The 72,089-nt window shown below is 36.8% G+C and overlaps 1 protein-coding gene and 13 non-coding genes across 14 annotated transcripts; 1 reads left to right on the forward strand and 13 right to left on the reverse strand.

The window, feature by feature from the left end:
• Positions 1-9,428: 9,428 nt before the first annotated feature.
• LOC115443818 (serine/arginine-rich splicing factor 4) lies at positions 9,429-16,941 on the forward strand. Its single transcript, XM_030169392.2, has 3 exons — positions 9,429-9,562; positions 10,402-10,634; positions 16,590-16,941. Exons 1-3 carry the CDS (start codon positions 9,429-9,431, stop codon positions 16,895-16,897), a joined length of 675 nt encoding a protein of 224 aa, XP_030025252.1. The 3' UTR covers positions 16,898-16,941.
• LOC119190363 lies at positions 13,895-14,013 on the reverse strand. Its single transcript, XR_005112878.1, has one exon. It is a non-coding gene; the product is annotated as a 5S ribosomal RNA (ribosomal RNA).
• LOC119190348 lies at positions 14,086-14,204 on the reverse strand. The gene has a single exon (XR_005112865.1). It is a non-coding gene; the product is annotated as a 5S ribosomal RNA (ribosomal RNA).
• On the reverse strand, positions 14,276-14,394 carry LOC119190349. The gene has a single exon (XR_005112866.1). It is a non-coding gene; the product is annotated as a 5S ribosomal RNA (ribosomal RNA).
• LOC119190350 lies at positions 14,467-14,585 on the reverse strand. The gene has a single exon (XR_005112867.1). It is a non-coding gene; the product is annotated as a 5S ribosomal RNA (ribosomal RNA).
• On the reverse strand, positions 14,658-14,776 carry LOC119190365. Its single transcript, XR_005112879.1, has one exon. It is a non-coding gene; the product is annotated as a 5S ribosomal RNA (ribosomal RNA).
• LOC119190351 lies at positions 14,849-14,967 on the reverse strand. Its single transcript, XR_005112868.1, has one exon. It is a non-coding gene; the product is annotated as a 5S ribosomal RNA (ribosomal RNA).
• LOC119190370 lies at positions 15,039-15,157 on the reverse strand. Its single transcript, XR_005112884.1, has one exon. It is a non-coding gene; the product is annotated as a 5S ribosomal RNA (ribosomal RNA).
• On the reverse strand, positions 15,230-15,348 carry LOC119190352. The gene has a single exon (XR_005112869.1). It is a non-coding gene; the product is annotated as a 5S ribosomal RNA (ribosomal RNA).
• On the reverse strand, positions 15,420-15,538 carry LOC119190353. The gene has a single exon (XR_005112870.1). It is a non-coding gene; the product is annotated as a 5S ribosomal RNA (ribosomal RNA).
• LOC119190371 lies at positions 15,611-15,729 on the reverse strand. The gene has a single exon (XR_005112885.1). It is a non-coding gene; the product is annotated as a 5S ribosomal RNA (ribosomal RNA).
• LOC119190355 lies at positions 15,801-15,919 on the reverse strand. The gene has a single exon (XR_005112871.1). It is a non-coding gene; the product is annotated as a 5S ribosomal RNA (ribosomal RNA).
• On the reverse strand, positions 15,991-16,109 carry LOC119190356. The gene has a single exon (XR_005112872.1). It is a non-coding gene; the product is annotated as a 5S ribosomal RNA (ribosomal RNA).
• Positions 16,287-16,360, reverse strand: Trnan-guu. Its single transcript has one exon. It is a non-coding gene; the product is annotated as a tRNA-Asn (tRNA).
• Positions 16,942-72,089: the final 55,148 nt, after the last annotated feature.

The raw sequence follows: 72,089 nt of genomic DNA on the forward strand, positions 1-72,089 counted from the left end.
CCACCAGAGCCCCGCAATGATTAGGTGGAGGGATTTTAGTATCCCATTCGTAAATTTCAAGAATTATAAAAAAACAAGACTAGTTCAATATTGTACATTTTTAAAATCTGGGTATTTTATTTGATCATTTTAGTCTACACTGTGTTTCACTTCATGCAGTAACTTTTCTATATAAAAGTAGAATATTGATGTTAACAGCCCCCGCTGTTAACATCAATATTCTACTGGACCCCTCCAATAATAAAAAAGAATGATAAAAGAATAAGATTATTTCAATTTTGTAAATTTTTGAAATCCGCAAAGTTTTTTTGATAAATTTAGTCTACACTGTTTCACTTCATGTAGTAACTTTTCTATATAAAAGTAGAATACTTATTGCGTTTCGTGTTTTAATATAGGCCTGAGGCGTAACGTGTATGTGTTTCAATCAAATTAGAACCCCTGTTGAAAAGGAAAGAGATATTTGTATGTTTTTGTTATTGCAAGCGGTTGAAACTGAAGAATTTAAAATTTAAATTCAATCAATCCGACCACGAGGCTTTTTAATCAAAATGATTTAATTTTTAGACGTTAACAAATATTGGCCAATTGGACTCGGCCTTACATGAAATGTAAGCGTTTTTTGTGAAACCAACTTTAGCATGTCTTATTTCAACTAAGTAATGACTTTTAAGAAAAAAAGAATTTTTTTAACGATTCGAAATTAAGTTATGGTTTTGTTACAGTGAGTGTAGGAGCCATTCAGTACTTTATAATCCAAAAAAGGAAAAATATAGATATTTTTTTTCGTTTACGTGAATGTTAGATGTCGAAATAAAACTGTTTTTCGGATTTTATCGCGGTTCTTATATAACGATTATAGTCAGTGACCATGAAGGCTGAAAAGTCTTCGAAACGTAGGGAGAAAATCAAAAACAAGAAAAATGTATTCATTACTATTGTGTTACACTACTGTATTAGGTTATCTTATCCTGTAAAAATAGATGTAAGAGGAAATACATAAATAAATAAATAATATAAAAATCCGCAACATAATCCTAAAAATAGTTTTATTTCGATGTAATAGATCATTTCATCCACGAAGATGTTGCACTACTTTCCATAATCGCTTACAGTGTGACCAGCATAAGGCACACGCACACTACGATGTAGAGCGTCGAGGTAGAGGCTTGGATCATTCCCTTTAACCCGCTACACCCCCATTCAAATAGTAGTGGCGCGCGTCTTCGTGAAATAACCTATAACACGATTTTAGATATATTTAATCAAATGATATCTTAAGTATTTTTTGGAGCAACGTCAACTAAATTATTTTTAATTCCCAATATTATTTAGCTGTGTAGTAAAAAAAAATCAGCTACTAATCAATTCAGTTCGAAACCAAGATAAATCAAGGTTTCCTTGAAAAAATATGTGATTAGATCTTGAACTTTTCATGTAAATCATCTGGAAGGTTCTATTAATACAATTTACGATGTGAATCATAATGATTGCGGTTTTGTAAAGCTAAGTTCGGAATAAATTTAAAAACGCCCGACTGAGGATTGTGAATACCGTATTATATTATAATTAATCTTTCCTCAGTTTGAGAAATATGGATATTACCCAACTTACTAATAAATATTTGTAAAATAAATATTAAAAAGAGTGGCAGTGACACTGTTTAACTGGGCACCTCTTCTACTACTGAGAGAATAGGGCTTAGTCCAGCACGCTGGCCTAGAATAGATTTGGCTGATATCACATACCTTCAAAATTCTCATAGAGGACTTCTCAGATATATAGGTTTCCTTACGATGTTTTCCTTCATCATAAAAGCAAGTCATATTTCAGCAAAAATATAAGAATAACTTTATTTTTGTTTAGGAAAGTCAGAGGTGCGTGTTTGAGGTTTTGCAATCCGTTCCACTCCCAACCAACCTATCACAGCTCCCACTTTATATCTAATAGTAACGTTTTTTATTCCATAACTGTAATTCATAGAATACCCGCTTATATTATATTATTGAGCTCCCTTATATCGTTGAAAATATGTACCCAAAACGATTTACTTTGTAATGGGACCACTGCGCGAATTTCTTTCATTAAATAAAAAAGGAATCACTTAAATCCGTCCACAATTCTCGAAGTTATCTGTATAAATACAATAAAAACAAAAATACACCAATTAACATCTTCCATACTGAAAATACGGTTAATAAGTATCCAACCGCGAATTAACAATGGTAATGTCTAAAGAAATATATTATGGTCATAATTGGTTTTCCGTAAAATGAATGAAGAGGGGTTTGCGTGACCTACGTAATTGGATTCGCTCAAATCACATAATTATTAATGGAATACGAACTGTTATTTGGTAAATATAAAGTAATCGAAAAATATACGTTGTGTTCTGACCAATTTCTCTTTTGTAAAGGTGAGGAAACGAGCTAGTAAAACAAACTATCACTTTATTATGCAAATGGTATCAATTTGTTATTTGTGTTCGATTAAATTCCATATGCCTATTATAAATAAAAATATATAGTTCTTATGGGCAAGCATTGTTTCCCGAATGAGATATGAAGACAATTCTTTTTAAAATATGGCTCCATCGCTTAAAATTCTTATAAAATCTTGAATTATATTAAATTTATTAATAAATGTGATAAATAAACGGCTTCAGTATTATATTGAGCAAATCCGCAGTGGGAAAAAAAGGATGACATATTCAAAAAGAAAACTCGACACAACTTATATGTACTAAAAATATGCATAAATGCCGCCTGGAAATCGCTCTAATGATTACATAAATTACGAAAGGGAAGCCGGCAGGAACCGGGCTGTATGGACCCTTCGCCACTGTAAAGCCGTCAAAAATATTTCATTTCCAACCTACGAATGTCTCGCACAAAGATGAACATGCAAACAACGTTGCAAATAAAAAATCCCAAAATATCAGGAAATCTGGATTGCTATACTACAATACTCCGTCCCTTGTCAAGCAAATGAAATACAAACATACCTACGAAGCACTGAAATATCAGTCCTATTGCCTAGCCATTAAAGTTATTTATTTTTTGCATAACAGCAGATATAAGTTTGTGATTTGTTTAAAAGACCTCCGGAATTTGTCATAGTACATATGCTCTTGTTAAAAAGTGACATGGGTGCGTCAAAACAGGCACGTAATTAGGTTAATTCTCGGAGGATTTGCCCCACTTATAAATTGTGATTTTAATAAAAATAGAATGTCCTAAGGGTAATTAACTGAGCATGTTTGCAGAAAATTTTAATATATTATACCAAGCAAAAAATAAACCTAATTAACATAAATAAAATATCCGTTTCTAAAGATATTAACACAATTTAATTTTGCGACTCTGCTGAATGGTTTTTTTATTTGTTCATCTTTAAGCTTGAAGTACTTACTCTATCCTTTGAGATATTTATAAAATAAGGGCAGAGATATTTATAAAATATATTTTATGCAGATATCTACACAAAATATGTAATATAAAGTCATACGAAACGTTACAACGTAACCGTTTAAGAATACAGTTTTATCCCCCACTAGCACTCCTAACTCCGGCCCATCGTCGATCGTTTACAAGCCAGGCGTTTACCCGAATTCTTTGTTGTGCGCGTGTGTTGCGGGAGCTACAGTAATGATACGCTGATAAGGGTTTTAAATCTGTGATGCCAAATATATTTGTCGAAAGGTCGTCATAACAAGCATAACTAGTTAAAATAAAAATATGAGAATAAGTGACCCATCTCATGCTAGGACATTATTGGCTTTAAAAATATTGAAACTATATATAAAGTTGTTATATCATTGAATGACGAGACGAGCTTGCCTTTTGCTGATGGTAAGCGATACGACCACCCGTAAACAGTAGATGCACCATCCAACACCTTGAATTGCAAAGTATTGTTTGGTATTCCACTGCCTTCACCATTCTAAGACATGAGGTGTTAAGACTTATTATGTCCAGTAGTTACACTGGCTACAATCTTAATTAAAAAAAAACATTTCTTGGAATATTATGGAACAATTTACTCTCACCTGCAAGTTATACAAAGATAATTCACGTTAAATAAAACATCCCTTAGTGAAATAAACTTGCAAATGTCATTTCTTGTTTCTCGCATGGTGAATAATGTCGCTGATATATCGCGTTTACAATGCTCTTGTGAGAACATCATCTAATTTACAATACGAATGGGTTTGTAGAATATTCCAGAATGGCAAAAACAATGTTCGGTTGGTGCACTGGTTGTATCTCTAGATACCCCTTTGGGGATAACATAGGTAGATGACATTTTATGTGTGAATTTTTAGATTTGAGTTTAAAAGGTTTGTATAAAGGATTTTTACTAACGCTAAATATACAAATCAACCCATTAACCCCAATTAAAATAATACAAATTCATGCATAACCACAAAAATGGTTGAACAAACGTTCATACTCACTAACCCAAATTACACAGAAAACCTGCTGAAAAAACCCATTGAATATCTTTTCAGCGTGTAATGAAGATTGAATTAGAACAAGTTCTTTAGACACTCTACCTGTGAAAAGCTATGAAAGGACGAACCGTCAGTAAAAATGACAGAAAAAACAAACATAAATAAATAAAACTGACTACAAACTTATATTTGCGGTTGGGTAAATCTTGCGCTCATCGCGCGAAGTGTTGAAATGTGTTGAGCGACAGTAGAGGTAAAGTGGTGAATTTTGAGGAAGGAGAGCGGAGTGGTACAAAGGCCGTACGTCCACATTCATGCAGGCCGGATGAAAAAGTTTGTACAATACTAGGCGTCATTAGAGAGAACTCAGTCGAGCATGGCTAAGTGGTAAGTTGGCGGACTAAGAAGGAGCTCGCGGCGTTAGAGTTTTCGAATGCGTAGCGAACGTTATCTGAAAGGATAGCGAAAAGGGTAGCATTCTTCGATACTTAAATGGAATTAGCTGTTGATACAAATATAATTTTTTAGAGCCGTTCTTTCATTATGTATTAAATAGGCCTTTAAAGTTTTTTTAACACTTAAGATGATTAGTAGTAAATATTATTTTATAAAAGAAGGTAGATATAGCAAGTGTATCACTTACGCCAAATAATACTAACCATCCACATATGAACACTCATTAGGATAGTGAGGACGTCACGACATAAAATGCGCAATCGCGTTTGGTCTTCAAAAATACCATCGACACAATACCTATGTCACATTAATTTTCATTGAAAATAATACCAATTCAGTCTACTCCAGCCGACACATATAGAATATAAAACTTATATTTAGAAAAACCCAATCGTATTTTACCTAGCGAAATTCGAAATACGCTATCGAATCTTCAGTCGAATTCGCTAGGCGTACCCCTCAAACCGCCCGATCTAACAGGGGCACTAAGTACCATCAACGCGCCTCGTTTTAAACAACCCCTCCAGTGGGCTTCAAAGCGTGCATCTCGCTTGTTATCTTTTCTTTTCGCACTTGTCGAATGATTAGCGAAATAATTTATTTACAGTCTTTATGACAGATGACCCTGACGGTCCGTATCAAGCGGCATTAAATAGTTAATACCAAAGACATTAAGTATAGTTAGGTATAAACCGAACATTAGGACCAAATTTGTCCATCAAAGTTATGTTATTCTTTTTACCAACTAGCTGACCCAACAGACGTTGTCCTGTCTTAACTATGTATGCACGCGCGCATTCTGTCGATCTATGACAGTTATTTCAAAACTGAGAGTCATGTAGAATTAATATTGTCGTTAAGAAACTTCTCCTGATTATAACAAACACATAAAAAAAATAGTAAAATCGGTCCAGCCGTTCACGCGTGATGGCGTGACCAAGGGAAATAGGGATTGATTTTTATATGTATAGATTCTAAGTCGTCGTCTTCGGAGTGGACCTCATACTTTGGGTTTCAATGTGGGCATTATAAATAGTTTTTATCGGTTATTGCGTTGGAAGGGGAAAAGGATTTATTAAAAAAATAATAAGCGGACGCAAAATTACGACCAACACCTTAAATAAAGATTAAAAAAAAATCTCGTCGTCTTATTTGGAATGTCCATATTATGACAAGATGTCACAGCGTCCCTAGATATTAATACAAAAATAACACGCAGATATGGAAAAAAAACATGAAGTGTTTTACATTTATGTTTTGCTATTTTATGGTAGATTGAGTCACCAACAAATGAGCGCAACATTTTTGTATGACAATCTTCCTAATGTTCGCTCTATATAATTTTAGAACTATTTGAAAGTAGATGTTAGTGGTAGAATATTTATATATCTGCCTGGTTTTAACAACTAGTGGACATCGTACTCTAGTTATTAAAGCCCGCCATACTGGTCCAAATAAGTATGTCGCGTTCTGAGATCAGCCTGTCCGCTCTTCTTTTGGAGATACGATTTTATCTTTTATATGCATAACATAATGATAATACGACTTCAATCATTTCAATCGGAACGCAACAGTACCTGAAAATACGTAGCAATAACCAAATCTGTTATATCAAAATAATATTTAATTATCCTTTCTTTATAGCTATCTAATATTATAGTATCTTATGATATAGTAAATATTTCGTATAAATTATGGCGTCTCGTAATAAAGCCGGTAATAAAATGAATATGCAACATACTAACTTCTATATCCACATTACATGACCGGCGGAAACTATTTCTTCACGCAACTTTAATAAATTGTTTGACTCGGCTTTGAATTATATAAAAAAGCCCCTAACGCTTCTGACATAAAGCCGAAATAAATTTGAAAATAGAATGTCATACGCCGTTTGAAAATGGAACGCCGGGTTTACGCAGACAGGTAGAATTTTCAGTTAATTAGCGAGAAATTTTAACGGTTTTTTTTCAAGTTACCTCGCTTTCGATTTGCAGTGAGCTGTAAATGTTTGAAAATATTTATATTAAAACCATCATGGCGAATCCATTTCGTAGGGGTTTGGATCTTAAACGGCAATTGGAGCGTAGTATCAACTAACCAATGAAATTAAACATCAGGACTCCTGGATGTTTCTATTAAAATAATTTGCAGACGTCGCGATGGGAAACCGATTACTATTCGTACTTATAAATTCGAAAGTAATGTTTGAAAAACTTTATTACGCGAGCGAATCCGCGAGCAAATACTAATGAATTTGCTATATATAAGCCTTCTTATAGTAAAATCTAGTAGATAAATACCTCAACTGCAAGTATTATCCAAAAAACATAACAGTAAACGTTCGATTTAAGAGGAAAAACTATACAGATGTAGATGTAAGGCTGGGAAATCTAAATGAGCTGAAAACTTGGGAAGTATTAAAAAGTAAGTGAAGAATGTACCGCTCATAGCAAAGTTACTCAACAGTCTACTGCGCCCGCGACACAGAAAAACGTCTAATAGATGTGGTCGGATCAGGATTACATCATTTATAAAGATTGTATTCGAATAGTACTTTTATGTAAAGACACAGATTTATTTGTTCTATATTTTTCTAGATAAAACATGGATCAAGGAAATACTATACTTGTGTGCAAAATTTTATTCATACACGAAGCTACTTTTACGCTAATAAAAAAAACGAGAAAAAAAATGAGTTAGACTTTGTATAGGTAAAATGTGGATCAAGAAAATGTTATATTTGAGTACAAAATGATATCCATCCACGAATAGGCTTAAGTAAAAAAAAAAGAAGAAATGAAATAATAAACCTATCCTCCGTTTTGACGTAATGTTGTGCTGATTTTAAATTTCTTCTAATTTCCTATGAATAATTCTGAGTAATGCAGGTTCTCTAGTGGTGTTAATATACCGACAACGGCAAGACAAATATAATTAGAAAGAAAAGATTTATTATTGAACACAAACAGTATAACGAGCGCATAGTGAAAAAACAACAACAAAAATATATAACTAGAAATATAAATTATACCTATTGTGCCAACAATGGGAACCCTCATTCAAGTTGTTGCTGCAGTACCAGTCTAATACTGCAGCGCTGATCTTCAATGAGGTACCTCGGGTGACGTACGGCCTCTAAATAGATGTATTACAGTTGTCTCATACTTGGGATCAAACACATATTTTCTGGCTCTATTCTGTTTGGTTCACTCACAAAGCTCATTATAATAAAAAACATATCTATTGTTACAAGACACGTCGTATTTCTTTATATCTATGACCTTACTCAAACTTTAAAGGGGAGTAGTTGAAATTTTTCTTTTTAAAAAAGTATTCTGAAAACTCAAAACGCTCTAATGGGGGAAACCATTAAGCATTCATCGATTTCCAATTTATCTTACTTCTTTAATTGTTCTTTCTTTCGAACCGAAGGAAAAAACCGCGCGGCCAAGAAAAATACGAGATTCAATCGATTTTAATGGAATAACGACGTAAAGTATGATAATTGCGGGATTTGATTTTGCCTCGAGGGCTAGATTCTGAATAAGGGTTGAATAGGCCATTCTTATATTTTATTTCTGTAGGTTTGAAAGTTTAAGAGATATTTGATCGAATTGTTATACAAACGTCAATAGAGTATTCATATTTTATTTCTGTAGGTTAAAAGTTTAGGAGATATTTGATCGAATTGTTATCCAAATCTCAATAGAGTATTATCATAGTGAAATATAATTTATTTCATATAGGCCGGCATAATTGTGTCGACTGCCGAGGGGTAATCATCTCTCGTCAGTCGACGTTCTTTTGGACCCCACTGCACTGTCCATCAGGTACAGGGAGGTCACATTGTCATGCTTGTACAAAAAATTCTCATATATCTATCTACGTTTTGTCCACCTCTGAAATAATCACATTACCCCTAATAATTTTGAAATAGATCAGTCAAATCTCATCAAATCTAAAAGGGTTGAACTTATAATTCCAATGTAATTTATTGGAAATAAGAGAGGCCGATAGAAATCTATAATGAGTTTTTAATAGAACGAATTTGAGATAAAAAAGGCTATTCGTTATTTGATAACAAAAGATAAAAGTTTGGACTGAAAGATTTATCAAAATGTAACAAGTCATTTGCTGGGGTTGTTTAATAACATTTCTTTCATTCGAATATTATTGTAATAAAAAAATATAAAAAAAGACACACACGGTTCACACCTTTACCCTCGAAGGAGTAGGCAGTGATGCAACTAAATGCGATACGATTTTTTTGTAACATTTTTAATATAATTATATTTCGTACCGTACCCAGACTTAAACTGAATAATAAGAAATCAATGTAAAACCTGCAGGTGTAATTAACTAACATAAAGAAGGTTTAATAGTTGTCAAACAATCTTTTTAAAAATATAACATTGAAATTTAAATTTAAATCAAAATTGACAGTCAAATAAATCAAATGCTAGAAAAATTATCGTAAAAATATGTTATCTAGGTTCTAAAGTTTTTGTATAGTTTTATGGCTAATTATAGGTACCCTTACCCGTATCCTCCTGGAGGTACCCTCCAGGGGGAGTACCCCGATCATGGCGATGGTTTTGGAGAGTATTATGGCCTTGGACCATTGAACGAGGAGAGGGAAGATGATAGAAGGTAGAACTATTTATATTTTTGGTGTCATAAGTGTTCAGGACCGCTCTTCTGGACAAAGATCAAGAAGAATTTAGGTGCTCGTTATTTGGTAAGGAATAGTTGGTTGTTTTGAAAAGGGTAATATTTGTCCTCTGCCTACGTCACGGTCACGAAACACTGTCGAAATTCGCTGTTTCTTCGGTTTTTAGCACTACGTAACCCTTAAATACGGTCCATATATTGGAGATATAGAATAAAGCTACAATCCTGCTCCTGCAGTTAATATAACTTGGGTGCTTTAATACAAAACAGCAGAATGACTCTCGTATATAAAAAACTACCACCAAGAACAGCTTACGGATTTTTCTAGATTTTGTTTTATTTATTACTCCCGAACGCGTCCAAGATATTGTAGCCTTAGTGGTCACGGAGCCGATCCTAAAAGATGCAGTCTTCGAAGAGTCAGTAAAAATTAAATAAATTTATCTATAAGATTCGCGTAAACATTTAGAAATCATTAAAGAACTAACCAGTTTTTATGCACCCTACATGAGTCCTCTCACTCTCTCTCTCTCAGTAGTCGGTTTCTCATGACTGAGGATAGTGGTCATCATTGTATGAACCGCATTTAGAGCGGATTATTTATCTCCAACGGTTTCTGTTGTCAAATAATTTGTAGAACTTGGTGGCAGATGAGTCTTTAATCTAGACTGTCCATCAGGTTGGTACTCGGCCTCTAGAACGTTTGCCACCAGTATTGCCCCAATAGGAATCAAGTCCGCGGCCTATCTGCACTAATTTAATATTCAACTAATCCTTCACCTTGAAGACAATCGTAATGTATAATATCACACTTCCAGACCGGGTCGTTCCAAACACCGTGAGCGGAAGACCAGGACCACAAAACATTCGAGAACGAGAAGCAACAGTGCAACCAGGAGTAAATCCCGGTCGAAATCTCACTCCCGGTCGTCTTCCCGGACGCGGAGTCGAACTCGGACCTACAGCCGCAGTCGATCAGGCAGTCGGCACAGGGAGCTTAACTTCAAAGAACCGGGATTTCTGGACGCGTTCAGGGTTTTGTACCTTACTCGTAAGTATTTTGATCTATTATTAATACGGTTGTAACATAAGAAGAAAAGAATATTAGAGTGGGTTGGGGTAATACTGGGTCAGGAGTTGTCAAGATTGCTGAAAGAAAGAAAATAAAATATTTATTTGTAATAAGAAAGATTACAATATAATAACAAAAAGCACTTAAGTAAATCAATTTGCTCGTAACAAATGCAATCCCAACTCAGCAAATGCTGACTAAAATCAGTGCTGATCTACCGCTGCGCCGTTTTGCGCCCGTACTGTTAAACCCAACATTTCGTTGGCCCACTATTACAAGGTATTGCTTGTGGTAGAGTATATTTTATAGCCGCCCGGATAGCGACCACTGTACAAAGTGTATCGCGTTTCGGGATCAGCCTTTGTATATCTGCTTCCAACAGGCCGGCATAATTGTGTCGATGGTCGAGCGATAATCATCTCTCGTCAGTCGACATTCTATCGGGCCCCATTCCACTTACCATTAGGTTCAGTTGGGCCATATTGACGTGCCCGTTCGAAAAGAAATAAGGTTCGATGTTATATTTTTGGGCAATGTGAGTTATATATATGTCGGAGTGAAACTGTTTACTTGGTTATTTTTTTACATGACCGGTAAAGTTTCACCGGTCTATATTTATTTTCCAGACAGTTATTCAATTATTGAAACACTTCTTTACTTCAATAACAATTTACTGCATAGCAACACCAGCGGAATACACAATGTGCTCGGTTCGAGCGTGAAACAAGACTACTGCACTGTTACAAGGCTGGTACAAGACTGAGCTCTCGTCGTTCGGCCGGTCCTTATATTGGCAACAGTCGACCTCCCTCCTTTTCTAATACTTCCTCGATGTAATAATAGATGGCGCCACTATCGCTCCGGAAATTCACCAGTGCTGCGGCGACACGGCCATTCTGAAATGCGATGCGTGCTCTGCATCGATGGGTCATTCTCTCTCTGTAACAGAAACTCATTGCCAAGGTGTACACAACAACTCAATGCCAAGTACACCTCAGTCAATTTATTTGTGAGCAACATAGCTTTGGATATGGAACATGGGTTTCACGAGTAGTATGTTCACTCCTCGTGAATACAGGCAAACTTAAAGCTCACTCTTAATGAGTGGCATATGGTAAGTTGTAAAAGACACAGCTCACTCCACTGAGTACTACTCGAAAAATGTGATGAACCGTTGTATTTTCGCCAGCACGGCCATACTGACAGGCGGCGCGCGCTCTGCGCCAGCCTCGTTGATTCTCGTAAGTAGATTTTGATTCTGTAAGAATAGAACGTACTTTCTCTTATTAGTACAACCGTGAGCAATCCATGTTGCTTATTTTGAAAGCATTATTATTGTAAGGACAGTACATAAAGACGCCCTCAATGCGCTGTTTTATCAATTTAGAATCTGTGGTGTGCACGTGTCTAATCACGGTTCCACAAGGCGTCCCAACGGTATCTCAGGGTTCACATTTGGATACATCAAGGACCCGTGGTTAGCTCAAGGGTAACACATGATTTAGCTCAGAGGTGCCACTCTCCAGATATTTTATTCTCGCAGAGTACAGTACACAAAGACGTCCCTAATGCACTGTTTAGTCAATTTAGAATCTGTGGTGTGTACGTGTCTAATCACGGTTCCACAAGGCGTCCCAACGGTATCTCAGGGTTCACATTTGGATACATCAAGGACCCGTGGTTAGTACAAGGGTAACACATGAATTAGCTCAGAGGTACCACCCTCCAGATATTTTATTCTAGATTATTATTTTTAAGGAATAAACGAATTTGAACTATAAGCAACTTGTTTTGTCACAGTTGTTACATAAGCAGAACTGTTAAGAAAATCAATTTTGCAAGGTTAGTAGGTTCTCGTAGAGTCCTCGGAGGTTCTCGTAGAGTCCTCGGAGGTCCATTCCAATTTTGATGTTTGGACTCTCTCAGCCTGGAGCGCGTCGTTTTGCATCCGCACCCCCTGAGGCGCGTCTGCGCACGCCATGAATCACGAACATATTTCTGCAAAAGTAAAACCAAAACAGAAATATCGTTCGGCCTATTCTGACCTTAATCAGATTTGTTTTAAACTTTCTAAACAGCAATTTTATTGCTTTGTCAAACAAATGTACCTACGTAGTGAATCGGTCATCATTTCCAGTTAATACCTCCTGGAAAAAAAAGAAATTTCAATACTTCCAGAGATTACGGGAAAATAACAAACCCGAACCCTCAAACAAGGGTTATGGGTCATACGATACCACACTTTCCAGGCGTCGATAGACATACTCTGCGATAGGCCAGTTAGCATCAACCGCCATTCGCCACTCACGTGGTCACTTTAACCAAGACGCTTTCGTAGAATTTCCACACCATGCGCGGCACCCATACAGGAACGCTGTAGCAATTGGAACGCGGTACCCGCAGACATTTTATCATTCGAAGTTGTTCACACATACCGTTCTCCATTGTAGCATAGTATGCTACATAGCGTAGGTGTGTAGTGAACCATTTAGACTGGTTCATAAGATGGTAAGAACACATTTGTGATCCTAAGTCACCAGGAGTCCGTTGCCGCAATAGTCGCTCGCTCGTATTTTATCTTTCAGTATATCGGGCTCAAGGTCTTCGTGTCCTGTATCGTGTCCTGGTTCCATATGGACGTAACATTCTGATTGCGGATCTTGAAATCGGTAGGATCCCATCCCACTTCTGATGTCGGAGTGAAACTGTTTACTTGGTTATTTTTTTACATGACCGGTAAAGTATCACCGGTCTATATTTATTTTCCAGACAGTTATTCAATTATTGAAACACTTCTTTACTTCAATAACAATTTACTGCATAGCAACACCAGCGGAATACACAATGTGCTCGGTTCGAGCGTGAAACAAGACTACTGCACTGTTACAAGGCTGGTACAAGACTGAGCTCTCGTCGTTCGGCCGGTCCTTATATTGGCAACAGTCGACCTCCCTCCTTTTCTAATACTTCCTCGATGTAATAATAGATGGCGCCACTATCGCTCCGGAAATTCACCAGTGCTGCGGCGACATATACATAACATGATTCTATGTCCTTTCAGTGAATTTGTTCTAGCAATCCCAACAGATAAGTAAAATGGGAACAATGAACGTTCTTCTGATTTTTATCAATATAACAATTTTAACATGAATAAAACTAAGCCTAGAACCTTGCAATAGTGAGCCGGTGTTCTACTTAACTCAAGGCACTCTAAATATAAAATTAAAAAAAGGTAAAAAAGCCAACATCACGCGGTGTTCCCAGGCGGTCACCCATCCAAGTACTGACCGCGCCCGACGTTGCTTGACTTCGGTGATCGGACGAGAACCGGTGTTTTCAACGTGGTATGGACGTTGGCGAATAACAAGACATAGCGAGTGTTCTATATCATACTGTGACGCCATATTACACGATACTACAATAAACAAAAAGCCAACGTCACGCGGTGTTCCCAGGCGGTCACCCATCCAAGTACTGACCGCGCCCGACGTTGCTTGACTTCGGTGATCGGACGAGAACCGGTGTTTTCAACGTGGTATGGACGTTGGCGAATGACAAGACATAGCGAGTGTTCTATATCATACTGTGACGTCATATTACACGATACTACAATAAACAAAAGCCAACGTCACGCGGTGTTCCCAGGCGGTCACCCATCCAAGTACTGACCGCGCCCGACGTTGCTTGACTTCGGTGATCGGACGAGAACCGGTGTTTTCAACGTGGTATGGACGTTGGCGAAAAACAAGACATAGCGAGTGTTCTATATCATACTGTGACGTCATAATACACGATACTACAATAAACAAAAAGCCAACGTCACGCGGTGTTCCCAGGCGGTCACCCATCCAAGTACTGACCGCGCCCGACGTTGCTTGACTTCGGTGATCGGACGAGAACCGGTGTTTTCAACGTGGTATGGACGTTGGCGAAAAACAAGACATAGCGAGTGTTCTATATCATACTGTGACGTCATAATACACGATACTACAATAAACAAAAAGCCAACATCACGCGGTGTTCCCAGGCGGTCACCCATCCAAGTACTGACCGCGCCCGACGTTGCTTGACTTCGGTGATCGGACGAGAACCGGTGTTTTCAACGTGGTATGGACGTTGGCGAATATCAAGACATAGCGAGTGTTCTATATCATACTGTGACGTCATATTACACGATACTACAATAAACAAAAAGCCAACGTCACGCGGTGTTCCCAGGCGGTCACCCATCCAAGTACTGACCGCGCCCGACGTTGCTTGACTTCGGTGATCGGACGAGAACCGGTGTTTTCAACGTGGTATGGACGTTGGCGAATATCAAGACATAGCGAGTGTTCTATATCATACTGTGACGTCATAATACACGATACTACAATAAACAAAAGCCAACGTCACGCGGTGTTCCCAGGCGGTCACCCATCCAAGTACTGACCGCGCCCGACGTTGCTTGACTTCGGTGATCGGACGAGAACCGGTGTTTTCAACGTGTTATGGACGTTGGCGAATGACAAGACATAGCGAGTGTTCTATATCATACTGTGACGTCATATTACACGATACTACAATAAACAAAAAGCCAACGTCACGCGGTGTTCCCAGGCGGTCACCCATCCAAGTACTGACCGCGCCCGACGTTGCTTGACTTCGGTGATCGGACGAGAACCGGTGTTTTCAACGTGGTATGGACGTTGGCGAATATCAAGACATAGCGAGTGTTCTATATCATACTGTGACGTCATATTACACGATACTACAATAAACAAAAGCCAACGTCACGCGGTGTTCCCAGGCGGTCACCCATCCAAGTACTGACCGCGCCCGACGTTGCTTGACTTCGGTGATCGGACGAGAACCGGTGTTTTCAACGTGGTATGGACGTTGGCGAATATCAAGACATAGCGAGTGTTCTATATCATACTGTGACGTCATAATACACGATACTACAATAAACAAAAAGCCAACGTCACGCGGTGTTCCCAGGCGGTCACCCATCCAAGTACTGACCGCGCCCGACGTTGCTTGACTTCGGTGATCGGACGAGAACCGGTGTTTTCAACGTGTTATGGACGTTGGCGAATGACAAGACATAGCGAGTGTTCTATATCATACTGTGACGTCATATTACACGATACTACAATAAACAAAAGCCAACGTCACGCGGTGTTCCCAGGCGGTCACCCATCCAAGTACTGACCGCGCCCGACGTTGCTTGACTTCGGTGATCGGACGAGAACCGGTGTTTTCAACGTGGTATGGACGTTGGCGAATATCAAGACATAGCGAGTGTTCTATATCATACTGTGACGTCATAATACACGATACTACAATAAACAAAAGCCAACGTCACGCGGTGTTCCCAGGCGGTCACCCATCCAAGTACTGACCGCGCCCGACGTTGCTTGACTTCGGTGATCGGACGAGAACCGGTGTTTTCAACGTGGTATGGACGTTGGCGAATAACAAGACATAGCGAGTGTTCTATATCATACTGTGACGTCATACTACAATTAAACAACAATTGCTTGACTTCGGTGATCGGACGAGCGAGGACAAAAGAACGAAACATAGCGAGTATCGTGTATCACTTTTCTCAAGTGTAACTTCAAATTTAAGTAAGTCCAAAAAGTGCGTCGCCCCCGGGTGGACTCGAACCACCAACCTTTCGGTTAACAGCCGAACGCGCTAACCGATTGCGCCACAGAGGCAAGTACAATTGACGATTGTTTGTGTAAACATCGGGTACAATCATATTCTGTATGCCCTAGATATTTAATAAGACCGATAAGCCGATTTAGTTACAGGAACCATCTTTCTAATACGACGCCTCTATCACGCCCAATCATAAAAATTCTCATCAAATAAACCATTGTCTCCCACAATTACCTATAAATTATAGAATGCCAACCCAACAATAACTAATAAACATCTTTTCAGCCAGCAAACACAAAAAGAACACACCAAAATACTTGGCGACGAAGAAACGCCAGGACCGCATCCAGGAGCTTTTGAAGAGCGACGGCTTGGGGTCCAAAAAGTGGTTGTTCTACCCCCGCTTGCAGACCCGCAGCGAGACTAAGGCAACAGCGTCAAGAGAGAGTTGCGACCAGAGAGTCAAAGTGGACGGGGTGTTCTTTAGGAAATATAAGAAGAGTAAGGCGGTTGACTCTGATGCACCCATAGCCAAGCTTAAGCGATGGGAACTACTTTTGTACGAAAAGTTAGGTTTTATACAGTCTGTATGATTTTTAGTTTGTATTTTAGTCAGTTTAAATGTTTGAGGAAGTTATTGTTCTTTTATTTATTGTAACAATCCTCTGCTCGGTTTAAATTCAATAACCCATCCAAAAAAGAAAAAAGATTTAATGCATAACTAATTTATATGTAATAAAGTAATCTACTCATCCAATGCTTGAAGTAAAAATAGCTGAGCAGATTTAAATACGAATTTCATGAATCAATTGTTGCGGGTTGAGTCTACGAATAAGTTCCTTTGCGAGGGAGTCTTTAATCCAGCAATAAGTAAAGTTTAAAAATTATTGCTAAAACAATAAATTTTAAACGAAAATTAACAATACGTTAGTAATTAGTTTTTGTGGACGATTTCATGACTAGAACATTATTGGCCAAAGTTGCAACGTAGCAGCGAAGACAATGGGCATTAACTCGAGCGCCTACAGTACAGTTTGGACGGGAGCGTAATTAGGTGCTAAAAGGGGGCTAAATGTTGTAATTATACACGACTACTTACCTAATTGATGTAAACTTATGTAGGCGAAGGACGAGAGTTGTAGTGTACATATGTTTTTCATTTCATAATAATAACTACACTTCTGACTGAATGCTACATAAATGCAAAGTTCGACACAAATACAAAAGTTATCTAATCTATGCTTCCAATTAAATGGTAATAATGATTAATACTCTCTACTTTCAAATAAAATTTACTTGATACTTGTGAAAAAGGCTTTAAAGTATTATAATCTGCAAGTTCCTCTATCATTTTTCACTGTGGCTTGGTAAACTTCGCTGTCACTTTTAGTTGCGCTTCATCATCAAAATGATTATACGAATAGGTATAATATGCAGAATTAAATGTATTTGGTCAATATTTTCGGAAAGAAAACATTTTTATTTGTAGGAATTGTAACAAATCTGAAGTTGGCAGACAAATATTGTTAAAAAAATTTAAACTTCGAGTGCACTTCAAGACGTTGCGCGGTCGAAGTGCTCTCATCTGAAGGGGTTATACCACCTCTGTTCGCTCAGTGCGTGCCTGTTGGCAGTTTTTCCTGCGGTACGTCAATTTTCCGCCTGATAACTCCACAATTCGGTCTAATTTTAAACTTTAACCATGTTTTTTATGGATCATTAGTTCCTCCCCTATAGCCTGTTGCTTTGTTTTACTTGCACTGTCTAAGAATGTTCTAGTAGTTTGGTTTGCTTAATTTTGTTTTAATTATAGTTGAGCAGACTTAATCTCAGCTAGGTAATTATAAAGTTTGTTGAAGTCTAGTTTTATGATAGGCTATGGCCATCTTGCCCTGAGGATTTAAGTAGGGACTAAGGGCATTGGAATGAAATTACTTAATGCTAGCTTAGAGAACCGGCTACCTATGTTATATAGTATATTTTTGTAGTAGAAGTCGGGCAAGAAGTAGCACTTACCCCAGTTACTTTGTCTCTTAAGAGATCAGGAATAAAGCTTAGATTGTGCTATCGTTCTAGCAATCACCGAGATGATAAATAATTTTAATTGAATCAAAACTATATTTCGCATTTTGGCGGACAGTCCCCGTGACCATGAAGTCTGAAACATCAGGAGAAAATCATAATATAAAAAGCCACAATAAAATCCGAAATGTTTTATTTCGATGTCTAACATTCGCGTAAACATAAGAAATCATTATGATAATAGTTTTCCAGCGTGTAAAGAAGAAAGAACCGGTGTTAATACTGCTTAAAACTCGTCAAAGTGGCCCACGTAAGTGTCGCGTTCCGGGATCAGCGGGCGTGTATGGCCAGCATAATTGGGGGGGAGTTATCATCTCTCGTCAGTCGACACTATCTAGACCAGTAACCTAATCTAACCAGAGCCTAACCTTTTCAATATATTGTTAAACGCTCTTTTTATAGTAAACATTATATTAGCAAAAAGTAATTACAGAATACAATTTTAGACATTTTTTGACAACGTGCAACCAGAGAGAATAATAGAATAGTTGCCGCCATAGATAATATACTAATATAGGAAGTTGCCGCATGGCATATCTTCTTTTCTGCCAGCCTGACCGCGCAGCTGAATACTTTCGGAAACGCCCGGTGTCATCGACTAGCATAGCGACGCGTAACAATATATTGCTACCCCTGTGATATATATGGAAAATTAATCTTACCCCGCCTTCAATATGTTATCAAAACAATACAAGCAAATACAAATATCTTTATTAATTATAAATTGCGCAACAGAGTTATTATTTTAACGTCAGCTCGGTTAATTTTTTTGTTTTACGATCCTATTATTCGGTTCTTTCTTGCTGTGAAAGGTTCTTTGTTGCTGTGAAATAACTGATTTGCCCCCGCGGGGTTATTGCCCCCAGGTTAGGAACCCAAGATCTAGACCCTACTCCACTTACCACCAAGGCGTTCCGGTATTATTATTTTTTTGCTGTGATTGACGAGACGAGCTTGCCGTTCGCCTAATAGTAAGCGATACCACCGCCCATAGACAGTAAAAACAGCATCCAACACCTTGAAATACAAAGTATTGTTTGGTATTCCACTGCGCTCGCCATCCTGAGACGTGAGATGTTAAGTGTCATTATGTCCAGTAGTTACACTGGCTACAATGTTCTTCAAACCGTAACACAACAGTGACTGCTGCTGACACACTCCTGCTTGGCGGCAGAAATAGACAGCAGTGGTATCTACCCAGGCGGACTCTCACATATGGGAGACCACCAGTATAAAAATAATTCCTACTACCATCAGGCGAACGCCCTTATGTCTGTCACGTGTATTGGTTGTAAAAAAGCTTTTCGTGTCTTCATGGAACAGGTAACTTTTCTTTGTCACGTGATACCGTTGTACCTATAAAGAGGCTTTATGTAATTTTAAAAAAAATAATACTAAAAACAAATATTTCAATGAAATTGTTAATAAAAAAGACATACCCTTGGCTTGCGTGTCGAAAAATATTAAAATACAAACAATGGTTAGTATGAGGGGTGGCTGGTGAAATAAAATATTTTTATTACAGGGGAGGTTGGGTAAATAAGGAAACGAACGGTCGGACGCAAATCATGTTAATTGGGCAATTGTTGTTGCTTGTTGATTATATTTTATTGGGTATCGATTAAATTATTATTGTATAGATGAAGTCTATAGATAGATAGTTATGTTTTATAATATTAAGGTTTGTCATACTCCCGACACCGTCAATATACAGGCTTTTGTTAAGAATAAAAAGAAGGCTTTAATATGTTCATTACATTGCAATATTATCTAATATATGACAACCAAACGCATATATATATATTCGCATATATAGCGCTAAGGTCTCAGATTCTCGAATCCTGGGTCAGGTGAAAAATAATGGTGACTGGGTTTTGTATCCCAAAAATTACTTAGTCGCGACTCAGTCAAGAAGTTGGCGGTTTGATACTCCGGAAAGCACGTAAAGCCGTTGGCCCGGCGCATGATTTTTCTCCGGTCATATCGGACTGCCGTCTCACCGGAGTATGGGAGCGAAGGAACAGAGGATGCTCCTGTGTATTGCGCACACTTGTGCACTATAATATCTTCTGCGTACCTGGCTGATCTCCATTAAGATTGGCTGCCGTGGCAAAAATTCGGCTAGGAAGGATTCATTCATATACACATTAAGACACATGTATTTTGGACTACTAATGGCTTATTCGAAGCTTTATATGGACATCCCATATAAAGCTTCGAATAAGCCATTAGTAGTCCAAAATATATTTAACCCCGACTGTTTGTTATTTTAACTAAACACGTTTCCGTTCGCACGCGCGGCGTTCATTCCATATTATTATAAAACAAAGTCCCCGCTGCGTATGTCTGTTCCAACGCCATAAATGCAAAACTACCAAGCGGATTTCTATATATTTTGGTATAGAGATAGTTTGAAACCCTGGAAAGGACATAGGCTACTTCTTAATCCGGTAAAATATATAGCGGAAAAACTTTCACGCGAGCGAAGTCGCGAGCAAAAGCTGGTTCGTTATAATTATAATTCTTCCCTCGTTCCTGTTGAATGCCCACGGGAGGGACCTCCTTTATGTTTGCATCCACGAAGCTCCCGAGTTGCGTTTTTAAGTAATTGCTTGCATTATTTGTACAAAGCAAGCTGTTTCTGTTTCTGGTTTTATGTTTAGGGAAATCTTGATATCTTTGTCCTTCATTTTTTGCTCCATATTTGATAGCATTGGGTAAAAATATATAATTTGTTACAACGCAGCACATGCCAAGCAAAGCCAGCCATGCAGCCACGTGTTAAGCCAAGCCAAAGCCAAAGCCAAGCCAAAGCCAAAGCCAAAGCCAAAGCCAAAGCCAAAGCCAAAGCCAAAGCCAAAGCCAAAGCCAAAGCCAAAGCCAAAGCCAAAGCCAAAGCCAAAGCCAAAGCCAAAGCCAAAGCCAAAGCCAAAGCCAAAGCCAAAGCCAAAGCCAAAGCCAAAGCCAAAGCCAAAGCCAAAGCCAAAGCCAAAGCCACAGCCAAAGCCACAGCCACAGCCACAGCCACAGCCACAGCCACAGCCAAAGCTAAAGCTATGCCACGGAGGTTGAATGCCGCAACTTCCACTCGAGCCAGCCAGCAGTATCAATATTGCCTATGGTTCGCCGTTGATTGTTCGTGACATGACATCCAATTGTTAAATGACGGGTATAAAACCCAAGGCATTAATTTCAATGGACATTCAATTGTGTGCACTAGTATAAGGCGAAACGCTGTCCGACTAATAAAATATAATCCCTGAAGTAATTTGTATTTATATTTCTCCCTTCTGTTTTACTCAGAAGTGGTATATGAACAGTAATCGCCCTAAGGAAACTGGCAATGGCGTTCGTCCGCCTGGCTAGAGGGAGCAAGAACAATACAATACCAGTGAAAATGAAGATTATCCGCAACCAAAAGCAAAAGAATTGGTCAAATATTTGTTAGAAAATGAAGTCAAAAAGGCGCTATACGAACTCGATCAAGAGACTTTACCACTCAATCTGACTCATTCATTTCAAAGGCCACCGTGCGGCGTCACTTATTTCTGAATTTGATTCTAATGAGGAAGATTGCACGGTATCTACGTGGTTAAAAAAAATTACCAATTAAGGGGACGTACACGGCTAGAATGACAAAATAAAAGCCTTTTATCCGCAAGACAAACTCCGCGGCCAAACCCTTATGATGGCAAGTAAAGAAACCTAACCAACCGGTACCTCGATGATAAAAGTCCAGTCCATGTGGTCGGAAACAACGAAAAAAATTTTGCACAACGCCGCGTCTCTACGAACTGCGAGGTATTTCCTACTCGTTACCTGCTACTTTACTCCGGGGAAGTGAGGGCTACATGAAGATTGTCAACACTGGGGATAAGATCAAGTTTGAAGTCAACGAAATTATGATGCGAGCTGAAAAGTGTGACGAGTCATTAGCCAAGCCAGGTATGTCAAGCCAAGCCATTGTCTAACGTTTAACCACTAGTGTTTTTAATTTGCGTGTCTGAATCAACTCAGTCTAAGCACGATAAGGCTAGTGCGCGTATTGATAAGGGTAGTGCTAAAATTAAATTATTATGAAACGTCGCAAAAGCTATCGTATTCATTGAAATCGTGATCTTGTATTAGGTAAGCGCCTTCAAGTAGTAGTGCCAAAATTAATATAAAGCTATGACTTGTAATCGAGCCCCTATTTTATAACTAAAGTTGTCGGCAAAGACAGATACAAGATCGGAGGCATAAAAGGTTTAGACGGTATAAAATATTTACAGGTCTAGTTTCTGCAAACTCTGCAACCATATTACGCGCAGCTCTTGTATCTGACAGTGCCAACAGCTCTGACGACCTACAAGACACTGAAAATTTGATTGATTTCTAGAAAGCTAATCGTGTTCTTGTGTCCCATTGCGGGAGCAATTGTTACAGGATGGCCGACTGTTACAACGCAGCACATGCCAAGCAAAGCCAGCCATGCAGCCACGTGTTAAGCCAAGCCAAAGCCAAAGCCAAGCCAAAGCCAAAGCCAAAGCCAAAGCCAAAGCCAAAGCCAAAGCCAAAGCCAAAGCCAAAGCCAAAGCCAAAGCCAAAGCCAAAGCCAAAGCCAAAGCCAAAGCCAAAGCCAAAGCCAAAGCCAAAGCCAAAGCCAAAGCCAAAGCCAAAGCCAAAGCCAAAGCCAAAGCCAAAGCCAAAGCCAAAGCCAAAGCCAAAGCCAAAGCCAAAGCCAAAGCCAAAGCCACAGCCAAAGCCACAGCCACAGCCACAGCCACAGCCACAGCCACAGCCAAAGCTAAAGCTATGCCACGGAGGTTGAATGCCGCAACTTCCACTCGAGCCAGCCAGCAGTATCAATATTGCCTATGGTTCGCCGTTGATTGTTCGTGACATGACATCCAATTGTTAAATGACGGGTATAAAAACCCAAGGCATTAATTTCAATGGACATTCAATTGTGTGCACTAGTATAAGGCGAAACGCTGTCCGACTAATAAAATATAATCCCTGAAGTAATTTGTATTTATATTTCTCCCTTCTGTTTTAAATTATACTTGAAGATTACTTAGGAAATGAAGACTGAGTGTTTTCTTAGAATAAGAGCTCTTTAGAATATATTCGGGATAATAGCTTATATTTATAATATTAATAATATAATATCAGCCCTGTATTATATACTGTCCCACTGTTGGGCACGGGCCTCCTCGACTACCGAGAGGGATTAGGTCTTAGTCCACCACGATGGCCTAATGCGGATTGGTAAACTTACATACGTTCGAAATTCCTAAAGAGAACTTCTGAGGTGTGCAGCTTTCCTCACGATGTTTTCCTTCACCGTTAAAGCGAGCGATAATTCACAAAGAATTTCAGATATAAACAATTTAGCTTATATTTACTTGGCAGTATTCTTGCTGGTTATTATTTTTACTCGCACGGATAGCGACCGTACGAGATGTAAATCCCGCCATAGCGGCCCACGTGACGTCACACTCTGGGATCAGCCTGTATATAGCGAAGGCTCCATATAACCCGATTCCTGCTGGCTTCCGTTGATGTAGAATCTAATTTTCATTAGAACGGTTTGTAGACCACATTCATGCATATTAGTACTTATATCTTTTGTCAGGTGTTTGTGTTTGTCAGAAAAATTCACCATTCGCCACTGGTATATATCCGGTTGCAAACAGGCCGGCATATTTGTATCGACTGGTGTTATCAGTTCTCGTCAGACACTATCTGCTCACTACCTCAATTACCATCAGGTGCAATGCGGTCACTTTCCCTTGCCCTAAGACTGTCGTATTCCGTATCAAATGTTTATACCATTAGTATGAAAATCAATTGCTTAGACTCGTTTATAATAAAAACACCATTGTGTGTAGATTCATTATTTATGACTTGTTTACAATAAAAAACACAATTGAATCGTTTAAAGATGCCATATGGCTAAACATGACAATAGTTGATCCCCCAATCGGGACCCTTTACCTTAATGGTCCAAATAAAAACATTAGATATTCACACTTGATCTGCTTTCACCCTTTAATCCAGTTAGTTTAATGAAGCTAGAATATCGGGACCCTCGGACTTAAATCTAAGCCGTAAATGTCTTGGTTGATTTAGGGGAATTGGATTTTTTATTGTATAATTAAAGAACTGAATAAAGTCAAAATTGGATTTTGTTAAAAAGAAATTAAAATATTTTATAAGCACAAGTTACTTGCTTGGTAAGTGCAATGAGTGAATGAATGTCTTTTAGCCAAATTTTGGCCAGGATGGCCAATGTCAACGGAGATCAGCCTAGAACCTACTCGGGAGATATTCGGAGGCTACTACGGGGGTATCATACCGCCAACTTTCCTGGCTGAGCTGTGACTAAGTAATTTTTAAGATGGAAAATCCAGTCATTGTTATTTGTGGCCTAACCCGGGATCCTAACCCAGGAAGTCAGCGCGGTAGTAGTACTCGTTCCGCGTAGGTAGGCATTGCAACTACTTACGTCACTGAGACAGACACATTACAGTGCATTTCTACACTTGTCAAGCATGTTGCAAAAACTTACTTATTGGTTGCGTTCTTACGAAGAGCCAAAAATTACACATATTAAAATCTATTCCTAATTATTTATTTGTCAGTTTTATCTCCCTTCTCGAAATTTGTGGAATATATGTATAGAATAATCTAACACGAGGCAAATTTATGATAAATTTACAGCATATGGTATTAATTAATACATCAAGTAACTAAAAACTTTGAAACTAGCTTCTGATTACTGACTATTGGTAATTTTCACACGGCGCCTGTCAATTTCGAATAGCAATTCAAAGTTCAGTCATTTGTTGCTAATAAGTTTGCGAAGGCGTCTGTGGAGTTGAATAGTTCCTTGAGAAGATAAAAGTGAAATTTCAGATGCAAAGATCAAAGTTAGGTATCGTTTTTAACAAAACAAATTAAATCATGCTAAGTTTATATGTTTCTCTTTGAGCTCCTTTTGTGGTTGGTTGTTGAATAAGATCTTGCTAGATGTGAATTGTAACAAAAATATTAGTATGGTATTGTGACAATTAGATATTCTTTTTTACGTGCACAGTAATCTGATAACCCTACACCTGATGGTAAGTGGAGTGGGGTTCAATAGAATGTCGACAAACGAGAGATGATTACCTCTCGGCATTCAATATAATTATGCCGGCCTATTGGAACCGGATATACACAGGTTAATCCCGAAACGCGACACACTTACGTGGGCCGCTATGGCGGGTTGTAACACTTTGTGTACGGTGATCGCTATCCGGACGGATATAAAATGTATCCTACCACCAGCTAGATGTAAAAAAAAATTATATATATCTGAATGATTGCAAGATAATTAAGGATTAATGATACTTTTATGTCACTTGTTACTGTTATGTTATATTCACTAACATAAAAACATGTGATTGTGCAAATGGTTTCATGTTGGAAGTAATCGCTAAAACTGCTAAATAGATTATGAAAAATAACATGACTAAAAACAAAACCTAATTTATTTCACTTTATATTATTCAACCTTAATTTAAACCAGGAATACCCTTAGCCACATCCAGCCTACAAATGACTCAGGGATATTCCCCGAGGTAATTTAGATGCGGGGTACGAAGAAGTTTTGTGCATACTGTTAGGGGAACTATTTCGAATGTTGTGTACTTTACTTGTATACTATAATGGCCACCTTGAGGGCACGCGTCTGAATAATGTGTCAAACATACGCGCGAGTTTCGACTTTAATTTAGAGATTTATGGTTTTTAAATTAGTTTAGGTTAATGGTAAATGCTATTTCTATAATACAAGTATAGCATTCAAGCCCTCTTATTAAGTTGTTAATTAGGGTTGCTATTAATTAATATTTTGCAAACCTACTCTAAAGTCCCCTTTCTAATCCTACTAATATTATAAATGCGAAAGTTTGTGAGGATGGATCTATCAATATAATATGTTTGTTCGTCTTTCGCGAAAAAACTTCTGAACGGTATTGGATGATACTTTACATTAATATTGGTTATACATCAGAATAACACATAGGTTACAATTTATAATGATTTTGTAATTTGGTCATAATATAACGACACATATCAAGTAAGTTGGAAAAAAATGTATCCCGGAAAACTCTTTCACGCCGGCGAGGCCGCGAGCTAAAGATAGTTGTTAATAAATGTCTAAACAACGGCTTTGTCACTATTTTACGAATGAGACGAAAATTCTTTAAAAAATTATATATGCCTATGCCTTCATAACACCTAAAAATCAAACAAATATTTAACATTACCTATATACTGGTTACCAATTTTGGCATCGATAACTAATTAAAAATGGTTAATTAAATTAAATCAATTTATGAACAAATATACGTAAACAATGTTTAATTTATAAATCCTGACTCCAAAATTGGTAACCAGAATAGGTGAACTTAATTTTTTTTTTTTTCGTTTTTCAAAACGGTAATTTTTCTCAAAGTCGTTTGAAAATCACGGAGAAACTATTCACAACTGATTAAATTATTACAAGGCTTACGTCAAACCTCATAATGCTCATAAATATGTAAATCGCAATAAATACCATAACAAACCCGATGCCATTTATCATTCGGAGCGAGGGGATAAGAACATCTTCTATTTGACGCGGTGTTGGCCTCGGGCAACGTTGGGAGCAGTAGTTGTCTAATATTGGTACATCATTTAGTTTGGAGGTATTTGAGTGCTCAATTTAACCAGTTTCGCAGTCTGATGAACGTTTTATTGCATTACGTTGTTATTATCTTTATATCTTAGTAATGGTGTTTCTAAAAACGGTGCCTCTAGGATCAAAAATTATATGAAACGGAATGTGTTTTATTTTTGTGCTAAATATCCAACTTTTTGTTTGTTTTTGGCGAATGTTGTGTTCCGGTTTGAAGGATATTGTAGCCTGTGTGATTACACAGGCTACAAGTGATTACTAGAAATAAAAGACTTAACATCTCATGGCTCAGGATGGCGAGCGCAATGGAATATCAAACAATACTTTGTAATTCAAGGTGTTGGAAAGTGTTTCTATTATTTATGGGCGGTGGTATCGCTTACCATCAGGTGAACGGCAAGCTCGTCTCTACATTCAAAGAAATAAAAAAAGGACAATGACCTCCTCGAACCCTAATCAATTTACTTTGTTTTTTCTCACAGTTCGATAACTCCCACGACACCTGCTGCCAGTTTTGCTGATATCTACAGCATTTGCAATTTTAGAGGGACGGGACGACTACAGAGGGAATATAAATGTGTCTGTAGCTATCAATGTGCTGCGACTTTGCTCGCCTTTTTGATGACTTCAGTTTTCTCTAAGTAAAGATTTCTAGTTCGCAACGTTGGTAAAGAATTGGAAAGCGCTGAGTTTGCTTTCGCGGTTGATCAATATGGGTTACAAGGTACTTACTAGTTTTATAATACATAAAATTATATGCAGACTGCAGTATATACGCTATATTAATAATTATAGGCTATAGTCTTTCTATTTTTCAAAAAATAAATCACACCGTGGTCTTAATGTATAGAAACATAATACTCCTATGAGCTTATTTCACGTGAGTTAACCAGCCGCCATATTGCGAACTACACATTTTTGGGTAGTCAAATATTAGATTTTTTTTAAAACAATATATTTGATTTTATTATAACAATAGTAAGATAAGTAGAAAATAACGAGGAAACGTCATATTTTAGACTTTAAGTTTAACTACTGTCAGATTTGATCACGGATAAAAAAGTAGGGTCTAAGTAAAAAATAATAATCGTAGCAATTGGTAGTTTACTCTTGGCGCCATTTTGAAAAGGCAAAGGTCACGCTTGACGTACAGCCAAAAATGTGTTGCAAACACATCGGTGGTTAATATATTTACTATTATTTTCTTTTTAATTATTTAATAATAGTTGTATAGAAAATTAAGATAAACAATTTTATAAATGATTTCTTAATTGCTCTTACTTTAATGCCAATTATAAAGTAACTGTATTAGGATATTATTTGGTTTTAATCCATGGTTATGTATAGCCAGATAACTATAAACACAATATGGCACCCGTAGTTTTGATATAATTATACCAACTCGGAACTAGTACCTACCAACTTCTTTATGGGTGAGATTCGGGACCGTAAACTATTTTAGTTTGGAGACATAATAACCCTACGCAATATTAAACGCTTTAAAAAAAAGGTTTTACTTCTGCATACATACATAGTAACATGCCTTTATACCATAGGGGTAGGCAGACACTATAGATTGCCACTTTGGCCGATTCTGGCATACTTCTCTCGCTTTCTCCACCTTCGTCAATCTTTTCATGCATGCCCGCCGGTTCAGTGTTCTTTTGACCTGGCCTTTACTAAGAATGTCAGATATCTGACATTCGAAGGCTCGGTGCGGTCGACCCCTACCGGCACTTCCATCCGCATTTGCCTTATATACCCCCTTTGTCAGTCTCCCATCATTCATCCTCTCGAAATGCCCAAACCACCTTAGCATAGCATTGTTCTATGGTTAGATTTTGTGCTGCCTGACTGTTCTCGTAATAAAGACTTTAAATACTTTTGAAATTATTAACACGCATCATTTAATATTTGAGTCTCTTTGGATTATTTTTACTCTTTAACTTTAAGCTGATAATTTAAAGTGAGTACTTATAAAAGTAATTTTGTATCTCTCTGGGCAGACTGTAATGTAGAATCAACTTAGCATTAGTAGTACATTTTAATTCTCACTTACATTGTACTTTCTTGTTACATCATTCTCACTTCCCTAAAAATATTCCCCTATTTGTAAAAAGCAAATAAAGAAGAATATCTGAATACACGATTTGAAAGCATATCCAAAAACCCATTATAATATCGTTATTCAGAGTACGTACACGGTCAAAACAAAATTTCCGATCCCTTCCCACTGCTGGGGAAAACAAACACAGACGCCGAAATGCACGGGAGCTGGCGGCTGCATCTACGACTCCCTCGGGATCTTGTAAAGTGCTTCCCTTCGCAAGAAATTTTTGGGGGAATTTTCATACTGTCCCCAGTCTCCCCTTCGTGTAACACGACCCGTATTACCGCGCTTTAAGGTTGAATTTAGATGACTACTCGCGAACGTCACAAAGAGTAATTTAATTGATGAGTTGTTCGATTTTTGAAAATGGGTGGAATTAAAATTGTTCGAAGGTTTTTTTATTTGCGTATTTTCAAGTAATTCGTGTAATAAAAGGAAATGTCTGTCAAAAGATTTGCTAATGCAAAATGGGAATTATATTAAGTGGTTTGGGGTTTGTTTTTATCCAACTGCAATGGGGATTATGTTTTTAAGCATTAGAGGCAAATACATTATAAAGGACTACACTTCGCGGTATTTTTAAATTTTTTGCCTCATTATTGTTATGTGTGAGTCTGTCTGAGTAGGTAGATACTAACTAACATTTTGCATATTACTGCCATCAAGAACTAATATGGACGCACTAAAATTTGTACACCAATTACTTTATATTGCACTTATTCAACAAAATCTGCATTTTTGGAAACAAACTCTAATCTGGCGAGTAAAATAACGACCTAATTTAAAGACCGCCATTTTGAAATACTAATAGCAAAAACAAACTATATAATTAGTTATAGACTGGACATCAAAGCTAAATTTTTGCCCCAAAAGTTACCAATTGGTAATAAAACGCTGTCTTATTTGAAATGACCATATATGTCATATATATGTCATGTATATATATGTCACAACGTTCTTAGATACAAAAATAACAGAAAATATGCTAATATTCACATTAAAAACGTGCAAACCATGATATGAAGTATTTTACATTGGTTAGGCTATTTCACAATAGATCGAGTAACTATCGCATGAGCGCAAATTTTTTGTATGACAATCTTGCCCCAATCCCAATGCCGCTCTATTTCATCTTAGAATTCTTTGACTAACAGATAGGTATGTAGGGCGGCGGCGGCGAGCGCCTCTGTTCTCGGTACCACGAGGTCGCACTAACTTATTACACCATGCACCATTGACGCGCGCGCTACGTGAGCTCAATGCTTTGTCCAACCAGATTGATATATTTTCATGCTCTTCGACGGAATTCACATCGGCCGCTTATGTAATAGTAAATAATAATAAAATATTATATTAACTATTGTACTACTCTATTATATTGGGTATCACCTGTAAAATAGTTGTATGTGGAAAATAAATAAATAAATGTTGCTGTTTTGCATGCGACTTACAATTTCTATCTGACTCCGTTAGTAATAAAAATAAATAGGTGCATCGATAAACAGGCACAAAACAGAGCGTAAAACTTATGACATAAACGTCCCCTAATAGTTTTATCGGTACAGTTCAGAGCACAGTTGCAATAAACTTGTTCCATTTATCGTTCCCTAGGGGCGGGGTATTTTTCACCCCCTATGACGTCACCCCGTCACGCGACGTGAGTCATTTTGGTGTTAAAATTTGATTAATTTTACTAGCGAAGTTCAGTTATGTCTTTCAATAGAGATGTGTCTCGGTGGCCATTTCTGGTATAGATGAGAATATTTATTGGCATTAACATTTGTAGAATTTTTCCGCAGTGTTTATTCCGTCCCATGATGTGATAGGAGGTGAGCCTATCGCACACAAATTCCAGAATTTAGCCTGATACTTAAATATCCAATATAACTGTTCCTAAATGGGGATTAGCTCCAGACCTCAGCACTTTCTTTTTTCTTGACTGACGTTTGTTATAGGAAGCAGCCTATTTATATATTTATAGATACTTAAAGATCCAATATTACTGTTCCCGACCCGGGATCGAGCTTCAGACCTCAGCAGTGCCGCCGCACCTTTTTTTCTTGACTTACCTTTGTTAGCCTTGCAGAACCAGCTTATACAAACACACCGGTCTTGCGGGTAGGTGCTTTAGGCACTGCGAGCATTTAATTGGCCATGTTGAGGACGACCTTCTAAAGGGTCACGATTTCGGCTCAGGACGGCCACTGAGACAGGATGAGACTTCAACGATTATAGGAATCAAGCCGCCGTACCGTGAGGCAAGCCTATCGGCCTATATTGGGCACAAATTCCAGACTCCGGGCTGATACTGGGTAGAAAAAATTCAATATCATTTTGGGAATCGAACCTAAGATCTCAGCATTTCAACTGTAAGACTCCGGTCTGATACTGATATTTCAATATCACTTTGAGAATCGATCGTGAGACTTCAGTATTTCAACTGTAATACAACTACGCCATTGAAGCAGTGTTCTGAAAAAATACAATAAACAAATCACCTATTCTAATATAGAATTGTCTGCAAACTTCCCACGTATGTAATCAATCAAACTGAACAAAGCGCAGATACCGTCTGTCATACGATAATGATAAAAACCAACGTGTTATAACGTTTAGAACTATTCACAGGGCCGGAATCAGTGCGGATGGGGTTCAAAAATACACAATTTACAAATATAACTAGACTGGGAAACTAAAGAAACTGCTTTAGAGGTGCTTGCCTTTTTTGTTTAACTATCTCAGTACAAGAAATTAGTTCCACGTTTTTTAACATGGTGAGGTTTATCTTTTTTTATAGGGGCACGGCGAAGTGCACAGCGCCTGATGGTAAGTAGAGTGGAGTCCAATAGAATGTCGACTGACGAGAGATGATTACCCCTCGGCAGTTGACACAATTATGCCGGCCTGTTGAAACTGAATATACACAGGCTGATCTTTGAATGCGACACACTTACATGAGCCACTATGACGGGTTTCAACACCTTGTATACAGTCGCTATCCGGGCGGATATAAAATATATCTTACCACCAGCAAAACCTTTTCTGGATAAGTTATAATAAATAGTACTGATATGGCAGCTTATTATGCCAGACCGGACAATCCTTGTTTGGATTCATAGATCGGCTAATCCTGTGTAAGTTTTTCGAACACATATTGCCTGAGCCTTTATCCATTATAGATGGATGTTATCAATCAGGCCAGTTGTAAAAATTAGGCAAAACAAATTCTGCAATATTTGAAAAGCGTTGAGCGTCGAATAAAGTATAGACTGGAATAACCGTTGGGGAGAAGAAATTATAATTATAGTAATCTATGGGGTTACATAAACACACTCCCGGAATAAATGTGTGCTGTAAAAAGCTAAACACATACACACACTATCACAAAACCAAAACATGAAATAGCGCGCAAAACCGCAACCAAGACGTCACTCGATTTCTTAACCCTTATAACAATAGTGTGTTGACGTAGGTCGGCGGGGCCCATACCCCTACACAATGCGGACCTCGCCGAAACACGTCATTTATCACCAACTCAGTCACCGCACGCGTTGTAAAGGGTTAAAAATCACTACGCATAAATCTGGGAGTTATCTGCCTAAATGACCTGAGGTCGAATAATGTATTCTCCAATGCGATATCGTTTGACAAATGTAGTTTCCCATTGACGCGGATAGATGGCGCTGTTTGGCGTTTATTTTGACGTGCGGTTAATCACCGGATTGCGATTTAGATTTGAGTTATTTGTTATTGTTTTTTGAGGAAGGTGTTTTTTGTTATCCATTTTATAACAAATCAAAGTTACTGCACAATACAGCGAGTACAGTAATGCCGATTATTGTTTAAATCGGTGAAATAGGTCTATTTGAATTTGTTAGAACGTACTGAGAACATACTATAGTTTCACAGAATACTCAATTGATATGATAGTTTCCTGTTGTGTTTCGTACATTATTTAATATTTAAAGACGTAAAGACTTCTTATTTCTTCTCCTAAGACTTTTTTATATTGTCGAGAACTTAGCATCGGGTAACCCACATACTCAGATACTATACTTTTGTCTGAAGCGTACCGCCCTCGCGAAGAACTATTTTCGTTATAAATATTTTCTTGCGATAAAAAGTAGCCTCTAACACTCAGGTACACATGTAGCTTCCTATAAGTAAAAAAATTACTACATTCAAACAAACATTTCAGCTTTATAACATTAGCATTGATAATAATTATAGCTATTCCGGGAACTACAAAGTTCTCATGCATAATCCAAAAAAAGAACTCAAAATTATAACCGAGAACATTTTTACACGAACCGAAAACCTAAAACCGTTATCCAGACAACAAAAGCCACTTTTTCATTTCAATCTGCAATCTTAGCCGTAACAATCGAATAGCAAATGAACCGCTCTATCTGGAGCGAGTACTCGTCCGCTCTCATTTCCCCACTTTAAACTCATTGTTTTATCCAAGATGGACAGCCTAACGTTATTAGACTGTTGTTTCGATTTCCTTTGCTTGGAAATTTATGAGATTGTAAGGCGCTGAGGTGTTTACTGTTAAATGGTTAAGTGCAAGGATGCTATCGTGTGATTACTTACTTCTTACGTATATAAGATGCCAGTTTGTCATTTTAGAATTATTGGTAAATGTAAACGCAGAAACTTAACATATTTAATTGAAGTTTCGTACACGGTTAGACCATATCCTGGTGTAAAAGCAGAAACTTAATGGATTTGATTGAAATTTTGGTACACGGGTCATCGGTCATCATATACTGGAGTAAGCTGAGCTATTGAAATTAAACTAAACTAATTTTTCGGATTCTATCGCGGTTTTTTGTTTTTTATTTTTCTCCCGACGTTTCGAAGACTTTGCAGCCTTCATGGTCACGGGGGGGACTGGGCAAACAATATATATCGGGCAAACAAAAAGAAGTATAGGGACCCGCGTAAAAGAACATATAGCTGACGTGAAACACCGACGCTCGACGAAGTCTGCAGTCGCTGAACACTCTGAAGGAGGCGCCAATCATTATCTGCGACTAGACAAGCCACAAATCCTCGCCAAAGAACACCGATTCCTGCCCAGGATGATTCGCGAGGCTATTGAAATTAAAAACATCCTAATTTCAATAGGGAAGATGGTTGGAAGCTTGCACAAGCCTGGGATCCAGTTCTACATTTAATTAAATCGGAACCCAAAAGACCGGCTGCCAGACTTCAAGACACTGTGAGCTCATTCTGCGTAGATCGGACCACCAACAGCTAAAAATTTAAAAAAGTTGTATAATTGTAAAATGTAGGTAGATATTGTAACTTTGACTTTGCGGATGAACAACACCTCAGTCCCCCCCGTGTCTATGAAGGCTGCAAAGTCTTCGAAACGTCGGAACAAAAATAAAAAACAAAAAACCGCGGTAGAATCCGAAAAATTAGTTTACTTTAATTTCAATGTCTAACATTCGCGTAAATACAAGAAATCATTAAGCTGAGCTACTTTTTATATCGATAATTAGCTGTCATTAATTTTTTTTTTTGTTTTTTTTTTTAAATAGATGGCGTTAGTGTCATATAGGTGGCGCTACAAATTGGTATAGTTTGCTCTAGGGACTTTTGTGATAGGCATCACGCGGGCGAAGCCGTAAGCAACGCTTAATTTTACATATTTTGAATAACTTCTTGTTTAGTCTTCAGAATTGCTTAAAAATTTGCGTGCTTTGAAACAGAACCTTGCATTCTCATTGATATTAAAGATTTATTTAACTACTGAGCCGTGCTGTTATTACAATTATTTAAGTGTTCCTGTTCATAATACCAATCTAATATAAATATTATATAAAAAAATATTTGAATATCCATGCTAGAAGCCGTAGTCACGACGCCTTTCTATAATTAATTATCTGCGCTAATTGAAAACAAAAATGTGTATATAAATGACAACTTATCGACTGATAGCACTAGGATATGTCCCTATTGTCATTTGCGTTAACAAATGTTGAACAGCATTTTGACTACAGTCCCTGTAAGGAATGATATTTTTGATCTCGAACATCGGATATAAAATATAGAGGTATACTAGCAATTGACTAACAATAAAAGGTAACAAATACAAACTTATTAATTTAACCAACATAAGGTCAGTCGGGGCAAGTGCGCCGACGGGGTAAGTGCACCTACCCTAAATAAATCGAAAACTATTGATGTTATACAATTACCGCAATCTTATATCGATGCTACTAACTGAAATACAGTTCCACTAAAAACATAAATGGCTATGTTGATTTTAATACGATTTATTCGCCATTTTATTTTAAGTGTCATTTAGACCTGTAAACAGAGATGACCCCGTGAAAGATAACATCAAATATTTCAAGATATTTAACATATTTCTGTAAACCAGTAAGGTGAATACATAGTTTAAACCTTTTATTTTAACTTCCTGTCTGAATTTTATTTATATATACTAAAATAAAGGATTTTTAGCAATGCGAAAAAATGTACTTAAAATTGTCGAGTAGGGCAAGTGCGCCACAGTTAATAGTCTTATGGCGCACTTGCCCCTGATCCATATATAACCAACCTTTTTTGAGAATAAGTTTTACTAATATGAATTATTATTATAAAAATGTTATACTTAACAGCAGAATTTTTTGTACTCAAGGTATTTTGTTTCGAGCCGACTTAAATAAAAGGGCGTATTAGTTAATTCGTTTTTACAAAAGAAAAACTGAAATACCTTGGTCTAGAGCAACTTTACGTGAATAGGTTCCAACTGTTCGATCAGGCACGTTATCTGGATATAATGCAGCTAAAACATATCAAATGTCATAAGGCCAAATTCTAAGTAATTGAGTTATAACGCATTCGAAATTGTTAATTTCTACATTTTTGTATGTTATTTTAGTTTTTAGAAATAAAATGGATTTTATATTAGGGCTACCATTTTTTATTCCAACATATCCGCACACAAAACTCTAATATAGCAAAAATCTTATATAGCAAAAAAATCTAAAATGTTTTGAAGCCCTGATTTACATATATATGGCGCACTTACCCCGAATTTCATTTGACAGCCATAGTTTGTTATAATATTGAGTGATTAAAAATTATCCAAGAGCATTGCGAGTAAAACTTATTTCTCTATGGACTAAAATGAGTGTTTTCTTTATAATGTTTCATATTGGCGTTTTTTTTTACACAGACGCACTAACACCATTTCCGGAGGCAAGTGCGCCTACTACCATTTTTTACTTTGAGCAAAATATTATTAATTTATGGTCCAATTTCCTTGAATGGCTATAGGTTGTTATCACAAAATACCAAATATTCTTAAATTAATAAAATTATATTCTTAAGTCAGCACAAAAAGAAATTATTTTGCATTGAATCCAGCTATGAAAATTTTATGGCGCACTTCCCCCGACTCACCTTAAGGTGGTAGCTCAAGGTCCATTTTCATACATTTTGTTTCGGCTTTAATCTGGGTAACTAAACAAGTATTGGCAAGTAAAGAATTTAAATTCACGTCTAGTTAGTGATTAGTTCTCGCAGTTGAAAGAAAAATGTAAAAATAATTAATAATCATGGATATTTCTGCCTTTAAAATTTCGTCATATTAAATTTTAAAGGCCGAAATATCTATGATTATTAATTATTTTACGTTTTTCTTCAACTGCGAGAACTAATCACTAACTAGACGTGAATTTAAATTCTTTACTTGCCAATACTTGTTTAGTTACCCAGATTAAAGCCGAAACAAAATGTATGAAAATGGACCTTGAGCTACCACCTTAACTATTGTAATAATATTATGGTAATTTTAAGCACGTTGGTAAATTCCATTAACAAATCAAGCACATTGAAATAAAACTGTTTGCGGACTTTATCGCAGTTTTACATATTATAATTTTCTTCCAATAAGGACATATATTTTTTCTTATAATTACATTTTCTCCCATAAGGGAGAAAATTATAACATAATAAACCGCGGCAAAATCCGAAAAGGAGTTTTATTTTAATGTCTAACATTCGCGTAAACATAAGAAATCATTATAACAATAATAATATAGACGGGTCTAGACAGTTTTCATAGAAATCTTAATGTTCATAAACATTAATGTGGTTTCAAATGTGTATGAAAATAATGTCGCTTAAGTTAGTTAACCTTCAACTGTCGCATAGATATGATCTATATTTGTAAGGTTATCTAACCGACTGAATTTCTAAATATTCATTTAATAATGACTATTCACTTTTTTCAGGATTGCGAAAGTTGTGCACGCGACATGATCACGTCACAACTCTCCAAAAATATGGAAATAAGGTTTTGAGCACTCAGCGAATGTATTTTGATGTACCCATTGCGTTTGAGTAATTAAGATATACTATAACGCGGTGTGTACAGGCCTGGGAACGGCCGCGATTCTATAGAATGGAGTCGACGAAACGCTAGCGCGATGTAAAACTCAGGTGGCGACATCTATTGGTGAATTTGCAAGACTACAGCGAAGTTAAGAATTAATGCATTCGTATTGGGTATGATTTGCACCCTGACGAACTTGTAACAATTATATTTTTTTTTATTATTGATGTAATTTACGGAATACATGGAAATGATTTAGGAAGAATTTTTACGTATTTCGTTCAAGTGTTTTGTGCGCATGCGTGATGTTACTTCCTCTTGCACCGATTTGAAGCAATTTCTGTGGCGGAGTTATGAAAGTATATTCATATAGGTATTCATGTAAGATTTTTATTAACAAGCATACATTCGTAGAATCTCCATATGGACAAAAAACGTATGATCAAAATATTTGCGGGTGTAAGATGAGTGACGTCATAATTCTTGACTATTAGAGTTCATTAGATCACATCAACGATAATTCTTGATATTGTAATAAGAACTTTAAACACCTTATTATTAGGGCTTTCTTACTTCTCCAGTCATGTCACATGTCAGTAACAGCCCGTAATTGATCGCGTCAGACGCTCACTACTTCATATTGGCTGGATGATAGAATTTTTGCCGTGTCATTGGTTATATGTAATTTTGGGACCGTTTGGCCGCAATTGTTAAGCGGTAGCGATTTTGTTACAAATTTTATTAAGTTTGATTGTTTGATGAAAAGAAACTGATCGTTTATCAGACTCCGATAAAATATAGCACAAAGTTAGACCATGTCTGGGATCAACTTAGTTGGTGGCGAAGGGCCAATATAATCCGATTCCTCCGACTTACATTTATGTAGAATTTATATAGAATCAAATTTTCACTAGAACAATTTGTAGGCCGTATGTATATTAGTACCTACATGTTGTGTCGGGTTGCCTTTCGGAAAGTTTCACCCGTCACTACTGATGTAGATACAATACTTTTTATTCCGCATAAGATCTTTCACAGAGAAAGACCCACCGGCATAATGTTGTTAGATAGTAATATACCACCGGCATAGTAATATTGACATTTTATTTTAAGTGAGACAGTGGAACGCACTAGGTCATTCGTACAAACAAAATTGTCTATAAAGCGGCCATTTTGAAACATTCTAAATTCAAATTCTCTTAAGTTTCCGAGAAAGGTTTTTGGTCCCCCTCGTAACCACAAAGGCTGCAGCCTTAAAACGTCAAAATAAAATATAATAACCGTGAAAAATAGTTTAATTTTAATGTCACACGCTGTCGGTTACTTCTCGCTCCCCATTGTCACAACCGTTACTCAGTATTCCAAACGATTAACCAAACTCAAATGTAGTGAGAGGGCTAACGAAGAACGCGATAGCCCGATCACCGAACGGGTTAGTTGATTGAGATATACTGATTTGTAATGGTTGGTGTAAAGGGTTGACCGCGTGATGGCCTTGAAGCTGAAAGGTGCTGGACTGTTGGAAATATTTGGGCAGAAATAGACAGCAGCCGCGACCAGTCATTAATAATTTTGTTTTTTTATTCATCATCATCATCATCAGCCGCATAAAGTCCACTGCTGATCATAGACCTCCCCTAAAGATTTCTAGAAGGATCTGTCGAAAGATTTTTTTTTATTATTATTATTGGTAATTAAGGTACATTATGTTTGTTTATTTTACGACTGTGACTAATAAATCTTTTTTCTTTCTTTCTTAAATAGGAACTTTATGACTTAAAAAAGAGGTTTTCAATTCAACGGATTTTTTTGTTGTTATGCAAGAAAATTTAACGGATTGCAGAATAATAGAGCAAATTTAGTACTGGGCATTATAAGACAACATAATGGGGTTTGTTAATGTTTGTCCACCTGTTCCTAATTTAATCCAACGTGAGATCCGCACAACACAGATTTTTATGCATGTTGTGAAAAGAATTCAGTTAAATTTTTACGCTTGTTCATATTATTGTTCCGGCGGCAATAGCCTATTTAGGAGTGGAACGGCCAGCCAAGACAAATTTCTATAGGTTTAAAACCTAAGGGGACGCACTTTTGACAATCCTAAAGCTGTGTCTGTATTCTTTGCGAATTATCGCTTACTTCAACGGTGATGGAAAACAGTGAGGTAAACAGCATACTTCAGAAATTCTGTATAAGAATTTTGAGGGTATGTGAGATCTGCCAATCCGCGCTAGACCAGCGTGGTGGACTAAGGCCTGATCCCTCTTCATGGCTCGATGTGCCCGTGCCCATCAGTTGGACAGTGTATAATACTTGGCTAATATTATTATAACTATATATATTATTGTTCCTGTATCCAATGTGGTCATAACTCTAGACAAACTAGGTTTAATTAGGCATGTTAAAATAAATATAATGTAGGTAACATACCTAGACAAGATTTAAAAATCTTTAATTAACAGCGACAAATGTATTACTATAACATAACCTCCCACTGAACTAGACAGTAATCAATTACAATGCCTTCTACAAGATTACATAAATCCAATAATCCAATTTAAATTATAAACGGAATAAAAACACAACTGCCAATTAAAACAAAGCGAAATGCGCGGGAACACGGTTTATTCGCGGAAAGCCGACGCGACGGCCGAGCGCTCCGCTCATCCGATTAGCACGTCCAATAAACAACGAGCGAGAGCCGTTATTAATTTTCGATTGGTCCAGAAGTTGCGAACATTCCAAATTTGAATTTGAATAAACGTTCGAATACGTTCCAATTCGTTTTTAACGGGCAATTTTAAATATTGGCAGGCAAAAGGCTGGTGTTGCTGGTTGAATGAACATGTAACAAAAATATGAATACAGGCTGTACAGATGTGAATGGAATATCATTCGATGAGATTATCAATGATGATTGGGCAAAAGTGTCCGAGAGTGATGGGCGTTGAACAGAGCTTTGGACATTTGAACCTGTGTTCAAAATAGAGCCGTTATAAGTGGTAATCTCATTAACTGAATTGAAATATTGAATGTATCACATTACACCTATTTTACCTTTCGCTGAGTGATGTATTGATTTCCTTCTCGTATTTGAAGCAAATCATATTTGGAGTACTTCAGTTTCTTCCGAATGTCTTAAAATATATATTATAGTTTTCAATGTCAAGATAGATGATAATTATCTGTCACTAAGCTGTGCACTGGTAAAAAATTTGCATAGCAATCACAGCGCGCATGCAAAAAAAATATGTATGTATTCTTTGTGAATTATCGCTTGCTTTAACGGTGAAGAAAAACATCGGGAGGAAACCTGCATACCTGAGAAATTCTCTATAGGATTTTTCGAGGGTGTGTGAAGTCTACTAATCCGCACTAGGCCAGCGTGGTAGACTAAGGCCTAATCCCTCTCAGTAGTAGAGGAGGCCCGTGCCCAACAGTGGGACAGTATATAATACGGAGTTGATATTATACTTCGTAGCATTATTTTTTATTCGCATTACACCGGGCAGGTGCAGCACCAGGTGCCCTGTAATAAATCTTACCTTTTAAATATCCCAGTCAATCCTTAATCGTGGATGTTTCATCCTCTTCCAATGATCGTCCTGAGCCGAGGTTCGTAACCCGTTAGTTCCCTTCATCATCGTTCCTTAATTTTCAAGGGTTGCGAGCGACTATAGCACTCATAATTATGTTAGTATAAGCCAATTCTTGCCAGGCTAACAAACGTTCAGGGGCGGCTGTGGATGTATACTTAGACATTTCTGTCAGAGGAAGCCCGCAGTCGTCTCTAATGCGCCGAAGAGGACCACCGCAGAGTTTTAGTTGATATGCCGTGCGTTGTATATAGGTTAGGGACTCGGCCCGGCGGTCGCCCGAAGGTCGACATCAAATCCGGGCGGCCCCACGCCGGGTAGTAAGGCACGGTGAGCCCAATATTGCCGCTCAGTCGCCCCCCGCGAAGGCGGTAGTCATAAGGCACTTTCTCAGCGAAAACAAAAAAAAAGACTACCAAACGTAATCAAAAAGAATTTAAGTCACGTTAAAAAAATATCCTAGTCAATAATTTTTAATCACCTTTCAGTTCCCCATTTCTATCATCCAACTTTCCAAAGAAAATTAGCCGTAATAAGCGATTTTTCTGATTTCAAGTGAAAATGTTGCCGGTGTCTGGCTGCATGGAGACGCTTCCTGGCCGACCCATTGGTAATTTCCTCCTTTATGCGCCGGCATCACGTTTACCTCCATGTTAACTCTATCGTATTTATAGATAATTGTGTATTTATTGTGGCACATTGAACGGGTTGGTAGAACTTAAAAAAAAATTAAAATTTTACAGTTTTCTTAATCTATGATTTTTTTTCAAAATTTTGAAAGAATTTAGTAAAAGAGACTAGGAAAAAGTAATCATTTAACGCAGGAATTATTGAATGAAATTTTTAATGATGTACAAAACAAAGTCACATCACTCTTTTATCCCCATGGGGGTGGTAGGTAGGGGTGTATCTTGGACACTCACTTTTCGCCATGTATATTCCATGACGAGACTTTCCCGCCCTCACACCCACCACTACAACTCCTGTAAGCCAGGATCAGCAGTGGCACGCATTTATGACACCGAGCAGTGAAGCTCGGCGAGTCTCAGGGAACACTAATATGTCATTATCCCGCAACGAAATTAATCAAACAGAAAGATAGGGAGGAGTTGGAAATATTAATTGTCCACTTCCCTCCATAGCAATGCGGATGACAAAATCATGATCGTTATCGCCGATAAGGAGGCGTTTCCATCCCATGACGAGACAGGGGACGAGCCGGGCTATTCTCCGGGCTGATAATGACAAGAAAAACCTAATATCAATTTCCCACACCCGGGATTCGTACCCAAGACCTCAGAATGAAAGAAGTACAAGGCACGCAATATAACTACGCCGCCGAAGCTATTGTATGATTGTAAAAAAGCATCTTGTTTATGATGAAAATTTGGAAGCGCCATTGTTACTTCGAAAAATCTAAATTCCAAAACTAACATAATGCCACAAATTTGATCAGCGAATAGACTCTCGGGTCATTGACCCCTGTCAACACTGACACTCTTGGGTACCTATCCAAGAGTCCATTTACGTATCATCTTGAGTACGTGTCGCAAAATATGTATTCCCCAACCAGAAACAAAATCCTTTATCACGTTTGTTGATAACATTACCCCCATCGGGCAATTGTGAAGTTCACGGTCGTAATTGGGAATGTAGTGAGGGGGTCCAATGCCATTTCTTTAAGATTTAATAAGTATTACTTCAGCATTACCGAGTGAGTGTAGATTTGCCAAGTTTCTCCACTAATTTTCTAAGATTAAAAATATAAATGTTATTTCAGCAATACCGAGTGGGTATTAATCATTTGCCAAGTTTCTCCATCTTTTACATGGATATTCTTTTTTTAATTGTGTTTTCGATAGGTATTATTTCATTATGGAATGTGTTATATAATAATAATAACAGCCCTGTATTATATACTCGCCCACTGCTGAGCACGGGCCTCCTCCACTACTGAGAGGGATTAGGCCTTAGTCCACCACGCTGGCCTAGTGCGGATTGGTAGACTTCACACACCTTCGAAATTCCTATGGAGAACTTCTCAGATGTGCAGGTTTCCTCACGATGTTTTCCTTCATCGTTAAAGCGAACGATAAATTCACAAAGAATACCCACATGATTTTTTTAGAAAAGTCAGAGGTGTATGCCCTCGGGATTTGAACCTGCGGACATTCATCTCGGCAGTCCGTTCCGCACCCAACTAGGCTATCGCCGCTTAGTGGAATGTGTTATAGTTCTAAATAACAGTTTTCACTGGTTTGGAGACGCATAGAAATTAAAAACTATATTTATATAGTGAATTAAATCAATATTCATTAGTATCGTGTTTTGTAGAGAGAGATAATATGGAAGACACTGTTAGTGGACGTAGCCATAAATCTGATTTAATAGAAAAAAATCTAGCGTAATATATTATAAACTACCAAAAAAGTATACATTAAGTTGTTTCCCACACAGTCAACTCGCCATTAACTGATCTGTAAGAATTTTAATTTGACCTCCCAGGACTCAAAGCCTCCCACATCGACTCCCTAATCCAGCCCTGGCCTTGATTCGCCGCATCTAACGAACGACCCCAGGGCCGGTTGTTCGCAGCGTTTCTTACTGTACAGTATAATTAAATATATGAAACAAAACCCCACAGCGATTCGTTTATTTTTGTAGTTTATACAATTTATAACATTTTTGGTTGCATATCGTGTTAAATATAGCATCGGGAAGGATCTATATAACCCGATTCTTGCTTCTCTTAGAATCTAATTGTCATTAGAACGATTTACAGACAGCATATTATATTAGTACCTATAAATTGTGTCACGTTCCCTTTTGGAAAAGTTTACCTTTCGCCACTGAAATATAGCAAATAAGTTTCCTTTATGGAAACAATAGGGTACCGGACTCATTTTTGTTCTTAACAATTATCAAATATTTACATAATATAAATTATAACACCAAAGAAATTATTAAAATCCAGTGAAAAATCAACAAGTTATAAGCATTTGAATTTCGGTGGAAGGGGTAATTAACAAGAAACAGAAAAGAGACAAAATATCCACATGTGACGTCATCGGGAATTACGACGCGTGCGAAAGAAAGAGATGAAGCGATATCCTCATATCGCGCCCACTTCTGCACATTACAATATTTTAAATATGAATTACTCGTTCATTTTTTAACCAATTTTTATGCTGTTTTCGCAGAAGTGCTTCTTTTTCGTATTTAAAGCCATTACACATAGAATAATGTACAAAATCAAGCATAGGCCGGTCTCCTATTGCAGTGGAGTTATTAAACCGAGACTGTCTCGGTGGCGTAGTTGTACTGCATGCGCGGTACGATAGCGTTCTAAGGTCCTGGGTCGGGCAAAGTGATTTATTTATTTATTTGTAATAAGATACACCAAAAGCACTACATATTACATCAATCAATATTATAAAAACAATAAGGTACAGCATCTGATATGTGTGCTACTAATAGGTGAACACAGTTATTGTGATATGAGGGTTTTTCTGCTCAGTATTAGCCAGAAGTCTGGAATTAGTGTCTGATATGGTGATAGGCTCGCCCCCTATCACATCATGGGACGGAACACACTTGGCGAAAAGTGGGTGCCCAGGCTGCGCCTCTGCATACCCCTTCGGGGATAAATGCGTGATATTGTGTGTGTGTGTATTAATCGAGACTTAAAAAGGGATCATATCTAAGCGACAAATATACCCAAAATACATACACATTTGGAATCGTCAGATATTTTGAGTTGTTTTGTAGCTACGGCTAGTTTAATAATAGTAATCAATATAATTGACGGATTAGCTATTATCAAAGCTTGGATATATTTGTTTGCAACCTGCAGGAATTCATAGAAATGGGCTATAGGTGTATTTTATAATGCGGACACGGCAAATTTAGAGGTAATCATCTCCCGTCAGTTGATGTTTCATTGGACCTCATTCCACTTACCATCAGGTGCAGTGGCGTCACTTTGTCATAAAAAAAATTGCTCAGTTACTGCTAATATTTAGTTTTACTCAGATAGTAATGTAAAATGATAAAAAATTGTATACCAAAACAATAAAACCAACTTAGGTGCGCACCAAAGCGAACAAATCGCCATAAACCTATTATCTAACTTATAATTACGTTGTATAGACAAAGTACAAAACACAGTGACACAGTGTTACCAACTTCAGCGAATAAATAACGAAGGCGTCACTTCCGTTCGCGTTCGTACAACTTCCTCTTTAACTGAATTAAAAGCTTCGACTCCGAAGTTGTAGCTCTCTAACGAACGTACACATGAAACGTATTGGGACCCTATTATGAGCCGTGCGATAGAGTTTGGCAAGTTGAAAATCTGAAATATTAATATTCAAATATGAACTACTTGGTGTTTTTATTGTTGTTATGTATCTATGTATACATCACGTGTACCGCGACAATAAATTATTCTTTCTTATAGCTAGCTGAGCCCGTGTCTTCGCCTGCGTGGAGATCAGTGTGTTACAGTTTCCCCGATCTATGAGATTTTTAACAACCACGAGATCTCTTCAACAGTAATCGTTATATTTCAGTCAATTTACATAAAACCGTAATGTATTAACCTACACCGTCCTCAATAATTGCACTATCTTTTAGTAAAGCCGTACAAAAATCCGTTGAGTCATGATTGAGTTATGACCTATAAAACTACGAATGATAGGACTAAATTTCCATTGGCTAAATTATTACTGTTAGGTTAAACCGTCGATATTGTCGCTGGATGCTGGCCGCTTCCAATAGGTCGATCTGGAAATCATTGGAGGAGGCCCGTGTTCAGCAGTGGACATCCTGCGGCTGATGATAACGATAGCCAAGCTATGGCGCCTTCAGTTTTATTTTTTACAAAATCTCCTATATCTAATCAATGTCTATTGCGATACATAATAACTCCCCCAACACAGACAGACAAGCCTATTCGTGAAGTTAGTGTATTTTACATTCCTCTAAACTCCGTTTTAAGTTCTGATACAAACATTTAGACGTGGAAAACCTTTGGAACAATCTCAGACCTTTATCTGACAGATGCTTTTAGTTGCCTAGCTTTTAGACAATTGTGTTTCCTATGTCTAGGAAGTTTTGGTGTGTGTTTAATTCTTTAGTATTGTCATGTCGTAGTTTCAATATTATTGTAATAGCATTGTGGCTTATTTAGCTTATACTTTAATATAAAAGTTTTTATGTCATTTTAACGATTATTATATGTATGTTCTGACGAGCTTGTTGAAGGCGTTACAACAAACTATACAAAAACAAAGCATTGTTTGAAGGTAGAAACAGTCAAAATGGTTGCATGCTTATATATGTTACCCATAGTCAAATTAAAATTTATTTCTGACATCCATACTATCAAAATTTGAAAAACGAATCGTTCGAAAATTAAAACAACTCCAATAACCGGCCAGTATTACAGCGTGTTCCTTTTTCAAAAAAAATATTTGAATTATTCGAAGCGAATTCCGAACGTCTGCGAATGGAAACGTGTAACCGTGTAAAGGCCAGTTCGTAGTGGGCGTGTGATTGCCAATTTCCTTCTTTGCGCCTGGTACACGCCATTTCACACCGCTCGTGTACGGCGCGCCTTATAACCTCGCTAAAGTTGTGGCAGCCTAATGGCTAGCCCATTGTCAAAGAAAAGTGAGTTTTTCAAATTGAATGGTGGATTCTATTAGTGATGATGCGGAATAATTGTTTTGTGTAATTAATAAATTTCGGATAAAATAACGTCAAAAAAAATTGCTTCAAATGCTTATAATTGAGTAAAGCTATTAATGGGTTGGTCGACCGTTTATACTAAAGTGATAATAATTTAATTAAAGAGCGCCGTATTGTGTAATTTTTCACCAAGCAATAATTGCTTAATTAATTTGTTGCCTTGACTTTGTAAATAATATATCCTCACCATTTCCGTCGGGAATCGTCCACTGCTGAACATAGGCCTCCCCCAGTGAGCGCCATTGGGACCGGTTTTGGGCCGCCGTCATCCATCGGACTCCGGCCTCTCCCTATACCCTCGACGCTCACCAGATCGTCGGTCCATCTCGTGGGTGGCCTGCCTACGCTGCGTCTTCCGGTTCGTGGTCGCCAGTCCAAAACTTTTCCGCTCCAACGGCCATCAGTTCTACGATAATAATATATACATTTTAATAATTACGTTCAGGTTCAAAGAACGTTATAAGCTATACAATAACTTCTTTGTAATTCAATAATTTACAAATAATATTCACCAAATTAATACAACGAAGCCGTACATTTTAAATAGTTTTTTTAAATAATCACCTATCACAAATACCTGACTAGACAAGAACCAGACATTTCATGATTTATGAATCCAAGTCTAATATTTTAAATAAGATCGCTGTGCAAAGTTCATTATGTCTCGAGACGCGACTGGATGTTGTTTACATTCACATCTGCAGTGTTTAATTGCGAACCGGCATTATTATGTCGCGCGCGAACTTTGTCATAATCAGACGTCAACGGTTTCTTTCATTAGGTTATTTACTGTATACTTCAATAAATGCATGGTACTGTCGGATTATGGCTTAATTGTGTAATTAATAATTTCGACCGTTGCTTCGATAGTTAAAGTTGTTGTAAGGGTAAAAATGGCATATTATAACATTCAAATATAAGTTGTTTCTAAACAATGGTTTAGGAGATTATCACTACATCTAAAAAAGAAAAAAAAAATGTCACAGACATGCATAGGCACAGACGAATAAAGAGGGAAAAAATAATTAAAATTAACATTAGAAACAAGTACGATTAGTTATATCAAAACTAAACAAAAGAATATCTGACGTTATTAAAATAAAACCAAAGGAAAATCCCTAAGCGTGCATGATGCTGTGCTGCAATAGGAAGGTGACCACTCAGCATGATGCTGTGCTGCGGCGCGAGCAGCTGCACAACGCTGGTTTTTTGTGGTCACCTTAAACATAGTTTTCCACTTTACAATATTAATAATATGCTTAGATAAGAATATAGCTTTAACAGTCATATAAATAACAATTTTGTTTGATAACATGATATAATTCTCATAGGCTATTACGCATGTGGGATTTATAATTCTTCATTTAGATCCGAACGAAAAATTTGCTGCGTGGACGTAGTTGTATTGCGTGCGCGGTAAGACACCGCTTTAAAGTTCCGGGTTCAACGCCTGGGTGGGGTAATGCGATATTATTTTTCTAGTCAGTATCAACGCAAACTCTAAAATTAGTGCTCGATTTACCAATAGGCTCATTGGATATCATATCATGGGACGGAACATATCTGGTGAAAACTAAGTGCCCTTGATGTCCCTTCCTATCCCTTCGGGGAAAAGGCGTGATGTGTGTGCAAATATAAGTTTTTTAATTACAAATTTATGTCATAGTGTAATAATTTTATTAAGTTTCAAGTTTTATACCAAGAAACGTGTTTGAAAAGTAATTTCACATCCAACCGCTGTACCAAATGCAATTTCGCGTAACAACTCCCATACTAATTAGTTTACGTACTTGAGACGACGAATACTAACGTAACAAACGAATCAACTCCAAGTGTAAGTTAATAAAGATTCCTTAAGGCGATACCTCAAGGTCCATTTTCATACATTTTGTTTCGGCTTTAATCTGGGTAACTAAACAAGTATTGGCAAGTAAAGAATTTAAATTCACGTCTAGTTAGTGATTAGTTCTCGCAGTTGAAAGAAAAACGTAAAAATAATTAATAATCATGGATATTTCGGCCTTTAAAATTTAATATGACGAAATTTTAAAGGCAGAAATATCCATGATTATTAATTATTTTTACATTTTTCTTTCAACTGCGAGAACTAATCACTAACTAGACACGTGAATTTAGTTAAGATTAGCCGAAACAAAAAAGGTATCGCCTTAAAACAGTTTTCGTCGCTTTAATTACGAACCAACTTTGTACGGAATGTGTCAACAGAGTTCGTGGAACTTCGGGCGCATTCGGGTGTTTTCGGATTCGTACATTTGAAGATTGTAGCATTGGAGCACCCTGTTTATACACTAAATTATAATTTAGGTCAGGAATATGTTTTTGTTATTTTTGTATGTAATAAGTGAGTCTTTCTGGGTATTTCTCTTTGTCGACTTATAGCACGAAGCAATATTATGTAAATTATAATATTTAATATTTTTATTAAATGTGAAGTAACGTATTGCTGATATTATGACGTTGGACGTGGAGTCCAATAGAAAGTCGACTGACGAGAGATGATTACCCCTCGGCAGTTGACACAATTATGCCGGCCTGTTAGAATGGGATATACTCTAGCTGATCCCGGAATCCGACATACTTACGTGGGCCACTATGGCGGGTTTTAACACCTTGTATACGGTAGTCGCTATCCGGGCGGATATAAGATATGTCCTACCACCAGCCAATGCCTTGTGCAATTCATGCTTTTTATTCATTTTTTTTTTAATTATTTAAAAACTTTTTTGGCGCGTACCTTAAAAAGAGCTGGTTGCTGACGAAGAGACGCCCTATTCAGTTGTTAAACATTAGAGTAATAAAAGCAATTGGCACAGGAATAAAATTTTCATATCTAACATTAACTAAATATTCTTGAATATAATTCTGAATTATTAAATGACACAATAACGTTGGCACGTTAAAAGCATTTTGTGATCATAATATTAGTAACAAAAAGTCGTAACTTTTTATTAGATTTTACTATTGCTTTTAATTTATACGAAATAAAATTGTAGAATGAGGTTTAACCGTAAACGTTAGGTTCTTCATTCTATTTTTTTAACGTAAGGAAAGGATTCAAACACACTTTCAGCCTTAGTTAGTTTTCTTAGGGTCTGTTTTACAACTTCTGAGTAATTTCTACTCGTTACACAAATTTATAAGCCGATCAAATATAAAAGTCACAATCCTATCTAGTCGCCCAAATAAATAGTAATAAAATAAGTTATATTTTCATTAGATGTTTAATGTCGGTCCGAGTAGGTACAAGATCAGAGCACGAAGGCTATTCCACTACAGAGAGGCGTGAGACAGGGAGATGTTATATCTCCGAAACTGTTCACTGCCGCGCTGGAAAACGCCTTCAAACTCTTTCAGTGGAAAGGATTCGGCATCAACATCAACGGCGAGTATATCACTCACCTTCGATTTGCCGATGATATTGTAGTCTTGGCAGAATCGCTGGAAGACCTTAGCACTATGCTCGAAGACCTTAATCGAGTCTCCCAACAGGTGGGTCTTAAAATGAACATGGACAAAACGAAGATCATGTCGAATGTCCATGTTGTGCCCACCATCGAAGTTGGGGGCTCGACTCTCGAAGTTGTAGACGAATATGTCTATTTAGGACAAGTGGTCCGGCTAGGCAGGTCCAACTTCGAGAGAGAGGTCAATCGTCGAATCCAACTCGGTTGGGCAGCGTTCGGGAAACTTCGCAACGTCTTCTCGTCCAAAATACCTCAGTGCCTTAAATCGAAAGTCTTCGATAGTTGTGTGTTACCAGTGATAACATACGGCACCGAGACGTGGTCTCTCACTGTGGGCCTCATTAGGAGGCTCAAGGTCAACGAGCTATGGAGAGGGCTATGCTCGGTATTTCCCTACGAGATCGAATCAGAAATGAGGAGATCCGTAGGAGAACAAAGGTTACCGACATAGCCCATAGGATTAGCAAGTTGAAGTGGCAGTGGGCCGGACACTTAGCTCGAAGAACCGATGACCGTTGGGGTCGAAAGGTTCTAGAGTGGAGGCCACGTACAGGCAAACGAAAGGTCGGACGCCCGCCTACAAGGTGGACGGACGACCTGGCTAAGGTCGCAGGAAGTCGCTGGATGCAGGCCGCTTCCAACAGGTCGACGTGGAGATCCTTGGGGGAGGCCTATGTTCAGCAGTGGACTTCCTGTGGCTGAGATGATGATGATGATGATGATAGATGTTTAATATCTTAACTGTCATGTAAAATTTACTGGAAAATTATAAAACAGACTAAGTTTTGCGTATTATTTGTCAGTTATTGCTCGCTTTAGCCGTGAAAGTAAATATAGTAGGGAAACCTATATACTTAATATTTCTTATTTAACTAAGCTTTAAAGCTCCCCAAAATTAATATATTTACGGATTCTCCATAGTTATGGTTTCCTAGTCTACTAAGCTCTAAACCTCCCCTGCAATAGAGTCCGCCAGGATAGCGACTGTTGTACACAAGGTGTTAAAACCAGCCATAGTGGCCCACGTAAGTGTGTCGCGTTCCGGGAGCAGCCTGTGTATTTCCGAGTTGAAACCGGCCGGCATAATTGTGACGATTGGGTAGGGGTAATCATCTCTCGTCAGCCGAGACTGTCTAGATCCCATCTTACCATCGAGTGTAGTTACCACTTTGTCTAGACTGTATAAAAATATTTTGGGTAAGTATTCACATACAGAATTATGAACAAAACATGGTATTTTGAATCTAATTCTTTCCTATAGATTGTTCTATAATTTTATACTGGACGTCTCTAAAGGTCAAAAATCCAAATTCGTTCAGAATTCTGTGTTTAATAAAACATCCAAACATTATCGCAATCCCTCGCACTACAATATTACCAAAATAAAGATTATAATTTTATAAATTTTATTAAAACATACCTATAATATCCATTAAAAGAAATTAATTTGAAATGAATTAAAATACGTTCGTTCTTCAGCAAAATTTGTAATAAGCGAAGTTTTGCTTCAGAAAGCGGCGGCGCGCAATTATATTCAGATCCGGTATTTGCGACTCTTCCCTACTCTGTTTATTTCTAGAAGTCTGCGATTACCTGACTATCTTTATAAGTATGAAAATAATATCAGCCCTGTACTGTCTCATTGTTGGGCACGGGCCTCCTCTACTACTGAGAGGGATTAGGCCTTAGTTCACCACGCTGACCTAGTGCGGATTGGTAGACTTCACACACCCTCGAAAATTCCTATAAAGAATTTCTCAGGTATGCAGGTTTCTTTACGATGTTTTCCTTCACCGTTAAAGCAAGCGATAATTCACAAAGAATATACACATTTTTTATTTTTTAGAAAAGTCACAGGTGTGTACCCTTGGGATTTGAACCTGCGGACATTCGTCTCGGCAGTCCGTTCTACAACCAACTAGGCTATCGCTGCTGCATCTTGATAAGTATGCCATCATATTAATCACAGGCTAAACAATGTCTATATATCTACTTAAATAGTTGGAACTATAGTTAGTTATAAAGTTACCTAACATATATGATGTAGGCACGTAGGGTACAGTAGTCACCCCACTGCACCTCATGCTAAGTAGAGTAGGGTACGATCGAATGTCGATTGACGAGAGATGATTACCCCTGCAGTCGACACAATTATGTCGGCCTGTTGATATACACAGGCTGATCCCGGAACGTAAGACACTTACGTAGGCTATTGAGACGGGTTTTGAACTTGTACGGTGGTCGCTATCCGGGATAAATTTCCAAAAATGCGTATTATTATTTGTACAACCTTTGACCTTCATACTACAAAGTATAAGGTAAGAACCAACAGATCATTAACAAATATAAAACGTTGTCAATAACTCTATAAATCTGCGAAACAAAACAATTCAAACGTAACCCAAATGTATTTTCTCAACTAAAACAAAAGAGCCGAAGATTTCCCGACGAACCACTCGGCTAATGTCTTCGAAACAATAGCTGGGAGTAGCGAAGCATTGTCCGCACGTCATCGCGAGGTAAAACTTTTATTTATGCGTGAACTTCCTACATTTTTCCTTTTCAGAGTATATCAAAAAATGGAGCGTGCCTGCGAATTGTTTTGCGGGTATATTCCATTGTGTTGATGAGGTTAAGTATTTCGTCAGGTGTTTCTGACTAGAAAACTCTGAATAATGACGTATTAGGTATTAGTAATAAAGTTTTGCGCAAGGGTAATTTAATATATTATAAATTTTGATTACAGTTTTTTTTTTGTTGCTTTGAATGACGAGACGAGCTTGCTGTTCGCCTGATGGTAAGCGATACGATCGCCCATAAACAGTACACACATTATCCAATATCTTGAATTATAAAGTATATTTTAGTATTCCAATGCGCTCGCCATCCTGAGACATGATATGTTAAGTCTTATGTCCAGTAGTTACGCTGGCTACAATGTCCTTCAAACCGGAATACGACAGTGACTACACACTGCTGCTTGGCAGCAGAAATAGATATTGCGGTGGTACCTACCCAGGCGGAGTCTCACTTATGAGAGACCTACCACGGCAAGATATTTTAACTGTATGTGAGTAGTGCGAGGTTCAGTGAAGAACTTGAACGTGGGTCTAATTATAGGATATACAGAAACAGTATCGGTAGAAATTGTAGTTTCATGATCTGAGTCTCGTGCGTTGACATATAGAAGTTTAGTTGGTTCTTCGGATTGTAAGTTATCTCGATGGATGCTTCAGGTCCCAGAATCGACGCCGAACTATTGCGCTACCCTCGCGTAAAAAGACCTTTTTAATATTGTTTTTTTCTTACACAATCAATCCACTTGAATTACAACCTGAGCCCACACTCTATGCAACACGTTATTTTGACAGTGCGTAACAATTACTTAAAGCACCGCGTCGCGTTGGACAATGGAAATTGACACTGAATACCATTCCACGTTAATTCCACGGAGATAACGTAACCCGGTTTTACGAGTTGACACTGTCATAGCCCCACAAATTCTAAACGTTAATTCGCAAAGTTCCCAACACTAAACAAACGTCCAAGTAATGTATAAAAATGTATTTTTACTCGTTGGAGAATTGAAGTCAATCGACACTGCGAACCGCCGTAAATAACCGAAGCATTAAACATTTATGAAGACGGGCCGCAGTGGGAATTATTTAGACCAACACGGGAAATCCCACCAACATTTGGATTGTGTCGCTCTCATCTTGGAGAAATATTGACTGTCTGTATTTCTTTTTGGTATTGTTTCGATTTTTGGCGACGATGACTTAAAAAAAATTACGACGATTTTGGTAAATCCCGTGCAGTATTCAATATAATAATATTATATTAAATGTAATAGCATAAGCTATAATTAATAAATATAGCCATAGTATTCCATGTGATATTTTAGGTAGTATGGCTTTTTTTGTGTGGTGCTGCCTGCTTTGTTCGCTTTATTAAAAAATAAATCTTGTTACCAATAATGGTCATTTATAAGACGGTAGAACACAAAACCTAATTTATTTAAAATTACTAGTAATTAATCATGAACAAGTTAAACAAGTTTAAAACTAAGACTTGGCAATATTCAAGCTATTTTAATTTTGAGACGATTTACAACAAATTATTGTAGCGTTACTTGCAGAAAAGTACTAAAATGTTCCGCCACGTTCAATTGAAATTTAACGCTAAGAGATAAAGTCTATTATAGCTCGAATATTTAAAAAAAAATACATATTATACCATAAACATTTCCAAATATTACATTTTTAATACAAACACCGAGAAATTCAAATTACGAATCAAGTCCAGCTATAGAACATCAAAAACACTTCGGCCGAAAATAAATTTAGATCTCCATAAAAAAAGAAAAGGCGAACCGTTTGAAATTCGAAAAAAAAATCAGTCAGTAAGAAAAATTCAACTATTTCAATTAAGAGTCTCGGCTACGTTCCATTTTCGAAACTTTGTTTTAAATTGCAGAGCTTCCAAGTCGAGTTCCGAAGTCATTTCGTACGGTCCCATTCTGCGTTCCACGCCGGTAATAAGGTTCCGACACGTTCCGGCCTTTTACGGCCCTTAACAAAGTAATCGGTCTTAATCAATCGATTGTGAAATACTGATTTTTTTGTGACTAATGGAAAATATTTTTTTTTTACGTTAATGTTTATTTTCTATGAAGCTCGATTTCAATTGTGTGTGTACTTTTTGAGCGGAGTACTACGCATGTGGCGTGGATTAGAAATTTATAAATTCATGGTCTGAGGTTAGCGTAATAATATCAGCCCTGTATTATATACTGTCACACTGCTGGGTACGGGCTTCCTCTACTATTGAGGGATAAGGTTTTAGTCCACGACATTGGCTTAGTGCGGATAGACAGACTTCACATACGTGTATGTATTCGAATCACTATGGGAGCTTTACATCTTAGGTACCATTCAGTCCCGGATCTTGAATTTTTTGGAGGCTGGATAAAATCTGGGTAACGCCGCCCACGACCACCTATATTTTTAACCTTGTCATGATCATTATCATTTCGCGCCCCGCGGGAAATAATTTATGTGTGTAATGTTCTGGATGTTTCAGTAGTCAAAGTTGCGTTAATTATGAGTTGTGTATTCGTCTGCCAAGTTTGGATTTGCTGCCCTATGAATTCACCGCCAGGGCATGGGCCCGGCTTGAATATCCGGGGCTGGTACCATTTAACACTATTAACATCTTATAAGTCTGGGTTACATGCAGGATACATTATTAAAAGCTATTTAAAATGTGCAAACATTCGAACCCTTTTGACTGGCAACCCTCAAGTTATATTTTATGCTGAAACTTATTTCATATTTCTTATTCAAAGTTTCCGAAGCGTTCCCACAGAGCGGCAAGTATTAATGTCGGACCGAAAGCGAAATGTTTTTCAAACTAACCTTCTTTGTGGAACAAAAGGGTTATTGATGGAATTTATGAAGTCTTCAAGCTATCAAGGTTTTACTTTACTAGTAATATTTTTAAGTTTTGTATATATTTACTGTATATTTAGGGGTTTTACATTTATTTATTAGAAAAATTAACATAATACTAAAATAGTAATTATTACTTATGACAAAAATTGGACTAATTTACAAAAGGGAATAATTTGAATAAAATTAACAAATAATCAAGAACACAAAAATAGCTAGCGAAAAGATTGTGAACGTCCGTCCGATCCAACAATTAATTAATGTCAGCTAAAACAAATATATCGACGACGCAGTGGTCAGCGCGAGCTGGCCATTTTAAACCAAAGAGTATATAATCCTACGTTATAGTTGCAGCTTAACTACGCCTCCTGGTCTTCTAGTAAGAATTTGCTAACTGTATATTTTTGTGTAGAGATACCTTTTTATAGCAAGCATAGAGGAATCATGTCGCTAGATACGTAACAGCCCATACTGGTAGTAAAATTGGATTGTATTGCGGAAGTTATGGGTAAATTATATATGAATATACTGCCGTGCTAAGCGCAAAAGCGGTATGTCAGGGAAATATTATTTCGAGATAATAGTTTTGAAAATATAGTTTTATAGTTTTGTATGTAAAACAGATAGAGAAACTCTTTTAAGGTTTTTTTAATAAGTTCTAAACAAGATACCTTTATTTACGTAAGTTCATTGGATGGGTATTTCTTTAAGCTATCTGACGGCATAAAAATCAAGATTTTGTTTTTTTTTTTAAGATACCCCTTTTGAACATAGCACGGCAGTATAATAGCTATATTTATATTACGTAGGTTTTGTATTTATAAATTAGTTTTTTTTTTGTTAATGTTTCGTTCAATGCTCTCTCTCATTGTTTACACCTTCTTTAGTCCCTGCACCACCTGAAGGTTGACTGGTAGAAAATACCTTCAGCATTAACGCCGCCTTTATATTTTAAGTACGGGGTAATTTTGAAATTGCGTTACTAAATGAAACCACATATTCGACTTCACTTTTGCTGACATTGTGCCAAAAATCATCGTTTAAAAATATAAAAATATCTAGAAAAATGCTTTCTTCAAAGACTATCGGACACAGAGCTGATTTTTATTATATAAAGATGAAGAGTTTATTTATAAACGCGCTATCTCAAGAACTGCTTAACCGATTTTAATGTTATCACTAATTGGAAGCTAATCCTGAATGCTATAAAATATTTATCCCAAAAAAATTTTTCACACGGGCTGACCCGCAGACAAATCTATTAAGAAACACGTTCACTCAAATGAGATGTCTCATTTGTTTAGCATTATAAAGCTTAGACATTATTACCTATTTAGTACCAATTCACGTCTTTTCATTCGAAAAGTGTCTTAAATATTTATCTTTATATGTCTCTTCGGTAAATTACGAAATTAGGCCCACCATTTACCAAAAAAGGTATCAAAATGAACACCGGTTTAGAGAATATAAGTTGAAATAAACTTAATAATAAACAGTTTATTTATAGCGTCTTTGCGTCATTATGTTACCTTCCGCGTCCGTAATAACATTAGAGGAGGGAATTTGAATAAAATAAACATATATTGACAAATCAATGTATGAAATTACAATATAAGTGTCATTTTGAACGATTTCGAATAGTTATTGGAGATACGACGCGAGAATGTAAAAGGAATGTTTGTTTTTAATTTTGTCACATTTAAGTGTAAGCTATTAGTGTTTTGGCCATTATGGGCGGGTTATTTGAATAATTATTGTTTCGGCTTGTGGCTGATCTCGGATTTAAATAAGTTTTATTTATATTAGAAAGTGTCTTTAGGAATGAACAGGTGGTTCAGCGGATTAATGATCGCTATAGACTATTTCTGGATACAGCCAGAGGTATGTGGGTGAGTGGAAGACTTACCAAGGTGCATTGGAATTTGGGAAGGGAAAAGATTTCTTGAAAGGATGGTAAACTAATTAATTAAAAAAATAAGCATAGCAAGTAGCTGAACAAATAAGAAAAATCAAATCACCTTTAATTCCACAAATGTTTATTGTTCACTAACATAAACTTCAAAGGTTTATTTTATTTTAGTTAAGAAAAAATAAAGAAAGAAATGTAGAAACATTTTGATTTTTTTTATTTGTTCGGGTATTTATGTGTGTACATAAATATTATTATCCATTTTATGAAAATTTTGAATTTCGAATCAGCTGAATCATTAAAACTGCAAATTTAACCGTATGGTAAATAATGTCTTTTTGCCAACTCTATTTCGCATTTATCTCAGTATAAATAGAGAAGTCAATCTTCTACCTTTCTTTGTAATCTTTAGATGCACGTGAATGATGCACGAAACGACATAAAATTGGGCTAGAGCGCGGCTGCAGTTCCGTTTCGCTGCAGGGTGGCAAGTGTCTAATTTAAGTGAGATGCTTCAAGTTTGTTCATTAAGTTTAACAAGATTTCGTTACGTTCACCCTTTGAGAACTCTCGCATCTCGCTTCAGCTCTGAAATATTAACGGAATATTTTTTATGCGACATTTTCAAAGTGAAATTGCTTTTTAAAAATATAAGCCTTTTGTCTACTTTTAAGTTTTAGTTTTTAATTTTGTCGAAATTAATTTATAAATAGTTGTGATTAGTTGTATCTCGATGGTGCTGTTTGGTGAATATTTAAATAATAATATTAAAGTTTTCGAGTTTGCAGTAGTTTACAATTAATTTTTCGACTTCATTAATACAAATCAGTATGTCGATGTAATATATTGCGTACGAAAAAAAATCAACTAGGATTTAATACTCGATACATCGGGTGGTTCATCTATACTCTTTTGTAGGCACTTAAAAAGGTTAATACAAGAAAGAAAAATAGACCTAAATAGTTAACGCAATTAACGTCAGTTTGCAACGTATCAAAGAATTTAAACGTAATCACAAAAGTCGCAAACTATTGTTCATTAACAATATACCGGGAAACTCGTCCGGAATTATCGAAGGCGGAAATATTTAATTGCATTATTGTACAATGCGGGTTTTTGCTTGGAAATTCAAGTTTGCGACAGATTTTGCGGTCAATGTAAACGCTCAAAGAAACTCAAGCTCCGCTGTACTTACAATTAACGACAGAAAATTCTTAACTTGATATAAAATGTGGTTTTAATTTTTTAAAGCTGATGGTAAGTTGCTTACAACTTTAACCTATTTACTGATGAAATTATTGAATAATGTATTGAGAAGCTCACAGCAGATTTTTTATGATTCTTTCTACTGATTCTGATGAAATTATTTATTGAAAAATGTGATGTTAAACTACTCACACCAGACTTTATTATGAATATACTGATTTACTAAATCTATTTATTTATTTGAAGTAACTAGATGTATCGTGTTAAGTGTCGAGAATTTTGAGAGATATTTCATTTTACCAATTAATTTAACTGTATAACATTTAATGCATTAATTAGTATAGAAAAAAATATGATCGCAGCAGTGAACAAAGAATTGAAAACACAAAACATAAAAATAATATAAGTATTTAAATATAAAATGCGTCAACGTCATGTCAACACCGCGACAATTGACCAACTCAGCATACGCTGTTTAATGATTCAGTCAAAACCCATCAATTTTTGTTTTTTTCTTTTTTTTTGACCCAAGGTAACGGATGTCAAACCAGCGCAGTCTCTCTCTCCCTGACTAACCTTTCACATGATGGTGGTTAGACTTCTTCACATTTTCCCACATCGCCTTATTTATGACGTCGTCATTGGAAACGTTGTATGCTACGATGTCGCGTTACAACATAGTTTTTGGTCTCCCTCTAGGTATTTTTCCGGAAATGGACAGTTCCGGTACTTGGTTGCCTGTAATCAGGTGGTTTTCTGTTGACATGCTGTACCACCTCAGTCTGTGTACTTGCAGCTTGTCCGTGTCAAACAAGCGCAGTGACAAACAAAAAAATATAGTGACATTAATATTAAGGAATGGTATTCACTAGCTTGCCTATATCCATATTTGTTGGGGGCTTTTCCGAGCAGTGCGAACTTTTGGACGCCCGCTTAGTTTAATGTAAGTATGGGCCAACAGGGGCCCCATAGCTCGGGAGTCCCGTATCACTGATACGGCGGTAGGTACGCACCTGATGGTATAGCTCTTGTTTATGTAGGACTTGATGTCGACCTTCTATCAAACGTCACGATCAAGTACGTTTCAAATTAATAAAACTATCAAATAAAAAGGCATATTCAAATTTTAGCCCTGTTGGAGCTGTAATAATAAACCGATATCATCTTTGAGTAGGATCTTGAGTTGACAGTTAAGGTGTTGATCAATTTAATAAACAAATCTTGAGTTGTTATTTAAGCACCTATTGTCAGCTGAGTCGGCGCAGTTTAAAAATCGAAACTCTGCTGTCAAAATACGGCATTATCACTTAAGATATCACTTGAGACGTTAATTTATTAAATACCGACGATATTAATATGCTGACTGTATCGAAATAATATGTACTACGTACTAGATTTGGAGTTCCGAACATTCACTGTGTTCAACTGAATTGAACTGCAATCCATTCAAACTGACTTTAGTATGATCAATATTGACAGCTTGTGGTTGTGTAAGGAATGACACTCATGATATAAGAACTCGAGTCTAAGTGTAAGATTGGATTTGAATAAAAAATATTAGTCAAATAAGTAAAATTATTTGTTGTTCAAGTGAATAAATAGGTTATAACAGTGACATTTTGTTACGATTTTAATTCAGATTTTGAACAAATAGTTTATAGGGACGTTCGTGGCTATATAATATACGTCAATGGCTGACTGCAACTGACAACGTCTCAGCTAATATCACACTTAAGAGCGATATTGAGTAGCATATATTAATACACCCTTAGTCTTAAAAACTCTTTAATATTTTAAAACCCCAAAGCAAATAATACCTTCTGCAAACCAATACCGAAATTTTAATATTAAAATCCCTCAAAATCTTTTAATCTGATGCAGTCAACCGTGAAATATTGGCCTACAACCACTTCGTTATTGTTCTCAAACGTCCACACGTTGTCTAGTTAAAGATATCACTTAAAACATTCCCGTATCAATGAAATACGACTCGTAACAAAACTATGTAGAGTTTAATATCGAACGGATGCAAAACTAGCCGAAAATTGGTTCCACCGAATGGACAATACATCGATGCCGACAATTGTACGAATATTAAAAATCATTCGAGCATTATTGAATTGCTCTTTGCTATTAAATCATGGTGGAGTTTTAGTGTTAGCGGGGGCATAAGCGGTGGCGATTTTGTGGGCGTATTGAATATTGGTAAATTTTGTTTGTTAATATGATTACATTTTTGCTAGACGTCGGATATGTTTTGTGCCTGTAGTTTGGCAACTGACGAGCAACGTAGTTGTTTTGTCGGTCGGTATTATATTCCAACGCTTCTAAAAGAGGTTATTTTTGATGCGAATTTAGCTAGCACATGAATTATTATCTATACTATTATATAAAGCTGAAGAGTTTGTTTGTTTGTTTGTTTGAACGCGCTAATCTCAGGAACTACCAGTCCAAACTGAAAAATTCTTTTTGCGTTGGATAGCCCATTGTTCGTGGAGTGCTATAGGCTATATATCATCACGCTATACCCAATAGGAGCGGAGCAGTAATGGCTAATCTCAGGAACTACCGGTCCAAACTGAAAAAATCTTTTTGCGTTGGATAGCCCTTTGTTCGTGGATTGGTATAGGCTATATATCATCACGCTATACCCAATAGGAGCGGAGCAGTAATGGCTAATCTCAGGAACTACCGGTCCAAACTGAAAATTTTTTTTGCGTTGGATAGCCCTTTGTTAGTGGATTGCTATAGGCTATATATCATCACGCTATACCCAATAGGAGCGGAGCAGTAATGGCTAATCTCAGGAACTACCGGTCCAAACTGAAAAAATCTTTTTGCGTTGGATAGCCCTTTGTTCGTGGATTGCTATAGGCTATATATCATCACGCTATACCCAATAGGAGCGGAGCAGTAATGGCTAATCTCAGGAACTACCGATTCGAACTGAAAAATTCTTTTGTGTTGAATAGCCCTTTGTTTGTGGAGTGCTCTAAGTTATATATCATCACGCTATGACCTATAGGAGCGGAGCAGTAATGGCTAATCTCAGGAACTACCAGTTTGAACTGAAAAATTCGTTTTGTGTTGGATAGCCTTTTATTTGTGGGGTGCTATAGGCAGTATATCATCACGCTATGACCAATAGGAGCGGAGCAGTAATGAAACATGTTGCAAATACGGGGACAATTTATTAGTTTTGAGAGCTTCCGTTGCGTGCGCTGCGTAAACGGTTAAAGTTATGCAACAATGATGTATGACGGGATTGTTCCTCTTAAAAAGTTCTAAAAAATATATTATAAAACAAAGTCCTCCACTGCATCTGTCTGCCTGAACGTGTTAAACTCAAAAACTACCCAACGTATTAAGATGAAATTTTGTATGGAGACAGTTTGAGACCCTGGGAAGAACATAGGCTCCCGGGAAACTACTACTTTTATAATGGAAAACTTTAGCCTGAAAAACTTTATAACGCGGGCGGAGCCGCGAGCAAAAGCTAGTTTAATTTATATAATATAAACGCAGGTAGTTACATAATATTATACAAATACAATTAGATAGATAAATGTAAATTTTCCTTAAAAGGTTTGTTTTTAAGTATTATGTAGATATGTTACTATACTAATTGAATTATAGTATGAGACATCATTCACACGTCGAAAAGGGTACAGAAAAGTGGGTAGTTGCGCTTCTGCTTACCTCTTTCTAAGTAAAGGCGTGTTTGTGTGTGCTAATACAATTTTATTTATTATTCCAAATCCTTAACCAAAAATCCGCTTTCACTAGCACCCCACCCCCACTCCTGTGAAGTTTCGTATAGAGTGGCCTCCGTTTTGAACGTTTAACGGCTTTAAAAAGAACTGTCGGCTTGCATTTCGGCTATACAAATCTCATTGTACATATAAATGAAAAACTCTTTTGTGTTTTGAATTGGGGTCCGTTCATTAACATCTGTCTGCAAATTATTTTTGAAGATCAAAATTTTGGAGGTTTTGGTGTTCACTTTGTTGGGATTTTTTAAATTTAATTTATTTTACACGTACTTTCCTTAACTTTTCTGTCTCCTCGTAACTCTTAGGGAGGTTTTGATGATCAACGAGAAAGAGAAAAGAATCTCTAATTATATGTACCTTATGATTGAGTTTTCTATGGTGTAGATCGACGATATTAATGTTAGTATATTATATACATAATATTTTCATTGCAAAGTTAGTTTGGCGGCTCCAAAACATGGAAAACTGGTAACTTACGAGTATATAGTGTGAAATAAAACTATTTACGAATTTTATCGTGGTTATTTATATTATTATTTTAACCTAAAAGACCAGCTGCCAGACTTCATGACACTGAGCTCATTCTGCGTAAATCGGACCGTCAATAGAAAAAAAAATAGGTATAATTGTAAAATGTAAGTAGATATTGTAACTTTGACTTGCCGACGACCAACAAATCCGTCCCGTAACCATGAAGGGTGCAGTCTTCGAAACGTCAAGAGGAAATAATATAAATAAATAAATTCGTAATAATTTTATTTCAATTACATGGCAAGTTTAAATACCACATAGGGCAACACGATGTGTTCTAGAGGATCAGCTGTCCAAAATGTTGACCTAGATATATAAGCGATCGTAAAACTTAATATTGTTATCGTTATACTAACATGAAATGTAAAATCAACTGTCTTGCTGGATATCAAATTATTAATGTCGAATTTCAATTATTATTATTTTCAATATGCAGGCGACGTTGCTGCGTTTCTTTTTCAAATCATCAGTTGAAATAATGTGTATAACATACGAGTATACGAAAATAAATCTCTATTTCCCTTGGTCATCGCATTACGCGTGAACAGATGGAACAGTTTCGCTAATTATTTTTTGTTGTATTAGTTATTGTCAAGAGAAGGTTCTTATGAAAGAAAAAATTAAGTAAGTTGAGCGGATAATTGGAAATTTTTAAAAAACTTAACAACAATATTAATTTTACATGACTTTCAGTTGTATGAAAGAACTGTCAATGATTGACAGTATGTGAAATAGTTAAGACAGGAAAACGTATATCCGGTCGGCTAGTCATTGATAAAAAGTTTTTTCATACTAGCTTTTGGACGCGGCTTCGCCTGCGTGAAGAAGTTTACCGGGATACATTTTTTCCGACTTACTTGATATGTATCGTTATATGACTAAATTACACAAAATCATTATAAATTGTAGCTTATGTATTTTTCTGATGTATAACCAACATTACTGTAAAGTTTCATCCAAATCCGTTCAGTAGTTTTTTTGTGAAAGAGGAACAAACATACATACATCCATATATCCATCCTCACAACCTTTCGCATGTATAATATTAGTAGGATACAGCTATCTTCATCTAACTTGTTGTTCTATATTTATTATATCTTGATATAAAAAAGAGTAGCACAAGTAGATCCATAAAACAGTGGCAGGTGCGTTCAAAAACGTAGGTAGAGCCTACGTTATTTACGGAAAAGCAAGGAACCGGAAACGGCTTCATATAAAATATTTTTCCCGTGTTCATAACACACCCTAAATTCGCCAGAGTGAGTTATATTTATCTCGTAAAAATATATTTTACCTCAATAAAACGTTATCTCGTGAACACGGGAACTCGGTAGTTGGTGACAACCTTATGTAGAATGGGGATAGTGTATTGTTTATTTGTAGAAATCTTTATGTCGAAGATCGTTGATTGTAGGGTTGGTACTTTTTTTAAAAGAAGTGGAATCAAATGTTGATCTGAAATAGGATATTGTAGCAAGCATAATTATTGTTTATTATGATTTTTAATATCTCGATGAGTAACGAGTGTTCTGATTTCTGTGTATCGCGGATTTTTTTTATTGCCAGACTAGAGAAATATGAAGCGAATCAACATTTTGAAAATAGAATGTCATTGTTGTTAGTTTATTCGAACTTCTTAAAAACTTATATATGCTAAGGAAATAGTCAATTATCTTTTAAATCATTTTCGAACGTTAGATATAAATTATTGTATTATTGTTAATCTATCTTTAAATTAGTTTTCAAATTAATTTGTTGTGAGATCTAGCGTTTGTATAGTTTTACACCTGTAAAGGTTTCTCACTTAGTATCAAAAAACTCATTGTATTAGTTGGAAGGATATAGTGGTAAACCGATGGTGTTACTATTGATTGAATAAAATAAAATAGTCTTCATAAGTCCTTAGTCGTCTCTAACAGTTTGAGAAAGGCACAAATTACCCTTTGGCGGACTCACGTAAAATTTTCAACGAACAACATATTTTTTAATACGGGCTCAGCATGGTGTCCCCACAGCACCTGATGGTAGATGGAGTGGGGTCCAATAGAATGTCGACTGACGTGAGATGATTACCCCTCGACACAATTATGCCGGCCTGTTGGAACTGGATATACCCAGGCTGATCCCGGACAATACGTGGGCCACTATGGCGGGTGTACCTTGTGTACGATAGTCGCTACCCAAACAGATATAAAATATATCCTACCACCAGCAAAAACCTTAAACGTCTAAATTTGATTTCCCTGTATCAAACCACTCACGTATTTCGTGGAGTTTTTCATCTAAAATGGCTGCACAACTCTCAAATACGGTTACGTCGACATTAAAACGAAAAAGTTAACGTTTTCACTCAAAAATACATTGCGCTCGTCTGCGTGAGGCTCGTATTTTGATATAACCAGCCGAGGTTCCGAATGAGACACTTATAATTTACGTAGAAAATGTTTTTCTTTGCTATGTGTTTAGTATTTTATTAAAATGGTTTATTAGTAATGTTTGCAAACATTATTAGACTTGTGACAAGATACATAATAATAATGTTTGTGAGAAAATTCCTCACTTTGGATTGAACACCGGTGGCTTAGATCTTTAGCCTCGCCATCGGAGAGTGATTATTTTTTTATATTAATTAATATTAAGACATACATATATAAAAATTAAAAAAAAATATATTTGAGAATAAATACTGCAGTGCTAAGCGCAAAGTTAGTTATACCTCATGTCGAGATAATCGACGTTTTGTCAATATAGTTTTATAGTTTTGTATGTAAAACTGAGAGAGAGAAACTCTTTTAAGGTTTTTTTAATAAGTTCTAAACAAGATATCGTTATTTAGGTAAGTTCATTGGACGGGTATTTCTTTAAGCTATCTGACGACATAAAAATCAAGATTTTGTTTTTTTATGATTACCGCTTTTGAGCTAACCACGGCAGAATAGAAATTATAATTAAAAGTTAGTTTTATAGCTACGAACGATTTAATAATTCAAGACCTATGTTCCCCAGATGGGGCGTAGGGCATCCACAGTTACTCCAACCCGCAGTCTTGAGCTCGCTGCTTGATTTCGCTCCAAGTCTTTAACTTTTTGCTTCGTTGAACACAGTGCGTCGCCAGGTTTGTTTAGGATAGCGACGCTTACGCTTTCCTTGGGGATTCCACTCCATAGCCTGTTTAGGAATATGGTTTTCACTTCTTCGGATAGTGTTGCCAATCCATTTCCACTTGCGGCGTCTTGTCAAATCTCCATTGTTCACCTATGTGAGTGATAAATTATTTACTTTATTATATATACGTTTTATTAAAATAATAATGATAGTGTTGCAAACATTTACTTTTGCAATATTAAATTAATTTGCTTGGGATACCTTCTGTTTGGTACAAACAGAAGGTATCTCATTCCGAACATCCGTAATAACGGGATAATCTACAAAGGTGTCGCATGTTTTAATTCTGCAGTGGTTTATTAAGAGGCTGCAGTCTGCACTCGCTACGTATTCTTTCTAATGTTTAGCAAAATTAGATGAAATTTGCTGTCTTTGTTATAAAAATCGGATGAGATTTGAACCAATTATTTTCAAGGCAGGTTATCGATTTATGTTTTTAGGGTTCCGTACCTCAAAAAGGAAAAACGGAACCCTTAAAGGATCACTTTGTGGTCGGTCCGTCTCGACGTGACTCGATTGTCGTGATCGGTGAACTTTTACTTATATACATACACGATTGTACGGAACTCTCGGTGCGCGACTCCGACTTGCACCTGGCCGGTTTTTTTTAAATATAATACGTTTTTAGACATATAAAATAGACTTTAAACAACACAGACGAAACGCTGCTTAAAAATAATACGCCATAATAAGTGAAAAATTCCCTTCCATCGAGTCAATCTCTATAAAATCTGTATAAAACGTAAAAATATTTTTAACCTCTATAATTTGTTTTGCCTTTTTTTCTCGAAAAAGTTACTCATCTCCGCATATTTGAGATGCCTTTACGCTTACTAAATAACTACAAAACTATTATAGCAAATTATGTAATTTGAAGAATGATGGGGTCTAAAATGCATCCTGCCTCGGGTGATAATATTATCCCTTCAAAAAGGATATGACTTAACAGATCATCGCGTTGGTTCAGTGGCATTGTACTTGAGCTGTGAAAGTTCTAAGTTCAAATCCTAGGGGACGCAACATATTATAGTATTGTGACTTTCGATTTAACATACCTGAGTTATTTGGGATTGGAATTTGTTCCCGATATAGCAATAGGTTCGACTTCTATCAGATGCAGATAAGATTTCATAAGATTGTTAGCAACGCAAATACTTTTTTGCGAAATATAGTTTTGGTTTTAATTATTTGAATTTTGAACCGTCGATGAAATGTTTTTTGTACTTATTAGTCACTTGAAAGTTTTTCTATATCGTATGTGAATAAATATTTATGTTATAATGCCTTTTTAATCTTACTTGGTTGAGTAGCTGGCTCATCGTCAAGATCAAAGTAGTGATCTACTAGTTACATCTCTGCCTAACCTCCTCCGGATCAAGGCGTGAGCTTATTCTTTCCTATAAACAAACTCGTATTAACATCGAAAAATGATCGACGAAAGCAGGACCAATTTACGACTATCGCTGATGCGTAACAATTACTATCCAACGAACTGATATGGAATTGTGTTCCTAAAATATAATTTCGATATCGTCAAAACTGCGAAGGCTACACCTTAGAGGTGATTTTTTTTTCCAAATGATTTTACAAATGTTATATTAATTTAAAATCAATTTTTAATTATAGCTTATAACTCATAACATTATGAGTGTTTGTTCTCATTTAGGTGCCAGGGGGGTCCTTAGAGGTGATTATCGAATATTTGTAACATGAGTTGCTGAGTTCGAAGTAATTTTTTTTTAGTAAACCTAGCCAGACGAGCAAATGAGTCATAAAGCGATTATGTTATTAATATGACAAATAAGCTGTTGGAATATTTGTTATAAGTTAACATAGGTATTGCTGAGCATATTTGCATGAAATTTTGTAAACAAATAGACCAGGTCCTGGTGGATTAACACACCTAACTTTTATTTAAAAAACATGGTAGATGTTTCGGGAATAAATCTTTTATCCCTCAAACCTGGCAACAACTCTACAAAAATATTTTAATCCGACAAACTACGATTCAAACCCATCAACCGGCCTTGGCATATCACCCCCAACTGGTAAATTACTATAAATTACATCCAATTTCTTCGTACGAACACAAAACATCTAAGTCTAGACCGAAATAATGTCCACAATAATTTACTCGGGACATTGATCAACTGTTTTATCGCGTATAAAAATTGTTAACCGTGTGATATTTGCCAAATAAGTAATAAATTTGTTTCATTGTATTCTCTTGCTATTAATCATAATAATTCAAATGTTTAGCTACTAAAATAGCAAGTTGAAATAGTGCGATACTTATATATTAATGTTTTTCATAATAATATTATAATTAACAACACCTTTGTTAATTATATATTATTTTAAGCTGTTAGTCTTCCATATAATATAAATAAATAAATAAATAATTTTTCGTTTCTTATTTTTTGTGTAAGTATTTTATTGTTATACTAGCTTCCGCTCGCAGCTTCGCCCGCGTGGATTTCGGACTTCAAAAATGGAGCCGGTCGCGAACGTTCGAGAATGTTCGTTTCACGAAGCTACTCGCTAGGTGATTCGCTAGCCTCTAGGTGCCAAGCAAGCCGCCTGCCTGTGCGTTCGCGACCTTATATATATACAAAAATAATCCTTATAGGATGATTCAGTATTCACGCATGATGGCTTATTATTAGCGTATTTCATGTATAACTTTGGTGTTTCTATACCGATTTCTATGATTCTTTTTATGGAATATTTAATAATGTTAACTTTTTTAATTAGGGATGACTGACAGTGTTATAAACGTAAGAGTAGACAAATATAATGAGAAAGCTTCGAACTGGTAAGCTATCGGGAGTTACACGTGTTATTGTGAGTCAACCATAAAAGATAAACATATGCTGTCGTGGGATATTTTTTACATAATTTTAAGGAGAACATTTCCGTCATACATGATTTCTGTGTAGCTTTAACCATTAAGGTTGCACACGCGACGGAAGCTTAAAAATGGAGTAACTTCTCCCGTTTTCCCAACATTTCCCTTCACTGCTCTGCTCCTATTAATTATAGCGTGATGAAAAGTATACTATAACCACCACAGGAGTATGACAAATAATTGTACCAAGTTTCGTCAAAATCCGTCGAGTAGTTCTTGTTTCTATAACGGTTATACAGACAGACAGACAGACAGACAGACAGACAAAAAATTTACTAATTGCATTTTTGGCATCAGTATCGATCCCTAATCACCCCCTGATAGTTATTTTGGAAATATATTTCATGTACAGAATTGACCTCTCTACAGATTTATTATAAGTATATAGAAGATAGAAGAAGATTATGGAATACAACTTCCAAGTTCTCGCCAAAATTCCTTTCATGTTACTATTTAACAAAGTTAAATTAGGGATGAACGCTGCTAATCAATATAAACGTGGTGTAATGTCGAAATATATATTGATAGCTTTTGCCCGCGGCTCCGCCCGCGTTATAAAGTTTTTCGGGCTAAAGTTTTCCGTTATAAAAGTCACGCTATATATTTTCCCGGGAGCCTATGTTCTTCCCAGGGTCTCAAACTGTCTCCATACCAAATTTTATCCTAATACGTTGGGTAGTTTTTGAGTTTAACACGTTCGGGAAGACCGATGCAGTGGGGGACTTTTGTTTTATGATATATTTTTGTAGAACTTTTTAAGAGGAACAATCCCGTCATACATTATTGTTGCATAACTTTAACCGTTTACGCAGCGCAAGCAACAGAAGCTCTCAAAACTAATAAATTGTCCCCGTTTTTGCATCATGTTTCATTACTGCTCCGCTCCTATGGGTCATAGCGTGACGATATATATAGCCTATAGCATTCCAGGAACAAAGGGCTGTCCAACACAAAAGAATTATTCAGTTCAAACTCCTAGTTTCTGAGATTAGCCATTACTGCTCTGCTCCTATTAGTCATAGCGTGATGATATATAGCCTATAGCACTTCACGAACAAAGGGCTATCCAATACAAAAAGAATTTTTTAGTTCGAACCGGTAGTTCCTGAGATTAGCCATTACTGCTCCGCTCCTATTGGGTATAGCGTGATGATATATAGCCTATAGCACTCCACGAACAAAGGGCTATCCAACGCAAAAAGAATTTTTCAGTTCGGACCCGTAGTTCCTGAGATTAGGCATTACTGCTCCGCTCCTATTGGGTATAGCGTGATGATATATAGCCTATAGCACTCCACGAACATAGGGCTATCCAACGCAAAAAGAATTTTTCAGTTTGGTCCGGTAGTTCCTGAGATTAGCGCGTTCAAACAAACAAACAAACAAACAAACAAACAAACAAACTCTTCAGCTTTATATAATAGTAATAGATTCTACACACATACATGCACACGCACACGTGTCATCACGCATTTACCCCGAATGGGTATGTAGAGGCGCAACCAGGACATCCACTTTTCGTCAAGTGTGTTCCGTTCCATGATGTGATAAGGGTGAGCTTAGCGCCATCCATATTGGGCACAAATTCTAGACCTCGGGCTGATACTAAACAGAAAAACCCAAACTTTTCCCGAACTAGGATTTGAACCCAGGACCTCAGAACGTTGCCGTACCGCGCATGCAGTACAACTACGCACCCGAGGCAGTCTAGCCAATCAATTTAATCGCAGCAGATTGTTATCTTAATGTTTATGGAGTTAAAAAGCTGTGCTAAGACTAAAACAATTGAATGAATGTATGCTGTTTTGAAAAAGGCAAACGTGTTTTTAATTTTGTTAACAATTATGCTAAATTACATTTCAGTATTAAAATAAGGTACACGTTTCTAAGTATTGACTCCTTACGTTGAGAATCGTTATAGTCACAATTCCACGAATTCATTTGCTATTCTTTTATAGTTATCACTTTTCTATCTTTGGCTTTATTTTTTAATCCGAATAACTAAGAATGGTGTAATTGTGTGTTCTAATTCTCTGCTCTTCTGACGACAGCAATATATCGATGCCTGGCTCACTGATTTATTTCCTTGGCCCAAATACCGTAACTAATTTTTTCTTTTCCTTTAACAAGTTGGCGTATTATAATTAATTATTGTTAAATACAATGAATATTTATGTATGTTATTTTATGAATTACATACTACTAATTGAATATTCTAATTCTAAATTGAAAACAGAATTCCAACATTTTACTTCTAATTCTAATTTCAAATTCCAAAATGCAGATGTCTTAACTTTTTGTTATTTAAAATGCATTTAAGGCGATACCTCAAGGTCCATTTTCATACATTTTGTTTCACCTTTAATCTGGGTAACTAAACAAGTATTGGCAAGTAAAGAATTTAAATTCACGTCTAGTTAGTGATTAGTTCTCGCAGTTAAAAGAAAAACGTAAAAATAATTAATAATCATGGATATTTCGGCCTTTAAAATTTAATATGACAAAATGTATGAAAATGGACCTTGAGGTATCGCCTTAAATAATCCCAAAAAATGTGTCGACTAATGGCAGGCAGTACACGTAACTGCATAGGCCTGACAAAAAAAAGAAACATTAATAACATGGCGCTATAAACAGACGACCCGCGTCGCGTCCTTTTTCTAATGTATAATTTGGAATTATAGAATTTTATCTATGCATGACATCGAATTATAAACGTGTAAACGTCATGTGCTCGGAATATAAATTGG

Source organism: Manduca sexta, chromosome 23 (genome assembly GCF_014839805.1).
Source record: "Manduca sexta isolate Smith_Timp_Sample1 chromosome 23, JHU_Msex_v1.0, whole genome shotgun sequence".
Taxonomy (NCBI): Eukaryota; Metazoa; Arthropoda; class Insecta; order Lepidoptera; family Sphingidae; genus Manduca; species Manduca sexta.

Excerpts from the sequence above, each read along its gene's own strand:
- LOC115443818 (XM_030169392.2), top strand. The coding sequence starts at position 9,429 with ATGGCTAATTATAGGTACCCTTACCCGTATCCTCCTGGAGGTACCCTC. Across the intron at positions 9,563-10,401 it reads GAGAGGGAAGATGATAGAAG|ACCGGGTCGTTCCAAACACC; the intron begins GTAGAACTATTT and ends TCACACTTCCAG. Across the intron at positions 10,635-16,589 it reads CAGGGTTTTGTACCTTACTC|CCAGCAAACACAAAAAGAAC; the intron begins GTAAGTATTTTG and ends ACATCTTTTCAG.